The following is a 72,089-nucleotide window of genomic DNA, read 5'->3' on the forward strand; positions in this document are numbered from 1 at the left end:
CTGCTTTATATAAAAATCATGTAGGATGGGATGAGGATTCTCCTCCTCACAAAATCCAGTTAAAATCACAACCTACTGCACAAAGGCAGTACCCAATTAAGCAAGAAGCTAAAAAACAGGTAAATGAAATACTAGATCAGCTAGAATACCAGGGGTTGATTGAAACTTGCACCTCACAAATGAACAATCCTTTGTTTCCGGTCTCCAAACCAGACAATACATATCGTCTAGTTTTGGATTACCGACACCTTAACACATGTTGCAAATCCTTTGCAGTGCAAAACTCACACAGTGCTGCACTAATGAATAACATAGTGCGCAAAAAATACAAAACAACCTTGGACATCTCCAATGGATTCTTTTGTCAAAACATAGCACCAGAGAGCAGATATTTAACTGCATTCTCAGTAAATGGCACTCAAAAACAATTCTGTCGGTTAGCCCAGGGGTACAAGAACAGCCCGGGGGTATTCTCAGCGAGAGTAACAGAATTACTACAACTATATGATGATGAAGCATTATCTTATGTCGATGACATTTACTTAACAGATGGTGACTTGGATATTCACTTGAAAAGAGTGAACACCATAATACTTGGGTTCGCAGCAGAGGGTTACAAATTCAACTTTAAAAAGTCTAGAATTGCCCATCTGACAATCCTATTCTTAGGATATGAGTTATCAAGTGAAGGTAAAAGCCTGGCAGACAATTTCCTAGAGAAATGTGCCGTAATCCAAGCTCCTAAAACACTAAAAAACCTACAGTCAATTCTAGGCTTCCTAAATTTCGGAAGAACATACATTGCAAATTACGCAGAAAGGGTCAAACCCCTTTATGATCTAATTAAACCAGACTTTAAAAGATCCAATTGGACTCAAACACACACAGAAATTTTGAGATCCTTACAAACAGACATGCTAATTAAAACAAAATTAGAAACACGTGATAACACACGCAATCTTGTGATTCGAGTCATCCCAGGGAGATGCGGATTCACATACCTGACCTCTAATGAGGGAGGAAAGGTACCAATTGCATTCAAATCACACTTGTATACAGAAGCTGAACAGAAATTCAGCAATACAGAAAAAATCATTCGTGCAGTTCAAACCGCAATAGCTAGAGAAAAAGACATAGCTGACGGTAGACATATCACAGTCAGAACAGCAGAACCAGCCTTTGAGGCACTAACAACACCTTGTAATTTACCAACAACAACATTGAATCCGGAATGGATACAATGGGTGAATTCAATCACAACGGACAAAGTATACTACTACTCTGATCCAGAACTAGAAGAATTAAAAAATCTAAAATATGAAAAGACGTATCCTCTGCCAATCGACATTCTGCCTCTACGACATTACGCCTGTGTAATCTATACAGACGGACATGCTCAACCCTCCGTTTGGGGAGAACATGCATACAACCCCACATGTGAGATTACAAAAGAAGTGTGGCGCGGAGGTAAACTAAGACCTCTATTAACAAAATCACACTCAGTAGAAACTAATTCAGAACTACAAACTGAAATAATAGCATTAAAAATGGCGCTGGATAATGCGGATGGCGAATTCCCGACACTTATAGTGTCAGATTCATATTACTGCGTCAAAGCATATAACAAGGATTTGCAGACATGGATTCAGAACGGTTACAAGGATGACACAGATGCACCAATAAAGCAGAAATTGCTCTGGGAACAAATAGCTCTTTTACAAAAAGAACTACCAAAGACTCACGTGACACACTCACTGAGTCATCAGCGTGATGGCGTTCACGTTGTAGGGAATTCATTGGCTGAAACAGCCGCAGCGGCAGCCACTAAACCGGCTCCCGTAGATCGAAAAAAGCGTACATTAAAATACATTAACGGTGAAACAATGCTGGCGGTGAAAACGTCATCAAAAGGCGACTGCTCAGCGTTACCGATCAACTATCCACTCAATTATACATACATAATCGATGCAAACTCCGTCCCTTTTGCTCGAATCCCTGGAGTGGGGGATAGACTGATTCCAAACATGGACAGGAGAAGCTTGTTAATCGCAGACGCACACATGGGCGAGGGTCTCAGACACCTCAAACTGAAAGATTCTCTGGAAGAATTACAATCACGGTACTGGTGGCCAGGCATGAGCCTGCATTACACCATGTTTGTAAAAAACTGCCCAAACTGCAACAGAGATCGCAGTGGGGAGAGAAACAGTTTAATACCTCGTCGTATCAAGGCAGATAATATCACCAGTAAAAAGCAGGGCTTGCGATTAACATATACAGGCTAGTTTCCACTTATAATGTAGATCACCAGCACTCGGCTGACGTCCGGACTGTTATACAAAGATTTGCGAGTCTAAATGGCATATACGCTAAGAGCATGCTACGTTCGACCATTGTTTTCACTCAAGCTCTCCGGCCGGGGGGGGGAACATGGCCAAATGAGCACAGCCCAGCGGGAATCTTCTCACTTCCTTCCTGAGGGTACGGGATGGTGTAAAGAAAAAACCAAGGCAGAAAGCAATCTATAATGGAAAGGATATTAGGTTCGGGAGCTGGGTGGGTCAAACATCTAATAAGTGTCCAACGTAGTCTAAATAACTTGCCAAGAAATTCTCTGAAGGGATTCAGTCCGTACGAATTATTGTTTGGAACTAGAATGATTATCTCTGACCTCGACAGTCAGACTTCAGTGGTTAAAGAAAAAAGCTTTGATGTCAAAGACCGTTTGGCTATTTTGCAGGACTTAAACAAAACAAGAAAAGACCTGAGCAACATACAGTTGAAACAACAGCCAACAACCACTGAAGAATCACCACCTGTCCCAGCAAGACCTGTCTGGATTCCAAAAGTCGGGGATCTAGTCAGGGAGAAGATCGCGGTAAAGAAGGAATTTGGGCCTTCTTACAGAAAAGCAGTTCCTGTCTTGTCTGTCAACGGGACAAGATCAGTTGTACTACCGCCACTTGCTGGTAAAAAGGAGAACCGAGTTGTATCCATCGACCTGGTAAAACCACAACATGTGGCCGATAACAAACAGTAGGCCAAGTGGACTCCCAATAAGTAGCAGAACACCAAGGTTTGCTACCAGTACAGAGGTCCTAACAAAGAGGCTCATCACATTCGAAACGCCTACAGAAGAACAACAAGGACTATGCAACAATGCAATAGAACTCAGACCTCTGACAACCCAAATAAAAACATTTAGCAGAGACACACCAATCTACAATGAAGTACCAAGTGACAATGCAAGAAACAAAAATCCTGAAGCAATTGGAACAATTGACAGAACTGCATCCGGGTACTTCATCAACTTCGATGATTCCTCTGAAGGCTTCAGTGAATCAAAGACACAGCCATCATCAAAATCCTTTAAAGACAAAGCTAAGGAACTTTTGAACCAACTGAAAGAAACATATCTGATTTCTCCATGGATTGAATTTTGGGTGGGTTTTGGTGCATTTATCCTCATACTTTGGCTAATCATGGTATTTACTTTGGGACGCTTCATTGAGGGAAAATATGCTAAAATGGACACAGCAAGTCAGAACATCAACTTGGTCCTCAAACCACACACATCTTCACACGTCGAGAAAAGAGAACTTTCTTCAGCCAACTTCACAGCCAATCCGATACCTGGTGGGGTAGCCTGGGACAACACTGACTATGAAATTTATGGTCCGGTCGAGATCCTGAAATATCCACACCAAATCAAGATCTCCTTGAGTGACTTTGCAAAACCAAACTCATTTGCTGATGATTGGGACTTCGAAAACATTAATAACATGATGTCTGACTTAGTAATGTCTGCTAAATTTACAAAACATGATTATTTGCAAGGTTCCACAAATTATGACAGTATGTATTGCTATAACCACTATGGTAACCTTTTTTTTTTTGGTAAATCTGCACAACCTAGAAATGTTTTAAATTATAATCAATGGGAACATTGTGCTACACCTCCAAAAGGGAGCTCAAGAACCGTTTACGACAAATATTCATATTTTTCAGGTTTTAACACAAGTAATGCTGAAACATTTTATTTTAAATTGTCAAACAAGACAGGGATGAAAACCATGATAACCAACACAAAATTGATATATTCAGATTCATTCTTCGAAAAAATGAATACTTTTGGATTTGATTATTGGGACAAAAATGTTGATTTGGAAAGTGTTTGGGGTACAAAAGATTGGCAAGTACAGGGTTTAGAAGCTTTGTTAAGAGCCTGCATGATCCCAGAACAAATGATATTTTTAAATGACACTGTTCAACAAACCACCTGTCTTGGCCTAGCCAAAATCAAAGATTTAAATAAACCGTCTATTCCAAAGCCAACAATGTTTAGCAATAACTCTGATACAGATGAAGAGATAGACGTAAACCATATATTAAACCAAAACAGAACACATCCTGATTGGAAACAATGGTTGATCTGGCCCACAGATACAAATAACTGTCAAGATAGATTCCTGAACAAAACACAGGGTTTCAAAATGACCAGGCCAGACCCTAGATATCCCCAGAGACATCACCCAGGGATAATAACAACCTACAGTGTGGGCAAATTATGCCTTCAATGGCTACAAACTTCCACACTGCCTGAAATTAAGCAACACCTAACTTTACTTACTGATGGTGCTGACTTGCGTGATTTCATAATGGGACCACGCAAACAGCGTCAAAAGCGTTTCATAGCAGCCTCTGTATATGCAGCATACAATGAGGCCTGGAAGGTTACTCAAATTGAGACAGCAGAGAGAATACGGGAAATTGACCGTATTAATTTGGAAAAATCACTTTCTGTAGTGGACAATGGGTTAATGACTCTGTCCTCCAGAATTTTTTCTTTGGACAGCATTGTGTCTTCAGCAATCAACATATTATCGCAAGACTTACTGTTATTACAACATGGTCAGTCACAATTGCGTTCTATTGTACAGCTTGGCTGGACGTTACAAAATCTGCGTTCAGGCTATGTGCCTTGGCGTTTAATCAACACAACGTCACTATTCCAAATCTTTAACCTTACTGATAGACAAATCGGTATGGCGCAAAAGGGTGCTGATTATACAATCTTGAGCATTGAAAAACTAGAAAGATTACCAATGACAATGTCAGAACGACCTGTCAGTGAATGGATAATCCACGGAATCATAAATATTCCAATCTCAACCTTCAGGTTTCAATACTGCCAAAAATATATACAGGCTGGCATGTACGAGAAATTGGGAAAGGGGTACCTTAAAACAACTTGGAACCTGCCCTATTCACATGCATGTGTCAGTAATAAAGGACAGAAAGTGTTTCTTAGTGGCAACAATTGTGCTATGTCACTAAGCGGCACGCTTCTGTGTAACGGAATTAGTTTGCATGGAGCCTGTGAAGGAAATTCATACAACCTTTCATGTCACCAGCAAGGCGCACCTGCAACTGAAATAGAACCATTCTTTCAAAGACTCTATAATGGGAGTTACATTCTTATTGTAGACCGCAGATGTTGTAGTCTTATGCCCGGGACTCCTTATCTAGTCACTACGACTGCGAAGGTCAAGTGCTGTGGACGTTCTTTGTTCCCTAGCTCCTTTCCAGACAGGGAGGCAAGGGCATGGCCCAGTTTGAAAATTACTTCTATTCGAATAGATACTTTAAGCAGAATGAAAACAGTGCTTCTTCAGACGTCTACAAGGCTCACGTCATCAAAAGAAACGTATGATCTACAAGTCGCAAGGACGACTGCAGAGATACATACATTATTATCAACTAATTCCCCCGTACATTTCGCGGAAATCCTGAGCGAAATCTTAAATATTTCTGATACCACTGGGGTCTCAAAGGTATTTAAGACAGTATTTTCGATGGCATTAACACCATTCAAAGCCATACTGGGTATTTTTCCAGATTTCGTCCATTCGATTTTTGGCGGACTTCCCCTGATCCTGGGACTAATTGCAGGAATCCTATTCTTAGTCCTTATTTTTCGTTATGGCAACCCATGTCACAGATCAAACTCTCGCGACAATGGAAGACACGATCCTAGCCATTGGATACCGGGACCGGATATCAAAAATCCTGGGACTCTCCCGGCTTAGAGACCTAAACATGAGTTGGTTTCTATCATTTCGACTGATGTGGCAAAGGTGTGTTTTACCTGTATTGAGATGTCTGCTATGCGGAGAAGAATGCGTGTTAGACACCTGTCTGACGCTACAATCGGATGCGCCAGTGGATGCAGATACATTGTTGGTTCCTACCAAGGTTCACGCTTTGTGCTGCCCTCAAAGGCTGCCAATCCTGATGACGGCATTCCTGGAATCTTCACCACTGCGATTGAAGAGTAGTGAAGTTCAAGATGAAAGCAGCATCGAACAGGTACGACCTTCTGTCAGCAATGCAAATCAGAATGTCAATGGAGGCAATCATGCGCACGAATGCATGGTTACACCTATTTCCGACTTAGTGGAACTTTCCCATGAAGCTGTTGACAGTTTTTTCGAAAGCCTTAATGATATGATGTTCTCTCCAGAACAGAAATAGAGACTTTTGAGCAAGCTCGCACACGGCGTTCCCTGAATTCGGCCTTCAACTTTAAAAATAAAGTCACATGAACAATTTTTCCCACCAGTTCAAGGACAACAATTTTTTAGCAGCCCCAATTTATGTTTACAAAATTTTCGGGACACTTATCTTCTGCTTAAAGTAAGAAACTATTCCTAGAGAACTAAGATTTCTATTTTTAGATACTTTATAAACTTTAGTTGCCCGCTGGTATGTTCACAAATATTTTATTATGTGATGAAATGGTCTCGGACTTTCTTTCTGTATAGCCATATTAAGAGCCATTTCATGTGTATTTCTCATATACCAAATAAGCAATAATGTCTACAAATGCGTGTTTACTTTAGCGTTTAATTCATAGCTTAAGTGCATACAATATATGACTGCAATTTTTCAGTATATTTGAAAATTTCAAAATGCATTTATGTATTTTGGGGTGGTAAGGTATACACTATACTCTATAGTATGTTGTACTATGTTATACTATGCATAGATTAGTAAATATGACCATAGTTAGCGTGGAGTGGGTGTCATGTATTCCTATAGGTTCTGAATCGATCCCCCTATTCCTGACCCTATTCTGGTTAAACTAACTATCAAGTTAACTAACAGTCAGCCCATGAGGCAAGAAAAGCCCCCATGATGCAGATACCGTTATCTGATGCAGTCACACTACGGCACAGGAACATGTTATCTGATTAGGTCATAACGCTTGAGATCTAATTAGACAAGCGACATTCCTCCAGCCCCTGATAAGGCATACGACGTTCTCATAACAAATCAAACCTATGACAACCTGGAAAATCCGTGCGGCCATTGTTTTGATTTCACAGAGAACTTTAGTAAAGAATGTGCTAACGAGCAAGTCGTATGACATCTTTATTGACGTATCTATGTCCATCCTTACGTCAATCTCGGCACCTTTAACCACTTCAGCGCTAATGACAAGGGTAACTCGTCATGGACTTTCCATTGATTTCAATGGAAAGTCAATGGAAGCTCATCAGGTGCCTTAGCAGCCAAGTGGTTAAGGTATAAATATTGCCGATCTTGCCCTATGCAAACACACGCGTGGTGACGAGACGGAGCAGCCATACTTGCCGAAGCCGAGAGCAGAAGCAGACCCCGCTGGCAGCAGCCCCGCCTTCCTGACGCGCTGAGAGACGCGCTGCTATCTCAAGCCGAGAGACCCAGCACCGGCGCTTCTGGGCAGCCCTCGCAGGCAGCCTGGAATATCGAGAGCAGAGAAAGAGATACCATTCCTCATTCATCCTAACTTCCAGGTACAGAACTGAATAACCCCTCACAGAGAATTCTTTAGTTATTCACTTGGCAAAAACAAACTTAACTTAAACTGTAACTTTCTATTCCCGCCCACGCATTAGACTTAGGTCAGGTACACGGGGTAGGCGTATTTAGAAACACCAGTTGAGTACGTTTAGTCAAATGTATATGTGTATGTAAATATATGTTAATCATTTTAAACATCATATGGCTCAGAAACCATATCAATGTTTTTACAGTATTATTTTATACTATTGCTTTTAATGTATGCACTTTACTTAACTATAAGTATTCCAATAATATCGATCCATTTCTCTTGTACGAGAAAAGAGACTGATCAATAAATAACACCTTTTTATTGAACACGCCCGTCTCTTCCTTTTCTCTACAATCTGATGAGACTAAGAATGCACGTACTGACTGAGTAAAATAATTGCTTTGTGCTCACACGACTCTCGAGATTGACTCTTGATTAGGGGAGAGCAAAGTTGTCATGTTCTATGGTTGTCAGAAACTAAATCCCTTCTTGTCTAATCAGGGGAGTTAATTCTTTCCTGAACATTCGGAAAGTTTCTAGCGAACTCTGAGCTACGCTGGCAAACCCAAAACTTAAGTCTAGTATCGACAGTAGTAGACCTAGTTAACGTCTGGCCTAGGCCTTTACTGTTGTAGGTATTATTCCAATGCGCAGAGCCTATTGGGAAGATAGGAACTACACTACAGCATAGCTTGCAAGATCCTGATGAATCATCTGGAGACAGTGGACACGAAAGAATACATTCAGGTGGAAACTGCAGACACCAGAGTTAGCAAACCTCATAAAATATACGAAATAATATTACGTATAGAGGGAGATAAGACTAGGAAAATAAGGGGTCTATTTTGGGATAACCTCTCCAAAGGCTATCACATCCTTTTAGCTGAAAAAGACTGGCCACCGGAGTTTGTCAGGGAGTGCCCTCATGGCGAAGAAATGATTATGCCTGCCTTCTCAAATCACATTCCAATACATAAAAAATATACACTTGCAAGAAAGTGGGCAGTAGCCCAAGCTCCTGCATTATATAAAAACCATGTTGGATGGGATGAGGACTCTCCTCCTCACAAAATACAGTTAAAAAATCAACCAACTGCACAGAGGCAGTACCCAATTAAGCAAGAAGCTAAAAAACAGGTCAGGGAGATCTTAGATCAACTTGAATACCAGGGGGTGATTGAAACATGCACCTCTCAAATGAATAACCCTTTGTTTCCTGTCTCCAAGCCAGACGATTCATATCGTCTAGTTTTGGACTACAGACACCTTAACTCATGTTGCAAAACCTTTGCAGTACAAAACTCACATAGTGCAGCACTAATGAATAACATTGTGCGCAAAAAGTACAAAACAACATTAGACATCTCTAATGGATTCTTTTGTCAAAACATAGCACCTGAAAGCAGGTATTTGACCGCTTTCTCAATAATGGGCTCGCAGAAAAAAATTCTGTCGACTCCCCCAGGGGTTCAAGAACAGCCCAGGATTATTCTCAGCGAGAGTAACAGAGTTACTACAAATGTATGATGATGAGGCATTATCTTATGTCGATGACATCTATCTAACAGATGACGACTTGGATACTCACTTGAAAAGAGTGAACACCATAATACTTGGGTTCGCAGCAGAGGGTTACAAATTCAACTTTAAAAAGTCACGAATTGCCCATCTAACTGTCCTGTTTTTAGGATATGAATTATCAAGTGAAGGCAAGAGCCTGGCAGACAATTTCTTAGAGAAATGTGCTGTAATCCAAGCACCAAGAACGCTGAAAAACTTACAATCAATTCTAGGCTTCCTGAATTTCGGGAGAACTTACATTCTAAATTATGCAGAGAGGGTTAAACCTCTCTATGAACTAATAAAACCGGATTTTAAAACAATCAATTGGACTCAAAAACACACAGAAATTTTGAGATCATTGCAAACAGACATGTTAGCTAAAACAAAATTGCAAACACACGATAACACTCGCAACCTTGTAATCCGAGTCATCCCAGGAAGATGCGGATTCACATACCTGACCTCTAATGAGGGAGAAACGGTACCAATAACATACAATTCACATTTGTACACAGAAGCTGAAAAAACATTCAGCATTAAGGAAAACATTGTTCATGCGGTTCAAACGGCTGTAGCAAAAGAAAGAGACCACGCTGATAGCAGACAGATTACTGTTAGAACAGCAGAATCAGCCTTTGAGGCATTAACAAGCCCATGTAATTTACCTACTGTGGCATTAAATCCAAAATGGATACAATGGGAAAATTCTCTTGCTACAGACAAAGTGAAATACTATTTTGACCCGGAACTGAAAAAATTAAAAAATCTAGAATATGAAAGAGAATATCCTCTGCCAATCGACATTCGGCCCATACAACAGTACGCCTGTGTAATATATACAGACGGACATGCACAACCCTCAGTTTGGGGAAAACAAGCCTATAATGCCACATGCGAGATTGTTAAATACGTGTGGCGCAGAGGTAAATTGAGACCTCTGGTAACAAAATCACACTCTGTAGAAAATAATTCAGATAAACAAACTGAAGTAATAGCGTTAAAAATGGCGCTATATGATGCGGATCGCGAATTCCCGACACTAATAGTGTGCGATTCATATTACTGCGTCAAATCGTACAATAACGACTTGCAGAAATGGGTTCAAAACGGTTACAAAGATGACACAGGTGCCACAATAAAGCAAAAATCGCTTTGGGAACAAGTAGTTCTTTTACAGAAAGAACTACCAAAGACTCACGTGATACATTCATTGAGTCACGAACGTGATGGCGTTCACGTTCCAGGGAATTCATTGGCTGAGACAGCCACAGCGGAAGCAACTAAGTCGGCTTCCGTAGCTACAAAAAAGCGTTCAGGAAAATATGTAGACGGGGAAACGATGCTGGCGGTAAAAACGTTATCAAAAGGCGACTGTTCAGCGCTACCTGTCAACTATCCACTCAATTATACATACATAATCGATGCAAACTCTGTTCCTTTTGCTCAAATCCCTGGAGTGGGGGATAGAGTGATTCCAAACCCGAACAGGAGAAACTTATTAGTGGCAGACGCACATATGGGTGAGGGTCCAAGGCACCTTAAGATTAAGGAATCTCTGAAAGAATTACAATCAATATACTGGTGGCCGGGAATGAGCAAAACTACAAATTTGCATTTTACTGTAAAAACTGCAACAGAGACCACAGGGCGAAATGCCCGGAGCACTACCAATGCCCTTCTTTTAGAGATCACATAAATTCCCATAAAAAATGCGTTCCATTAAAAATATCATTTCACTTAAAATGTAGACCCCAGCACTCAGCTGACGTCTGAACTGTTATAAAAAGATTTGCGAGTCTATAGCGGCACATACGCAATTGGCATGCTACACTCTGATCAGGGACCTGCTTTTAGCTCTCGAGCTTATAAGGAGGCCATGACCAGCATGGGCATTGCATTGCGGTATTCTTGTCCCTTCCATCCTGAGGGAAACGGGCTTGTGGAAAGAAAAAAACGAGACATAAAGCAATCTATAACGGCAAACTTTGGAACTCTCTCCCCCTCCCAGTTAGGACTTCCGGTACTCTCATTCAATTTCGCAAATCACTAAAAACCTGGCTTTTCCCACAATCCTGCTAAATCCCCTCTGCTTCCTCAGCACCCTTTCAGCGCCATGATACCTCCGGTGACAGTGCGCTATACAAAATCTCCTTAACATAACATAACATAACAAAGGTATTAGGTTCGGGCGTTGGGTGGGTCAAACATTTAATAAGTGTCCAACGTAGTCTTAATAATCTGCCAAGAAATTCTCTAAAAGGTTTCAGTCCGTACGAACTATTGTTCGGGACTAGAATGCATATCCAGGACCTCGATAGTCAAACTTCAGTGGTAGAAAGAAAATGCTTTGATATCAAAGATTGTTTGGTTATTTTACAGGACTTAAATGAAACAAGAAAATACCTGAGCAACATAAAGTTGAAACAACAGCCAACAGCCACTGAAGAGAAACCACCTGTCCCAGCAAGGCCTGTCTGGATTCCAAAGATTGGGGATCTGGTCAGAGAGAAAATCGCGGTGAAGAAGGAATTTGGGCCTTCTTACAGAAAAGCAGTACCTGTCTTAGCTGTCAACGGAACAAGATCAGTTGTACTACCGCCCCTTGCTGGTAAAAAGGAGAACCGAGTTTATCCATCGACCTGGTTAAACCACAATCATGTGGCCAATAATAAGTAGTAGGCCAAGTGGACTCCCAAGAAGTAGCAGAACACCAAAGTTTGCTACAAATCAAGAGGTTCAAACTGAGAGACTAATCACATTTGATTAACCTACAGTGAATCAACAAGGACTATGCAACAAAGCCATGGAACTTATGCCTCTTGAAACCCAAATTACAACAATTCGTCAAGAAACACCTGCCACAGACTATGCTAATAAAACAAGGAAAAATCCAGAAGCAATTCCAATAATTGACAGAACTGCGTCAGGCTACTTCATCAACTTCGATGACTTTTCCGAGGATCCGAGCGAACCTGAGGAACAGCCAACATCAACAACAACTTTTAAAGACAAGACTTAAAAACTCTTTCATCAACTAAAAGAGACCTATCTGATTTCCCCATGGATTGAATTTTGGGTGGTGCTAGGTGTACTTTTCCTCCTGCTTTGGCTCATCATGGTGCTATGCTTGGGACACTTCATTGAGGGAAAATATGTTACAATGGACACAGCAAGCCAGAACATCAACTTGGTCCTAAAGCCACACAAGTCTTCACACATCGAGAAAAAAGATCTTTCCTCAGTAAACTTCACAGCCAATCCATTACCCGGTGGGGTAGCATGGGACAAAACAGATTACGATATATATGGCCCGGTCGAACTCTTGAAGTATCCTCATCAATTTAAGGTTTCATTAAGTGACTTTGTAAAACCGAGTACATTCTCTGATGATTGGGACTTTGAAAGTATTAATGATATGATGTCAGACTTAGTTATGTCAGCAAAATTTACAGAACATGATTATTTACAGGGTTCATCGAATTATGATCAGATGTACTGCTACAACCACTATGGTAACCATTATTTGCATAAATCTGCTCAACCTAGAAATGTTTTAAATTATAATCAATGGGAACATTGTGCAACTCCCCCAAAAGGTAGTTCAAAAACATTCTATGAGAAATTTCCATACTTCTCACGGTTTAACACAAGTGAAGCAGAAACATTTTATTTCAAACTGTTAAATAAGACAGGAATGAAAACCATGCTGACAAATACAAAATTAATCTATTCGGAATCATTTTATGAAAAAAAGAATACATTTGGTTTTGATTTTTGGAAAAATAACATTGAAACGAAAACAATCTGGGGTACTAAAGACTGGCAGGTCCAAGGTATAGAATCATTATTCAGAGCCTGCATGATCCCAGAACAAATTATATTTTTGAATGACACAATTCAACAAACAACCTGTCTTGGCCTAGCCAAAATTAAAGACTTAAACAAACCGTCTATTCCAAAGCCAACACCTGACAGTAATAACACTACAGATGTTGAAATAGACGTATCCCATATTTTTAACCAAAACAGAACACATCCTGATTGGAAGAAATGGTTGATCTGGCCCACAGACACAAATAACTGTCAAGATAGATTCCTGAACAAAACACGGGGGTTCAAATTGACCAGGCCAGACCCTAGATACTCCCAGCGACAACATCCAGGGATTGTAACAACATACAGTGTAGGAAAACTCTGCCTTGAATGGCTAAATACATCCACACTGGCAGAAATTAAGCAACACTTGACTTTACTTAAAGAAGGTGCTGACTTGCATGATTTCATTATGGGACCACGCAAACAGCGTCAAAAACGTTTCATAGCGGCCTCTATATATGCAGCTTATAACGAAGTTTGGAAAGAAACTCAAATTAAAACAGCAGAGAAAATACTGGAAATTGACCGTATTAATTTGGAAAAATCACTTTCTGTTGTGGACAATGGGTTAATGACTCTGTCTTCCAGAATATATTCACTGGACAGTATTGTATCATCTGCAATCGATATAATAGAGCAGGACATGCTAATGTTACAACATGGTCAGTCCCAATTGCGTTCTATTGTACAGCTTGGCTGGACGTTACAAAATCTGCGTTCAGGCTACGTGCCTTGGCGTTTAATCAACACAACGTCACTGTTCTCTATCTTTAACCTTACTGATATACAAATCAGCTTGGCACAAAAGGGAGCAGAATATACAATTCTGAGCATTGAAAAACTTGAGAGATTACCATTGACAATGTCAGAAGGACCTGTCATTGAATGGATAATACACAGGATAATAACTATTCCGATAACAACTTTCCAATTTCGATACTGCCAACAGTATATACCGGCAGGCCAGTATGAAAGGTTGGGTAAAGGATACATCAAGTCATCATGGAAAGTACCTTACACTCACACATGTTATAGTGAAAAAGGACAGAATGTATTTCTTAGTGGTGATAATTGTGAAAAATCACTAAGTGGTACACTTCTGTGTCAGGGTATAAATCTACATGGGGCCTGTGAGGGGACTTCAAATAACCGTTCATGTCACCAGCTTGGCAAACCTGCAACTCGAATAGAGCCATTCTTTAGACGGCTTTCTAATGGGAGCTACATTCTAATAGTGGACCACAGATGTTGTGGCCTGGTGCCAGGAAAAGCTTATCTTGTAAGCGTAACGTCCAGGGTCACTTGCTGTGAGCAAGTATTGTATCCCAATGACACTCCAGACAGGGAGGGAAAAATTTGGCCCAGTTTGAAAATCTCTTCTATTCGAATTGATACTTTAAGCAGAATGAAGTCTGTTCTTCTACAGACGCCAGTGCACTTGACGTCATCAAAAGAAACGTATGATCTCCAAGTTGCAAGGACAACAAGATCATTTTGTCCATTCACTCTTTGGCGGCCTTCCACTCCTGTTGGGACTTGTAGCAGGCATTTTATTTTTGATTCTCCTGCTTCGTTATGGCAAGCCACGTCACAGACAAAACTCCAGCAACAATGGAAGAAACGATCCTAGCTATACGCTATTGGGACCGCATAACTAAAGTCCTTGGATTAGCCCGGCTAAGAGATCTGAATATGACCTGGTTTCTTTCATTCAGACCCATCTGGCAGAACTGTATCTTACCTGTGTTAAGATGTATGCTGTGCGGAGAAGAATGCATGTTAAACGTCTGCCTTACACTACAATCAGAAGTACCATTGGATACAGATACTTTGCTAAGCCCAGTAAAGGCTCACGCATCGTGTTGTCCCCAGCGGTTACCCATCCTGATGACGGCATTCGTTGAGACTTCACCATTGCGATTGAAGGGTAGTGAAGTGCAAGATGAGAGCAGCATCAACCAGGTACGACCTTCTGTGAGCACTGCTGATCCTGTCATTGATGATAGCAATCATTCTCACGACTGCACAGTTGCAGCATTTTCCAACTTGGTCGAACTTTCACCTGAAGCGGTAAACTGCTTTTTTGAAAGTCTGTCTGAAATTATGTTCTCCCCCGAACAGAAAGAATAGAACTTTTAAGCAAACGAGCACTCAGCGTTCCCTGAACTCTGAATTTGGCCTTCAGCTTTGAAAAACAAAAGCTTCTGAAAATATTTGGAACTGTTTTGACTTCTTCCCCTGAAAAACAAAATTATTTTTTTCCCGATTCCAAAATATTTACCTTTTTTTGGCACTCATCCTCTGCTTAAAGTAGAACTATTCTTAGAGAACAGAGCTTCTATTTTTAGGAACTCTAGAGACAATATATTACCTCAGCCTCTAGCATATTTACAAATAACTGTATTTATATGTGATGGAATGGTCTCGCACTTTCTTTTCTGTATTAAGAGCCATTTCATGTGTAATTTTCGCAAATCATTCATGCTGATATATGTGCATCCTTTTTACTGAATGATTACACTGCTTGAAAGCATACAGTACATATACTCATTTTTCGTGTATTTCGCATATACCATTTCAGATGCAAAATAATGTATTTTGGGGTGGATCGGTATACACATGCACCGTTAGATATGTTTACTATTGCTTAGTTTAGTAATTATGGACATGAATTCGTGGAGTGGGTGTAGTGTGTTTTATCTAGGTACCTGAATCAATATCCTATTCTTTGCCCTTGTCCGATTATAAATCAATAATATCCCTGCAACGGCATACAAACCCTTTTCATAATTCAGTCATAGCGCATGCTGTCACATTAAGCAAGCCTATTCCTCCAGCCCCCTAGAAAGCACACCGAGTTCTTAAACTAATCCAAGCCTCAAGCATCCTGGGAAATCCCCGCTGCTTTGTTTTGATTTCGTCCGAAGAACTCATGTAAAGCACTGTAAGAACGACCAGTTCTTAGTGACATCTTTATTGACGTCTTATGTCCAGCCTTACGTCAAACCCGGCACCTTTCAGGTATAAATATACCAACGTTGCCTTAAGCAAAGACGCGGTGGTGATGAGTCTGGAGCAGCTACTACTTGCCCGAGAGCCCAGCTGATGCGAGAGCCCACGGACGCTGCCACTCCCTTTTGACGCGCTGAGAAAGACGCTGCCTTTTCTCTTGCCGAGAAATCCAGCCTCCGGCGTTTCCAGCCTACCCTTGCGGGTGACTGGGATACCGAGTCCTGAGAGAGAGATACCAGCCCTCCTGCCTTCTAATACCCAGGTACTGAACTGACTAAACCCTTACAGAGAATTCTTGAGTCAGATTCTTGGCAAAACAAACTTAACTTAAAACTGCTACTTACTTACTCCTTCCCACGTATTAGGCTTAGGTCAGGTACACCGGGGTAGCCGTAGTTAGAAGCACCAGTTGAGTACGATTAGTCAATGTATATATGTATGTATCTATTTTATCCATTTTAAAGTATCATATGGCTAAGAAACCATATCAATGCTTTTACAGTATTATTTTATAATCCTGCTTTTACTGTATGCACTTTACTTAACTACAAGTATTGCAATTGTAGCAATTCATTTCTCTTATATGAGGAAAGAGACTGCTCAATAAATAACACCTTTTATTGAAAACGCCCGTCTCTCTTTTTCTCTGCAATCTGGTGAAACTAAGTACGCACCTTTGACTGAGTGAAATAGCTGTCTTTTGTTTTCACACAACTCTAGAGATATACTCTTATTCAGGGAGAGCAAAGTTGTCATGTTTTATGGTTGTCAGAAACTAAATCCCTTCTTGTCTATCCAGGGAGGTTAAACTCCTCCTCGCTTATTCGAGAAAGTTTCTAGTGAACTCTGAGCTAGCTGGCAAAAAACTTAAGTCTAATATAGTCAGTAGAGACCTAGTTAACCTCAGTCCTACGTCTAAACTACTGAAGATATTATTCCAATGCGCAGAGCCTATTGGGACTATAGGAACTACACTACAATATTTTAGAAAGGATTTGATCCAAGTGAGGGCTTTGGCTGCCACTCCCACTTCTCTGAGACTCTCAAGGATAATTTTGTAATTCACAGTATCAAACGCACCCCTCAAATCGAGCAAGATGATCGCCACTGATCCTCTTTGATCTAAGACTTTCCTTGCTTCCTCCATCACTGTTAGCAAGGCAGTTTCTCTGCCGTGGTTAGGCCGAAAACCAGTCTGTGATGCATGTAGCATTGAGTGCTTTTCCAAGTGATTAATTAAACACTTATGTATATGTTTTTCCACAATTTTGCTGATGAAGAGCAGTAGTGAGACTGGTCAGTAGTTGCTCCATACCTCTGGATTTAAGGTTGAGTTTTTTTAACAGTGCCCTCACCATAGCATGTTTCCATGTCTTGGGCACTTCGGATGTCATAATGGATGTATTTAATATTTCCAATAAAACCGGTAATATGGCCTGCTTTACTTTATGCATCACATGTACCGGGGCAGCATCACACGGTGAACCTGATTTTATTTTGGTAAAAATTTGGGATAGCATATCTACATCTAGGATTGGAAACTCTTCGAAAAATGTTGGGCCTCCAACCCCCTTTTCTGGTTCAGTATCTAAATTAACTGAGCCATGTGTTGGTGGGAACATGTTATACATATCCAGAATCATTTTATAAAAAAATTCTGCTAATTCCGCACATCATTGTGGGGCTGACTCAACAGTGTCTTCCAGAGTAACTGCTCTGCATGTGCAATGGGAAGATAAATATTGCAGGCACCTACAAAGACTACTGGGTTAAGTCAACCCCTCCTTACAGTATAGATAGCCACCGTACTTTAATAGCTTGTTTCCTGTACGTAACTTTACAAAATTTGCCTGACATACTGAAGCCATTACTGGTAGTTCTGTTAAAAAAGGTAAAAAGGGAAATGTATTTTTGTGTTGTTTTGCCTGGTAAGAGAACAAAACAAATCGATTATTTGTTGTAGCCTATGGAGAAAGCAAATAGGTAAATACCCTTCAGGATAAATACATTTAGATACGTTACTGTTTTGGTGGTTTGCCAACTTTCTGGATTTGTTTCTTTAATATTTAAAAGGAATTTACTTACCTGAGGGTGTAATGGATTATGACTTGTTGGATGAATACAGTGTTGGTTTGTTGAACGAGCTGTTTGCTGCTTTGGGGAGGAAAGTGGCACTCTCGAATTTCCTTTACTTCTGCGGAAAAAGAGAGAAATGTAATTTTATTTTGTGAAACAAGTATGGAATTGCATGTTAGTTTTGATTTCTTTCACATTGTGTTTTTTCCTGCACTTACATTCTATTTAGAAAATTGGTTGTGAAATCAGATTTTGATGTTGGATGCTTTTCCAAAATGATTTGTGAAGGTGATTTCTTTATGGGTAAAAGGAAACATGTAAATAGAAAATCAGTATTGTTTCATTTTGAAAATGTAAACTCTAGTCTCTTTCCAAAAGGTGTTTTAAAGTAAGTACCCAGAAGAGAAAGAATAGTAATTTGGGTGGGGGGATGGGGTGGGGGGGGTGGCCGGGAATCAATGAAGGTGGCCACTTGGTAAAGCAGTACCGACACCCGGCTGGGATCGCCCTGATTAATCTGACATCGATCAGTCCCCTCGCAGTGATGGAATGGTGGTGGTGTGATAGCGTTGCCGAGGGGAATCGAATGAGCCCAGCAGTGCAGGAAGAAATTCCACCATAGGGCTAGGAGACGTTGCAGCCTGCCCAGCGACGCCGCCCTCACATTACTTGTGACTGCAGGAAGACTTTGTGTGAGGCAGAAGTGGTTGTGTCCTCACCGTAACGGCCAGTGCCACCGGAGTGGAGAGTGGGTCTCGACAGACTAGAGCAGCGCTCCCAAGGTGTGTACTCCACCCTTACGCTACCCAATGTGGATCGGGTGACATCTGCAGCTGACAGAAGCATAGAAACTGGCTTCGGGGGACAGATGGGACTGCTGGAACCTGATATGCTTCAGGTCAAAAGAACTGATGCATCCAGGGCTCCTCGTCCCGCTTGAGCCTCACTGGGGTAACCAAATCGACCTGCCATGATTCCAGCAAGCACTGGCAAGTACAGCACAGTGTCACTCCCCACAAGACACTGAATCCCTTGGAGCCTCTGCCACTTAATACTGACATAGTGCCTGGGTAGCTCCAACCTATAACGCTGGCTTTGGATTGAGCACCTGTACCTGGGGCCCTTGTGGACTACCTTCCTCCTGCTTCCTGGTGGATTGTGAGCATAGGAATGAGCTCCTGAGGCTATAGTGGAGGCACATGTAGGTGGGAGTAGGAGCCTGACTTTGGCACGGTGGAAAAACCACAGGCCGCCTGGTTTATCTCTGCCCCACAAGCATGCAACAATGAGTCCCCTCCTCCTCCCCCTCCCCTGTCCGATCTTATTATACAGGGCCTATTCTCCGCCAACTTAAAAGGGGAACCATGACAGGAGGTAAGGGCCAGAGAGGCAGCCATTAAACTAAACTGTACCACTCTGTGTTAACAGGTGACGGGCCTGGTGGTAAGGCCTGAGGCCAGATGTCGCATGAGGGGCCTCCTCAGTCAGGAGGGGAATCCTTGATGCTACACAATATTATGTCGGCGATGCAGGTGATAAAGCATTGACTGGAAACACAAATGGATTTGTCACGACTGAGGTGATTCTATGAGGGCGGACCTACGTAATTTGAGCTCTAAGAACCTCCAGAGCCAAGTTAATGATCTACGAGAGGCCAATGCTGCAATGGAGACCCGACTGGAAGACTTTGAAAGTAGAGCATGGCACAACAACATACACATACTGGAAGTCACAGAACATGCAGAAGGGCTTGGAGTAGGCCTCTTTGTTGAAGACTAAGTAACTAAGGAGCTGTAGCCTTGTGGCCTTTCTAAATTGTTTTCGGTGGAACGGGCCCACTGGATCCCGGGAGTATGCTTCCCTGGGGCTGCCCGCAACCCTTCATTGCCCAAATTTAAAATTTCAGAGACCAGGACATGATACTACAGACAGCTCGAAGTGCATCTCCAGTGACTTATGAAAATGTGCCAATAACATTTTTCCGCATCTTGTGCAAAGACAGCCACACAGCTTTCTTGAGGAGAAAAAAGTGTTGAGGGACAATGCAATTAAATATGCAATGCTCTTCCTAGTTAAATCATGAGTGGAAGCAGAGGGAAAATGTGTTTTGAGACCCCTGAGGGTCATGGGAGTGGTTGGATGGCTGGAGAACCATCGGAATGCAGGGAGCTGTGAACCGGCGTGGACCAGGGTGCAGCCGCTCAAAACATTCATCGAGGCAACAGCCCCAGGACACCAATCAAGAGGAGGCAAGAGCATCCCCTGAAGACATTCCATGAACAAACCGTTAAACACTGCTTGGAACTATTTGTGAACTATGGGATGTAGCATACAGTGAATTAGTGCTGTGTATTGCCCAAATCACGGTGAAAGCACAGAGCTCAGACTACTGCCCGCAAGGTGGCGGCAAACCTAAGGACATGGGTGATGTCTACAAATGCAATGGGACTGTGGAATTGTTTCGATTTCTATTCATTTTTTAAAAACTGCAGTAACATTGAGATGTGCTCTTTGGTTTTAGCCATAGGGGAGACCGGGGAGACAGTTTGCTGGGTGGTCCACAGTTCCTTCACTGGTCCTCATGTAGGGATGGGGCAATGGGCACTTTGCAGAGTTTGGTGTGTGGACAGTTCTTAGTTTGTAGTGCAGGGAGCTGGGGTGGGGGGGTTTACAGTTTAGAGGGGGCATAGTGGGAAGGGAATGGGTTGTATTGAATGTTATTGTTCTGCCAGCAGAGCTTCACATATATAGTAAAATAGGACCTACTCTGTATTACATAGGTGCAGACGGGCCCATTCTCTGTGGTTACCCAACACTCAAGACTCCTGGAATGAGAGTACAAACAGTCTCTGATATCCGTGTCCTGTCCTGGAATGTGAATGGACTGGGTGACAAAACAAAGCAAGGGGTAATGTTACAATATAATAAACAACACTCATCTGAGGTTGTCCTCCTACAGGAAATGCTTTTGATGGTCAACACTTACAAAACCCTAGACTGCTGGTGGTATAAGATGGTGATACATGCAGGTTACATGACAAGCTCTAGAGGGGTAGGCTTTTTACTTAAAAAACAATTGACGTTGACAGTGAAGCATTCCTAGGCAGACTCCCTGGGTAGATGTAGCCCTCACTGGGATATGGGAGGGGAAATGTTTAATATCCTATCAGTATATATCCCTCCAGCCTTACACAAAGTCACTCCCCCAAACTTGGGTAGACTCTTCCTTGAACTACCTGCGGGTGAACTCCTGGCCGGAGGGGACTTTCATATGGCCATGTGTGACTCATCTGACCATTTACCTCCACGCAACATGAACCATTCCCTCACAGAACTGATGGACTTTTGTGCAGCAATGGGCTGATAGATATATGGCACACCACTCAGAATTTGCATTTCACTCAGGGGCACATGGGACTCTCTCCCGTATCAAACTCCTGTTTATTTTGGCCCGCCAAGTCTCGCAATTTCGAGAGGTGCAACACTTGGCCAGGGGGATAGCCAGTCACTCCCCCATCTGGGAAATATATAGCATTGGCAACCAGGGAACCATCAGAGGTATCACGGTAAACCCATGGTACTTGAAGATTCTGAGCATTAGGCCAGGCCAGAAGCGGGCCACAGAGAATTATTTGAAACAAAATGACTGCTCAGTGGACTCCTCCCACACCCTTTGGGAAGAGTATAAGACTTTCATCAAGGATGAAATACTCTCCCTACGGTAGGGCACAAAGAGGAAATGAGGGTGGTGATCGAGAAACTCGAGAACGACATACTTGCTTTAGAGGTTCAATTAGGTGCCGACTCCACAGCTGATGTAAAGCATGAGCTGGACCTTAAGGTGCCAGAAGACAGAGACCTGACTACTGAAGCCGCCAGGGATAGCTATTGTGCGACTCAGCATCGTATATATTGTTAAGTTACGAAGAAACAGTGGTTGATGTAGAAAAGTAAGTTTATTCCATAAACAACCCCAATGATGCAGGGTCCTTCCTCCTTCAGCAATAGAAGTCCTCTGACTTGATCCCTGGATTCCACACTCCAGAATCCAGTGAACAAGTCATCACACTTAGAACCCTGAAACTGTAACCAAGATACAACATATCTCCTTTCCTATAAAACAAAAAAACCAAAATGAAATGATACAAGGAAAAAAGAAAGTAAACACTATAAGATCATGTAATGTTACCAAGAAGATAAAAATACCGATTTAAATACAATAACATTTATGTACATGAATAATCTTTCATCCAGAAAGGTTTTGACTTGGAACGCGTAGATTTCTCTTTCATACTAGACACAGATACACTGACATGAGATTTTGAATGATTAGATTCTTCACCCTTGTTCTCAATTGATGCCTTAACATTAGCATCCATCAACTTTTGATCCAGATCTTGACCCAAAATATGTTTTCACTCTAAATCATTACATCTTGTTATACTTCTTATATTCCATCGTTTTCCATCACTCAATTTCACAATGTTGCCATCCATGTAAATTATTTGTTTTGGTTTGGACCATTTGGAACACCCAGGTCTAAGATTTCCCATTTGATGTGTACGTACCCATTCTCCCACATCGAATAACCCTTGGAGAACTCTTGACCTTGATATTATGATTATGAACATACTTATTCTGATACGCTTGTACTTTATTTAACATTTTCCTTGTATCAAATGTTTTTGTGATATCCTGAGACATCCAAGAGGGTTTCACCTTAGATGCAGCCACACGCCACTTTAATAAAGAAAAAGGAGCCTCCCCTGTAGCTGAATGGGGAGTGTTCCTATAACACCATAACATCTCTTTGACAGCAATCTTGCAGTTATCATCATTATTACTTGCTAACGGTATACACTCTTTTAATACTCGGTTGAACCTTTCTACTAAACCGTTTTCTCTTGGATTATAAACAGAGGTGGTGACATGCTTTAAAGGCTTTGGAAGAAAACTATGGAAAAAAAACTAGCATTGTAGTAGAGAGACACAAATTCTTTTCAAGAACACAATTACCTGGGGAAAATGTACAACAGTACGTAGCTTGTTTAAGAACTTTAGCTATCACTTGCAAATTCAAGGATTTACATGAGGAAATTATTAGAGACCAATTTATTAATCGAATCAAAAACATTAAAATTCAGGAACGTTTACTTGAACTTAAAAATCCTTCTCTACAAAAAACTGTTGATACAGCAAGAAAAATGGAAAATACGTCCCAGTATGTTAAAGAATTGGGTTCAGTGCAACAGAAAGACAAAGATGAATCTAGTGCTAATGTAGTAAATAGCAACAAAAAAACAGAGTATAAGATTGAAAACAAAGGTGCAAAATTTCATACTGATAAGAGTCAAATGAATACTTTTAAACGTGTGTGTTTCAGATGTGGAAGTCAAAAGCATACTGCTGAATTCAATACATTTTCTGCAATTAAAGTTACATGTATGAAATGTAGAAAAATAGGGCATTTTGCTAAATGGTGCAAGACTGGTGATAAAGGCAATTGGAAGCGCTCTGTCAATGTTGTTGAACCTCAATTTGATGAGGAGGATGAGGAAAATGATGAGAACGATATTGAAGTTATGGTTATATGTGATGATACTGTGAATGACATTTCTGAATAATATCAACCTCCTAAATGTAATGTGTTGATAAATCGTGATGTCATGGTACTTTGGGCAGACTCATGCTCGCCCTATACCATTATTGATAAAAATATGTGGGAAAATGGGAGTAAAACAACTTTGACATTCCCAGATGCACGTCCTAAAGGGTATTGTGGCATAAAATTACCCATTTTAGGTTATTTTGATGCTCAGTTTACCTTTATAGGTAGATCGTGTCTAAGCAAAGTTTATGTAGTTGAACATGGAAGAGTTTTATTAGGGTGGAAAGACCAGAAGAAAATGGGGATAATATTAAATCCTAATCACCCTGATCAAGTGTTGTTATCCAAGGATTTTCCTGAACAAGTGTTATTAACCAATGATATGCCTTCATCCAAGTGGGAACCTGAATTTCCCAAGTTATTTAGCAAAAATCTAGGATGTTTAGTTAAATTTGAACATAAAATCATTCTTAAAGCAGACAGTGTGTCAACCGTTCACAAAGTAAGAAATGTGCCATTTGCCTTGTGAAGTTTGTTGAAAGAAGAGTTGAAAAGGTTGTGTGAAGCCAAAGTGATAGAACCAATCGAAGCCTCTGAGTGGCTTAGTCCCATTGTTTTAGCGCGAAAACCTAATGGCAAAATTAGAATGTGTGTGGATTTGAGAGATCTTAATCGGAATATATGGATTGATCGCTATCCTCTTCCACGCATCAATGAAATGATATCTAGTATCAAGGATGCTATGTATTTTTCATCAATCGACTTATCTAATGCATACCATCAGGTCAAATTACATGCAGAATCTAGGCATTTAACATCGTTTATAACTACTGAGGGTGCTTTTCAATATCTCAGGATGCCTTTCGGATTGGCATCCGCTTCTTCGGTCTTTCAGAGACTCATGTGTAGCATTTTGAAAGATGTAATTAACGTGAGAGTATTTTAGGACGATATTCTAACTTGGGGTAAAGATTTGACAACTCATGATAAGATAGTACATCATGTTTTGTTTAAATTACAGGAAGCTGGTTTAACTGTTTGTGCTGAGAAGTGCAAATTCGGCGTAAAACAAATTGATTATCTTGGGCATACGATATCTAGTGAGGGAGTTAAACCAAAAATGAAATTAGTAGATGCAATTGAAAAGGCTCCGCATCCGACTAATAAAGATCAACTACGATCCTTTTTAGGACTCGCAGAATATTATTCCAAATTTGTTCCACACTTTGCCGATAAAGTACATGAATTGAAGTTACCCCAAGTTAGAATATCGTCCTGAAATACTCTCACGTTAATTACATCTTTCAAAATGCTACACATGAGTCTCTGAAAGACCGAAGAAGCGGATGCCAATCCGAAAGGCATCCTGAGATATTGAAAAGCACCCTCAGTAGTTATAAACGATGTTAAATGCCTAGATTCTGCATGTAATTTGACCTGATGGTATGCATTAGATAAGTCGATTGATGAAAAATACATAGCATCCTTGATACTAGATATCATTTCATTGATGCGTGGAAGTGGATAGCGATCAATCCATATATTCCGATTAAGATCCCTCAAATCCACACACATTCTAATTTTGCCATTAGGTTTTCGCGCTAAAACAATGGGACTAAGCCACTCAGAGACTTCGATTGGTTCTATCACTTTGGCTTCACACAACCTGTTCAACTCTTCTTTCAACAAACTTCGCAAGGCAAATGGCACATTTCTTACTTTGTGAACAGTTGGCACACTGTCTGCTTTAAGAATGATTTTATGTTCAAATTTAACTAAACATCCTAGATTTTTGCTAAATAACTTGGGAAATTCAGATTCCCACTTGGATGAAGGCATATCATTGGTTAATAACACTTGTTCAGGAAAATGATTGGATAACAACACTTGATCAGGGTGATTAGGATTTAATATTATCCCCATTTTCTTCTTGTCTTTCCACCCTAATAAAGCTCTTCCATGTTCAACTACATAAACTTTGCTTAGACACGATCTACCTTTAAAGGTTAACTGAGCATCAAAATAACCTAACATGGGTAATTTTATGCCACAATACCCTTTAGGACGTGCATCTGGGAATGTCAAAGTTGTTTTACTCCCATTTTCCCACTTATTTTTATCAATATTGGTATAGGGCGAGCATGAGTCTGCCCAAAGTACCATGACATCACGATTTATCAACACATTACATTTAGGAGGTTGATAATCCTCAGAAATGTCATTCACAGTATCATCATATATATGCATAACTTTAATATCGTTCTCATAATTTTCCTCATCCTCCTCATCAAATTGAGGTTCAACAACATTGACAGAGCGCTTCCAATTGCCTTTATCACCAGTCTTGCACCATTTAGCAAAATGCCCTATTTTTCTACATTTCATACATGTAACTTTAATTGCAGGACATTTATTGAATTCAGCAGTATGCTTTTGACTTCCACATCTGAAACACACACGTTTAAAAGTATTCATTTGACTCTTATCAGTATGACATTTTGCACCTTTGTTTTCAATTTTATACTCTGTTTTTTTGTTGCTATTTACTACATTAACACTAGATTCATCTTTGTCTTTCTGTTGCACTGAACCCAATTCTTTAACATACTGGGACGTATTTTCCATTTTTCTTGCTGTATCAACAGTTTTTTGTAGAGAAGGATTTTTAAGTTCAAGTAAACGTTCCTGAATTTTAATGTTTTTGATTCGATTAATAAATTGGTCTCTAATAATTTCCTCATGTAAATCCTTGAATTTGCAAGTGAAAGCTAAAGTTCTTAAACAAGCTACGTACTGTTGTACATTTTCCCCAGGTAATTGTGTTCTTGATAAAAATGTGTGTCTCTCTACTACAATGCTAGTTTTTTTTTCCATAGTTTTCTTCCAAAGCCTTTAAAGCATCACTATATACATCTACAGTTCTATCATTAGAACTAGTTTAGCTAGTTTCGCTACCTTCATCAATTGTGTCAAGTACTGAGGAAACAACACGAGGTGTTTTAGGTAAAGTTTTCAAAACTTTCCTACCTTCAACACCTAAATTGTGCTTTAATAATGCTAATTTTCTAGACGGTAAAAATAAATCACCACCCCATGGTTTCAAGGTAAGTTTCAAAAGATACTGACCAATCCTCCCAATTCATGGATGGAGGACCAGGGTTTTGAAGAAATTTAGGAGGAGCAACAACAGAAGAAGATACCTCCATACCAACGAAGATAGTTGTAAATGAAGGAAAAAAAAAATGAAACTCACAATGAAGATTGTCACTGTAGACTGTGGATTGTAGTAAAGAAATTCACAATGATATAAAAATTTACACTGTAGACTGTAAGTTGTATAAGAAATATTGAAGATAAAGAGTTCATTCAGCACATTAGAAATATGTGTTGCCGTGCACATCTGCGAAATGTGCAAATTGTTTTAATTTTAAACAGAACTTCGTGTTGCAAATAAGAAATATGTAATGCGTATTGCCGCGCACATCGGCGAAACGTACACTTATTTTGTTTTCAAAATATTACCTTCGCGATATAAAAGATGATTGTTGATGTTACCATGGAGATGAGTCTGTAAAATGGCCGCCGTGCGTCAAAACATCGTAATGACGTGTTACGTTGCGTGATGACGATTTACGCAACGTGTGCTGATGTCATCGCGATCAATTGTAGAGTCTTTTTAGAGATTGCCAGGACACAGAGGATCGCGAGTTACAGCGCATGCAAACGGCTACAGTTACTTTTCGAAAAGAAGCAAGGTAACGATTCCGGTGCACAAAGTCTGTATGATGGCATAAATCAGAGAAAATACGGTTACAAAATTTCAGATTTTTAAGTTTTCAATAAAAATGGTCCCAAATTTTCATCAAAGTTAGCGCTACGAAAATCATTCAGCATATATACCCACAAACTGACATAAAGCGTCAGATTGAAACGAGGGAAAACATTTTACGGCTAATTATGCGGGTTACGATTTATGATAAAGTACCTTGAAAGTTCAAGCGCTGAGTTCAGAAAGAGAAGAGGATTGCCCAAGGGGTTGTGTTGTTCAAAAGTTCCATAAAATCTTCATTAATGCGATCTCATCCTCGTGGCCACTGTTAAGTTACCAAGAAACAGTGGTTGATGTAGAAAAGTAAGTTTATTCCATAAACAACCCCAATGATGCAGGGTCCTTCCTCCTTCAGCAACAGAAGTCCTCTGACTTGATCCCTGGATTCCACACTCCAGAATCCAGTGAACAAGTCATCACACTTAGAACCCTGAAACTGTAACCAAGATACAACATATATGAACTTGGTGACAAGGCATGAAAGTTGATAGCATGGCTTGACCAAAAGGAAAAGGTCAGCAGATGGATGCCTGGAATCTCTTGGGGGATCGGGGTGTATTTCACAGATCCCCAAGATATCACAAAAGCATTTAAAGATTATTATGAGCAATTATACTCCCAATTTGGGACTACAGATATGTGCGACTCCCATGACCTTCTCCATGATTTTCGACTTCCTTACCACACCACTGAGAATAGAGCCTTGATGCAGAGCGACCCCACAGAGGACGACATTGCCCAAGCAATTTGTAATATCGAATCTGGCAATGGGGCCTAACAAGGTCCTGATGGGTTTGTTTTAGACCACCATGACTCTTATTACACCGCGCTTACTTAAAAAGTACTTGGAGAGTCGGGAAGAGGGGATGCTCCCCAGGAACCAAAGGCTTTTATCCATTATAATCATTTATAAGGAGGGTAAGCCAGCCAAGTACTGCTCCTCCTACAGACCCATCTCCCTCCTCAATGCAGAAGCCTTTGGATTAATACATATTATTACTAAATTGGGTCACCCTGACAAATCCGGTTTCATGTCAGGCAAAAATACTGCTTCAAATCTGCAACATCAAATTCAAATTCAAAACAGCTTTATTTGGTGTAAAATATACATCCATAACAGCATACTTAAACAAACCGTGATTAAATTAATCCAAGGTACAATCTATAAATTAAAAAATACAGACATTCTCCATTAATGTTTGGAGAAAAACCACATGATCGATAGTCAAGTTAAATTTCAAGTAAACAGTCGACGGTTTACATAAAATGAATTACTACATTTCTTAAAGCTTATTAAATACAAATGTTATCATTGTATATTAAAAACGAATCTATATACAATATATTAGTCTAGGGAACTATAAAATCTAACGTTTCATGTTTAGATTCAATCTGATTTTATATTATTAGTTTTCACAAGAATATAATGATTATATAGTATGGTAAGTCTTGTGCAACAGAGATGAATAATGTGCAAAGATTGCATATAAATAAAATCACTATAAAATGCACGTATATTGTAACAGCTCTAATTATCCTCATCAGTGTTTTCGTATAGTAATACGTCTAAATTCCTTTCGTTTCCTGATTGCACATACAATATAGCGAACCATGGTGCATATAGTCTTCATGTTATCCAGACTACATAAATAATTAAAAGCATTTTTATAATTATACAATCTATTAGCAAGAAAAAGGGGCTTTAAAATCGATTTCATTATATCACTATACAAAGTGCAAAATAATATAAAGTGTAGCGTAGACTGAGGGGTTTTTCCATTAAAAGGGCAATTTGGTAGCTTATGAAATCCTTTTTCGCTGTCACGAAATACTACAAGATAATGTACAGTACCAAATCTTAACCCAGTCAAATCGAATCTGTGCTGGGCATTTACCATCATTGTAAGATATGTTTGTGTACCCGGCACAGAAGGAATTTGACAATAGGCAGTAATGCTATGTTAATGTTTAACTTCCTCAGTTCTAACACAGTCCATAATCGAGATATATCTCAGCTTCAGCTCATTTTTACTAATATCTCGTATGGATATCAGATCCCCATAATTAAAATCTATCTTGCAATACATCAATAAATTTTGAATGTACTCAAGCCATGGGATTTTTTTCCAACTGTCACGGGCCAGGCAATCTCTGATTATATCTGTTGTAACTTTTCCTCATCCTTTGCCCATAGCCTTCGCCAGAAAGTAAGGCCGGCTATTCTGATAGTGTCACTTTGTATGGTACAACCAATTCCCTATGTACAATATAATTGGCTGTGGAGCTAGTTACAGCCAAAACTCTTATCAAAAATGCATTTCCTTGTATTTGTAGAGAGTCAGTGCTTGCTCTTCCCCATATTTCAGCTCCATAGCAGGCCCCAGTCACACACTTTGTTCTATACAAAGTAAGTATCTCCCTGATTAACTTGTTTTCCATTTTGGCCGAAAATCTTAAAATTCCCTCGACTACTCTTAAATATTTCAAATTACTAGTATCAATGTGTGGTCTCCAGCTACCCATTCTATTAAAAAGGAGGCCCAGGTAAACAAAGTTTGGCACTCTACCTATAACTGTTCCCCCCACACTGTGTTGTCTACTCATCATTCTGGTCTTACCACATGTCATGGCAAAAGTTTTACCGAGATTTAATTGCAATTCCTTTTCTGTCATATGCTGGGGGAACTTCTCGATTAAGCATTGACAGAAGGACAGCATCATCCAGGTGGAGTAGTACTGGGGTAATACGACTACCTACTTTTGGGCAATTGGCTTTTTGCTTTTGCAAAAAAGGGTCTACACTATTGATATATAAAGAGAACAACAATGGAGCCAATATGCATCCTTGGCGTATGCCTCTTGTAACCATAAAATCCTATGTGCATTCTCCTTTGTTCCCAAAACAAACTCTTGAGGTTAAAAATGTATAAATTTGGGATAGGAATATAATAATTTCATTTGGTGCTCCTAACTCTTTTAGAGTTTGCCACAACTTTGCGTGGTTGACAAAGTCAAACGCGCTTGTGAGTTCCAGAAAGCAGAGGTGAAGGGCCCACTCCTTCGCCAACGTATACTTTCCTATAAGGAGTTCCATATTACTTTTAAAAACATCAATCGGTACCCCATCCAGTCCAGCCACTTTCTCACTGGCACTCTTTAAAAGGGCTAATTTAATTTCCGCCGATGTGATGGGTGCAGAGTTTATGGGTTCAACTAATATGAGGGTACTATTTTGCGTTAAAGAAGCTTTACAAGCACCTGGATTAAAAATTGACTCAAAGGCCCCCATTAGGATGGTGGGCGGACTTTGCCGGTATACAACCTTTACCACGCAACTTTTACAACGACCTACCATTACCACGCATTTTTTACAACGCAGGATCCATTACAACGCATACCATTACCACGCATGTATTTACAACGCAGGAACCTTTACAACGCATACCATTACAACGTAAGTATTGGTAAGTATATCATTTTATTAAAAATATTATAAGTTTACGTTTTTGGGTAAAGGGGTATTTTTAGGGTTCAGGGTCAGTTTTGGGTTTTTGGGTAAAGGGGTATTTTTAGGGTTCAGGGTCAGTTTTGGGTTTTTGGGTAAAGGGGTATTTTTAGGGTTCAGGGTAAGTTTTGGGTTTTTGGGTAAAGGGGTATTTTTAGGGTTCAGGGCCAGTTTTCAGTTTTTGGGTAAAGGGGTATGTTTAGGGTTTAGGGTCAGTTTTCAGTTTTTGGGTAAAGGGGTATTTTTAGGGTTTAGGGTCAGTTTTCAGTTTTTGGGTAAAGGGGTATTTTTAGGGTTCAGGGTCAGTTTTCAGTTTTTGGGTAAAGGGGTATTTTTAGGGTTTAGGGTCAGTTTTCAGTTTTTGGGTAAAGGGGTATTTTTAGGGTTTAGGGTCAGTTTTCAGTTTTTGGGTAAAGGGGTATTTTTAGGGTTCAGGGTCAGTTTTCAGTTTTTGGGTAAAGGGGTATTTTTAGGGTTCAGGGTCAGTTTTCAGTTTTGGGGTAAAGGGGTATTTTTAGGGTTCAGGGTCAGTTTGGGGTTTTTGGGTAAAGGGGTATTTTTAGGGTTCAGGGTCAGTTTTGGGTTTTTGGGTAAAGGGGTATTTTTAGGGTTTAGGGTCAGTTTTGGGTTTTTGAGTAAAGGGGTATTTTTAGGGTTCAGGGTCAGTTTTGGGTTTTTGGGTAAAGGGGTATTTTTAGGGTTCAGGGTCAGTTTTGGGTTTTTGGGTAAAAAGGTACAGGGTAAAAATTAAATATAATTAAATTTAAATTACATTAAATAAAATTGATTACATTAAATTAAATTAAATTAATTAAATTAAATTACATTAAATTAAATTACATTAAATTAAATTAAATTAAATTAAATTAATTAAATTAAATTAAATTACATTATATTAATTTTAATTAAATTAAATTAAAAAAAATATTATATACTTACCAATACTTACGTTGTAATTGTATGCGTTGTAAAGGTATATGCGTTGTAAATACATGCGTGGTAATGGTACTTCGTTGTAATGGTTCCTGCGTTGTAAAAATTGCGTGGTAATGGTAGGCGTGGTAAAAGTATGCGTTGTAAGGTCATACATCCGGACTTTGCCCGCCCGCCATCCCATCGTGGAAAGAGACCACCCGCCATAAGGGCAGGGGTCCTGTGGGGGAAATTAGGATGCGCCCACCACAGTGGTGGGCGCATCCTGTATTTTTAACATTGTGGCAGGCGGTGCTTAAAGCACCGGCCGCCTTGATTGTAAAAATACCTGTTGTGCATTTCAAAGCACAACGTGACAGGCACCGTGCGGTGCCTGCCACGTTATTCTTTGAAATGCTAGGGGGTACTGTAGGTACCCCCATATGTACCCCCCCCGGGAGTCCCTGGGAGCCCACAAAGGGCCCCCAAAGCAGACTCCGCATGCCTTTCAGTGGTGGCAATGCCGCCACGGAAAGGCATTAGAAAATGCCCATTGTAATATGGCTGGCGGTGTCTGATAGACACCGCCACCATAGAGAACGCTTTTCCGCCCAGTCGCAAGGTGACCGCGGCGGAAAAGCGGCAGACAGTCTTTCCGTCCGCCGCGGACCCCCCAGCCATACTAATATGGCAGGGGGTAATTCGGTATTCTGGCCTGGCGGGGGCGATCCACCCTCCATCCTAATGGGGGCCAAAGTGTGTAATCCAGTCCTGCGGAGGGACCACAATTACAATTTTCGGTGTTCTATTATCTTTAAAATAAGGATGGTCAATAGTGTGACAGAATAAACTTGTGTTTCTACTCTCTGCTGCCTGTATAAAGCTCGCCCAAGCATTTATATTCTTTCCTCAGTATTCTTATTTTCGGCAATTTCTAGGTTTTGCTTTAAGAGCCATTTTTAAAGCCTTATTTAAAATCGAACATTTTTCGTTAAGCCATCTGGGGTTATTATTGCAGGGTTTTTTCTTCTTTTTACTAGTTAGAGCTTTTGCCATTGCAGATGTGATACTGTGAAAAGCTTTTACAATAAGCAAATCTGGGGTGGAGTTATTTAAACATATTTCAATATCTATTTGGTTTTTCCCTTTTAGATTTTCCAGAAATAATGTTGGATCAACACCTGCCCATTTAATGGATACTCCATTATTTCCTTGTATAGTTATGTCCGATTATGTGGACTTACCCCTTTGTTGGTGACCCAAACCAACTTTGCTGTTATAATAAAGTGATCTATATTTGATGAACCTCTCTCGCCTACATAGGTTGAGATAGCAGTATCACCCTCTGCATTTCCTGGTTCCAGAACAATTAAATTATATTTGGAGATAATAATATTTATAGCTTCTCCATACAGCTTGTGAGGAAAATGGGGTCTCCGATCCCGAAAACTATCAATAAATCCGCATTGTTCTCCTATTGGGATACCACAAATTGCAGAGTTAAAATACCCCCCCACAAAATTATATATGAACCGTCTAGTTCTCTCACAAAATTCTCTAGTTCAACCTCTAGATCATTGACCACCCTTGATTTGGTACCATAAAAAACAATATTATAAAAATGATTTCAAAACGTTTATTTGTTTCCTTTCTGAATATAGCTGTAGCAAGTGATAAAACTGCGAATTGGTGTTAGCGACTTTTACTGACAGCGGGTAAGCATGGGCGTAAAATCCGCTCCGATCGCGGATTTTCGGCAAATTCGCAATCCGCGAACTCTCACGAATTTGTCGAAAATCCGTGAATCCGCTCGCGGCGGATTTTTTGCTTGGTTGCGGCGCGCGGCGTGGTGCACGGCATTCACTTTCCGTAATTTAGCGTTTGCCGAGTTGTTTTTCTTTGCGAGTGCCGCGCCATTTTGGATCTTGCTGCGTGATCCCGCGGGAGTTTGGCGCCCGCGAATACGTAATCGCGGCTTGCCACCTTGCACAGCACACCTCGCGAGAGTTCGCAATTGCGAACACGTAGTTGCGGCGGAAAGGAACAATCTCGCACTCGCGAAATAGAGCTTTTGCAATTCTGCACAAGAAAATCACCAGCAAACAGGATAAACCTTCAGAAAATTATGATTTTTATCAGAATCACTCCTCAGGTTGACATTTGCATGGCCTTTTTTTTTGCAAGGAGTCCATTTTTTTGGGGGGGGGAGGAAGGAAGTGCCCCACAGTCTCCAACTTCCTGTTCCTGTCCAGCAGGCTCCTCCCAGTGCTTTGTCCATCTCCTGGTCACTTTCATTTGGATCTGGAGCTGGAAGGATTACTTTTTGTGGATGCTGCTGGATATTTGGATTTGAGGCCTTTTTGACTGTCTTTGGATCACTTTTGGATTAGAAATCAACTTTCACAAGTAAGTTTGTTTGGGGCATTACAGTTGCTGCAAGTAAAATTTTGGAACTTTTTCAGAACATTAAATAAATTATATTGTGGGTAGCCACAGTATCCAGTAGGACCAGGGTTGGTTAGGGGTGCATGATACAACTGTTTTGTTGAATTTAAACACCATTGAGGCCAAGGATGGGCTGGGATTGTGCTGATTTTTGTCCTTTTTTTGGGCCTGCTGGTGTGGCCCTTTGCCCAGGGGTGGTGAGTGTTGCATGGGCCTAGTCTTTCTGTGGGGTGTCTTCTTGAATTTAAACATAATTGAGGCCATGGATGGGCTGGGATTGTGCTTATTTTATTGTTTTTTGTTGTTTTTGGGGGGCTGCTGGTGTGGCCATTTGCCCAGGGGTGGTGGTGCATGGACTGAGTGTGCCTGTGGTGTGGTCTCACTCTCTTTAATGTAAACATCATGGATGGCATTGGATTGTGGTGATTTCTGGCTGTTTTTCTGTTTTTTGGGGGTGTACTGTTGATGTGGACTGGCCATGTGGGTGGTGGTGGTGGCCATCTTGAGTGCTGGCTGGTACAGGCAACATGTGCTTGGGGTGTAAGGGGCCATTTTGAGGAGAGGCAGTGTCTGAGGCCTGCACTTATTTTGCCTACTTTTCATCCATTATGCCCAGGGGTAGTGAGTGTTGCATGGCCTAGTGTTTCTGAGGGGTGTCTTCTTGAATTTAAACACCATTGAGGCCATGGATGGGCTGGGATTGTGCTGATTTTATTGTTTTTTGTCGTTTTTTTGGGCCTGCTGGTGGGGCCCTTTGCCCAGGGGTGGTGAGTGTTGCATGGGCCTAGTCTTTCTGTGGGGTGTCTTCTTGAATTTAAACATAATTGAGGCCATGGATGGGGTGGGATTGTGCTTATTTTATTGTTTTTTGTCGTTTTTTGGGGGCTGCTGGTGTGGCCTTTTGCCCAGGGGTGGTGGTGCATGGACTGAGTGTGCCTGTGGTGTGGTCTCACTCTCTTTAATGTAAACATCATGGATGGCATTGGATTGTGGTGATTTCTGGCTGTTTTTCTGTTTTTTGGGGGTGTACTGTTGATGTGGACTGGCCATGTGGGTGGTGGTGGTGGCCATCTTGAGTGCTGGCTGGTACAGGCAACATGTGCTTGGGGTGTAAGGGGCCATTTTGAGGAGAGGCAGTGTCTGAGGCCTGCACTTATTTTGCCTACTTTTCATCCATTATGCCCAGGGGTAGTGAGTGTTGCATGGGCCTAGTGTTTCTGAGGGGTGTCTTCTTGAATTTAAACACCATTGAGGCCATGGATGGGCTGGGATTGTGCTGATGTTATTGTTTTTTGTCGTTTTTTTGGGCCTGCTGGTGGGGCCCTTTGCCCAGGGGTGGTGAGTGTTGCATGGGCCTAGTCTTTCTGTGGGGTGTCTTCTTGAATTTAAACATAATTGAGGCCATGGATGGGCTGGGATTGTGCTTATTTTATTGTTTTTTGTTGTTTTTGGGGGGCTGCTGGTGTGGCCTTTTGCCCAGGGGTGGTGGTGCATGGACTGAGTGTGCCTGTGGTGTGGTCTCACTCTCTTTAATGTAAACATCATGGATGGCATTGGATTGTGGTGATTTCTGGCTGTTTTTCTGTTTTTTGGGGGTGTACTGTTGATGTGGACTGGCCATGTGGGTGGTGGTGGTGGCGCGTTTGGACCGAAGGCCGAGAGATATTGTAAGTATGAGATTTAGCTTTTTCGCTGTTTGGGGGTGTTGTCGGGTGGTTTTTTCCGGGTGGGTTGGCGGGTCTTGCCTGGGGCATTCCTGGGAAGGTCTAATACTGGATAGAAGTGTTTTGGACAAAATCCTTAAGGAACAGCCTTTTTTTTGCTATTTCTTCTGTCATCTTGCTCAATGTAGCGTTTTGGGGGGCTTCCTGCTGTTCGTGGGTGGGTTGCGGCCGGGGTCTCTGTCGAAGCACTGCTGCGACAATCTAATCTTGATTGCATTTGCTTTTCAGGAAATCCGTGGTGGAAAACAGGAGTTATGATGATTGATGATGATGACCTAGCTGCACAGCGGCGCGTTTGGACCGAAGGCCGAGAGATATTGTAAGTATGAGATTTAGCTTTTTCGCTGTTTGGGGGTGTTGTCGGGTGTTTTTTTCCGGGTGGGTTGGCGGGTCTTGCCTGGGGCATTCCTGGGAAGGTCTAATACCGGATAGAAGTGTTTTGGACAAAATCCTTAAGGAACAGCCTTTTTTTTGCTATTTCTTCTGTCATCTTGCTCAATGTAGCGTTTTGGGGGGCTTCCTGCTGTTCGTGGGTGGGTTGCGGCCGGGGTCTCTGTTGAAGCACTGCTGCGACAATCTAATCTTGATTGCATTTGCTTTTCAGGAAATCCGTGGTGGAAAACAGGAGTTATGATGATTGATGATGATGACCTAGCTGCACAGCGGCGCGTTTGGACCGAAGGCCGAGAGATATTGTAAGTATGAGATTTAGCTTTTTCGCTGTTTGGGGGTGTTGTCGGGTGGTTTTTTCCGGGTGGGTTGGCGGGTCTTGCCTGGGGCATTCCTGGGAAGGTCTAATACCGGATAGAAGTGTTTTGGACAAAATCCAGAAGGAAACACCAGTTTTGGCACTTTTTGTAAGTTAGGGTTCGTTAGGGTTAGCCCTAGCAGCAGGATTGCATGTGTTTCGGGGGGTTCTATTGCAACGCAGTTCTGGTGTTGTAGAGCACTGTTGGAGCGATGCTGGCTATGGATACTTTTGCTTGCTTGCAAGTGGTTTGAATACAATCCACGGTCTGTATTTGGGCCTACTGTTACTTTCAAAGTACGTTTTGTAACCATTTTTCTGCTAGGCATCGTTTTTGGAGATCTGATTGGGGTTCTTCTACATTTTTGCGACTGGCTTTAGTAAGGGTCTTGGTGGGAGCATTGCTGGGAAGGTCAAATTTTGTTCTAAAACACAGTTTACAGTACACCTACCTTGAGGGGAAAGATCCGCTATAATATTTTGGCCATACTTATTTATCCTTAAAAAGGTGACTCAGACAGAGAACGCAATTTCAAAAATATTGTACTGTCTATTAGGGAAATCAAAGTGTCACTTTTTGAACCACACAGCGTACATACCTTTTATTTATTTATCAGTGGTATTGTAATAGCACTTCCTGTTTTCCGTTCAATAATTACAGGCCGGGTTTCAGTCAACATCCGCCAGGCAGGCAGTGGACAGGGTGTCTTCTGTCAGTGGTCACCAACATTGATGGACGAAGCGTCAGCTGGAATGGAGGAGTGCCGCCAATAAGAGGAATTGTTTGCTGCATGCAACTTACTTACCAAATTCAACAGGACAACTCCAACAACATACGCAATACAGATACAGTATCCATTGTTTTATTCTATGAGTGTGACTGCATGTGCTTAGCTTTAGTTTGTAACCAAAGATTGTCTTTATCTTCAATTATTGTTTGTCCATGCTCTGCTTTTTTTTTCTTCTCTCAACAAAACCTACCCAAAAAGAAACCCCCATTCCCATCCATTTTACAAACCCTAACCCTCTTCCCCCGGGCTGTGTTGTTTTGCTTGATGTCTGACTAAAATGACATCAATAATTCCACACACTTGCTGGGGAGGATAAGGTCATAGCAACAGGCTGGTGAAGGAATACGAGGATATCTTCTAGACTTACTCAGCGTCAGTACTATATCTTCTAGTAGTAGTAGACAATGTCAAATAAATTCAACGCAAGTACTAGTTATACTTGCAAGCAAATACTTTACCATTTGTTAGGCTACATTATGGCACTGTTCTAGTGTACTGTCACCTGCTATATTCTCGATGGTACCGTAACCGTTGTAATGCTACAGTAAGGACAAAGAAGGTTTCGTTTTCTTTTTTTCCATAGGCATGCAACTGCCACTGTGTCACACCACTAGTACCACCGCAATGAGGAAATGTCACCCGCCCAGGATTGACAACGTTAATCCCCATTTCACGTGGAGCCAGCCCTGGGCCTAGCCCTAATTTCTAACACTAATTACAGGTAAGATAAGCGTTTGGTGGGAGGTAGTATAATGGAGTATTATTTCGGAGTAGACAAGAGATTGACGGTTGTACTACTAAAGTCCTACGACTGTTCAGGAAAACAAAGTTACTGTTACACCCCCGTCCCCCACCCACCAGACTGAAAAGCAGTAAAAAACAGGTATGGTCAGATAAAGTTTAAAAATGTATATTTATGTAGCCCTAACAAAATAATCTCCCTCAAGACCCACCCTAACCCCAACGATTGTCTTTGAAACGTCCCAAAACGATCCCAACTCCCAAATCCCACCCCCCAAAAGTCTATAAAAAAAGGGCAAGGGACACTCCACTACTGAACTCACCAAGTTCTTATACTTCTGGACCTCCTGCTCCAGGTTGGACATTCGGACTCGTAGGCGGTGTTGGCGTTCCTTGCAGCTCCTGTGGGGGGCAGCTGGTTTTTCTGTTGCTTGGCGGTGGCGGTTGGCTTTGTTAGCCCGGCTCGGTCCCGCTGGAGCACTGCGCATGCTGGCGTCCCGTGGGGTCACGGAGGAGGATGCAGCGGTCCCAGCCGAGGATGTTGTTGTTGCACCGCTCGACTGCGTGTCCTCCTCCTCCTCCAGGGCCACCAGCCACCGATATTTGGCGACAGTGGCCTCCAGCCTCCGTTGCCGGGCCATTCTAGCCTGCTCCCTCCGTGTTGTTGATTTGGAAGGAGCAACTATATGAAGAAAGAAAGACATAGTCTGTAACCAATGCTCCTTAGCATTAATAACACAAAGTGATTGAGCCGAAAGTTGGGTCACAGTACAAGTAGCAAATTGAAAGCACAGTACATAACTATTGAGGACAGTATCTATGTAACCTCCCACTTCTGCATCCTTGCTCTAACATTAGTGGTAGTTTAATGAACAAATTCTACGACCACTATGGACTTCCATTACAGTCGACTATGACAGTACACCAGTCTTATTCTTCTTCTTCTCTCTTGTTTAGGAAAATTGGTACGTTATCTTATGCAAGCCGGCAGAATGACATGGACAGCACAGTGAACTTGCACCCGAGAAAAAAAGTTGCACACCATGATGAGTGAGACAGACTTGCGTTACTGTACCGGTCCAGTACATGCAGGTGGTGAAGCTATTACTTTTCTATTACGGGTGGCACTGAGAATACTCTGTTACAAGGGCTACTGCTTAATTAATTTACCTTTCACCCTACAGTGCAAATGAGTACTAGAAAAGGAAAATGAAGAAGCTAACTAATTTGATTATCTATCACTTCACATTGGACGTATTTGATGACATATGGGATGACTTTAGGTGTTTTGCTTAATATTGAGTGAACAGTGATACACCCCCACATGAATGACGTACTACAAGCAAACTAAAGTTATTAAGAGAGGTACGGAGTGTCCACCGTAATAACCAGATATATGCTGTGATTGCAGACGCAATACAAAGTACTGCTACTATTCATGGTAGTATTGGACACATTTACAATTCCTTTTCCTTTCCTTCCCTGCACTGGAACGGACGTGCGGGTGTGGTGGTACATGCTCTTCAAGGTAACACTTAGTTCATCTGGCGACCATCTACTCTCTCTAGATACACATGTGCTATCTAAGAGTCAGAGAATACCATGCTCCAGGCATCCATTCAGTCAAAGTATACGCACACATACAGTTTCTGTTTCACCCACCCAGGCTGCTGTCCTTCCACCCATCCTTGCTTCATCATTGACCCAGCCATGCACCATACCATATTCTTTCCTTCCAAGCCACCTCGGGGGCCAAGCAAACACATATCGTTCTTCTTTGCCAGCCATCATACAATTTCGTGTCCCACTTACTTACACCCTTCTTTCGCTTTTCGTTCATCCCATCCATCACGTTCGTCTAAGAACTTATTGGGATTCTTCTCACCAAAAACTTCACAGCTAAGTCGAAGTACATTTCGAGGAGGCTACTACCTGGTTGATTTGTAATACACCCGTGCAGAAAGCACACTATGCAGTCTTCAATCTCAATAAGTAAGGAATATATAGCTTACCTGTTTCCGCCACCACCGTTTGAACCCCCACAGGACCGTCCGCCGGCTCTTGCACCGCCTCCTCCCCAGAGTCCTCCGAGTCCTCGCCCAACACAGCCACCTCCGCGCTGGCCCCGTCACCAGATGTTACACCTACAAAGTACATTTAAGAATGTTAGAATACACCACTCACTACTATATAATATTTGGTCTAGGAGAAATGTTAAAAAAACTGAATACAATGTAATAATTTGTGACTGTCTACTCCAAAGTAAAAATGTCCCTTTTCCAGGGAAGGCTGTTGTCTTGCTGCACTTTTATGCACAACTGATGAATGCTTGCTTTTTATTTTTAACACGCACCACTTTTTCTCCTAACAGACAGAAGCTTGACTCCTAAGAACACGACCAGGATCAAGTTCAAACCAGGTGAGAGCTCGGCTCGACCACAAGAAATGTGTCCAATTAATCGTCAGCACTAACCACTTTTCCGTTTTCAGTTAAATAGTTTTATGACAAAGTAGATTTTAATAAATGTGTTTACTTTTAATAAAGCTTTTAAACTTAAATAGACTCTGTGGTTTTTGGTCCTCCAGACTAGAGTGGATGAGCTAAAGGTTTTGGAATTTTTGCAAGCATGAGTGCCTCTGACACTTCTTGACTGTGCTGTGACTCCGTACTCTCTTGTCCTGCGTACGATAATCTAGAGATCATTGGGGATCAATAATCGGTGACTTCGGGTTGCTGAATGACTCTGCCACACTATCTAGTCAGTAAGGAGACAGTGCATAGAGCTATTGCTGAATAGAATGGGAGTCCAATGGAATTGCCAAATGTCCAATCTTAGTTAGCTACACAGACAGACTAATAAGAATAATCTAGTAATACCACAGGGAGTCATATTAGAGCCAGGATAAGAATTTATATCCAGTCTACAAGAAGATCAAAGACGATTTAGAAAAAATCGAATGAGGAACGCTAGGAAAAAATAGGTACTCTTTATTACAATTAAAACTTACTGGGGCCAGCAAAGGAGCCCTCGCCTGCCCGATCCTGGCCTGCATCCTGAGCACCCTCCTCCTCCTGTGTCCTCTTGCCCTTGGGGGGAGCTGATGTACAACATGAAAGAAAGAAAGACCAGAAAACATGGATGAGATTTGTCAACCAAATCAACCATTTCAAAAGAACAATAACAACATTTTTTGGAGAAATAGCAAATAGATAGACAACTATTCCACGGGATCTATCTCATGTGGTATACTACGTTATTCGTATTGCCTGATTTGCGGAACGTTGACTTAGAAAGTTCCTATGTAACTCAATAAACAGACTACTAAAGAGGTTTGCCTAGGCCTGGCACTGCAGGCAGCAGTCCGCAGCACGCGAAGTGACAGACAAAGTCCATCCTGCTTGCAGATCAGTGAATACTCAAACTATCAATCCACCCACCACCACCACTATTTCTTCTTATAGCCATGTGTCTAAAGGAAGGAGTGGACTTCAGTCTGTTGGGGCTGATTTAGAAGTCCCTTGCGGCTCATTTTCCTCCATTGTTGCGTGACTTTTGTGACGCTGCGGCAGAACAAAAGACTCGCCATGGTGTTGGTGCGGCGTATATATTAAAAAAAAAGAAATTATGGGCGATGCATCACGTTGTAAAGCCCTGCGCCATCAGGGGGCGTTCCGGCGCAAGGGAGGGCGTACCTGCGCAGGGACGAATCCTAAAAGTGGCTGAGGGAAATCTACAAGATGTCAATCAGTCACTTTTAAGACAATGATGCATGAGTCAAACCCTGCGCGCTTGAAGCCGACGTACGGCTTGATGCAGCATTGGGGAGATAGGGTACCCCAGAGCATTGCTGGAGCTGCGCCATCGTTGGCACGCAACTCCAGCAATGCGCCGCCTTTACGGCACAGATGCGTAAGGCTTCTGTGACGTTTTGGGCCAATGGGTGGTGGTGGTGGCATGGCACACAATTACTGCCGCATCCCTGCTACTTTGCAGGGATGCGCCGTTAATTGAAAATATGACCCTTAGTGTCTAGCATTACGCAGTTCTTATCTTTACACTACACTCATACATAATTTCTCAGGCCAATGAAATGAACACAATGTACAAAACAAATAAGCATAGTAGCAAGCAAGGCTACTGAGAAGGAGAGCAGTGCACCTGAAATGCATAGAAGATTTTGAAATATAATTTACCTACAATGTAATCGGCAGCATTATTGCTCTTGGTAAAGAACAAAGATTTGCAAATAACAGAGCCGGATAAAACAGAGTAGTGATGAATAGCTACTACTACTCACCAAGCCCGGGGACCTCTACGCCGAGCGCGTCCAGCAAGTCCCGCTCCCGGTCCATGACATCGGTCCAGCGGTGGGTGGCCTGGTTATATGTGCGCCGGACCCCAGAGAGCTTATACATGGCCCGGCACACCTTCTCCCACCGCTTCCGGCGCTCCCGGATGCCATAGCCAGTCGCGATCTTGCCGCCTCCCAGGATCGTCTTGGGGAGGCGGCGCTGGACGTGGAAGATGAGTGCCGCCACTTCCTCCGCGCTGAAGATCTCCCGCGGCACCACTTGCTCCCCCCTCAAACGCCCGCACGGGAGCCGGGCACGGGGTGCGGGACCCTTCCCCTTCTCAGGGTGCTTCCCGGCTCCCTTTACCATGGTCTGGGCAGAAATAAACTTAAATGATAAAGAAGAAATAGAATAGTGAAGAAGAAAAGAAAAGAGTTTAAAAAAGTAGTTTAAAAGTAACTAAAAGTAGCAGAAAACACAAAAATATACAGCTAGAAAAATAGAGGGATAGATAATAAGTAAAATAGATTAAATAAACTTCAAACAAGCAAAGGATGGCAGAGATTCAGAGAGGATACAGAAAGCATGCCCAGAACCATAGCAATGAATGAGAAACAAGATGGCCGCGCCCGTTCACAACCGCGTGGGTAAGTTCGCGCGAGATTTTCCTCGCGAGCACGCGCGAAATTGTACTAGCGAGCAGCACAGTTTGCGAGATTACACATAGCGGCCGGAAACGGAATTACGTCACGCAAACAAGATGGCCGCGCCCGTGTACGACCGCTAGGGTAACTTGGCAAACGTATTGCTACAAGCGCCTCGCGAACACGCGCAAAAGCCCGCGAACATACACGTCGCAAAAAAAAAAAAAAGTGTATTCGCAAGCATTCGCGGCTCCCGAAATCGATCTCGCACGGATTCGCGCCCCAAAAAACACGCGAAATTGCAGAAAAAACGGTTTTTGCTAAACTGAAAGCAATGAGCAGGTGCAAAAGTTCAAACTTAACATTTGTAACATTCACTGTAGTGCTTCCTGAGGGGCCCCTCCAGAGTTTGCAACTATTCTATGACCCTGCTATGACCCAAACAGCAGGCTCATAGAATAGCTACAAGTAGACCATAAAGGTCCTGTGAAAAAAAAATTCACTGCAACAGAAAGCAAATTACAGATAAGGAAGGAAGCAGGTGCCAGCCAGACTGGAACTTTCTAAATAACTGACACATTAATCAACCCCCAATTAATTCATGGCAGTTGAAGTAGGGGAGGTGTGCTTGCTTTTTTCACCCCCCATAAACTACAGTGATAAACAAACCTAATGGGTGGCAGTGAGGATGTACCAGAGGGTGGCATGGGTGTCCCAGAGGGTGGCAGTGGTGAAGCAGAGGGTGCTGTGAACCTGTGATGATAAACCAGACGTAGAAACAACATAGTCGCGGCCGTTGCGTGCCGAAAAGTAAGTTCGCAATTGCGAAATTGTCCCAAAATCGTCGCGAACGCGCGCCAACACAAAAAACGGGAAAATCCGCAAATCCGCTAGAGTTCGCGTATCTTCGCGGATTGCGAATCCGTAAATCCGCAATTTCGCGTACGCGAGATCCGCTAGATCCGCCCATGCTTAACAGCGGGGCAGTGACCGCTATTAATATTGCTAAACCACCTTTAGCGCTCCCTCTTCTAGATGGTTTGGCGTTAGTACAAATTACTTTAAAACCATTTACAAAAAAGGGCTTCACATTCCATGTTTCCTGATTCATAATTATGCTAAACTTTTCTAGGGATTTGAGCCATGCCTCAATATTTATCTTATTCTTAAATCCTGCTATATTCCAGGATGTAATAATGGGGGTCATATAGTCATGAGTAGTTAAGCATTTTGCGGCCATCGCTTCCATATCACAAGCAGCAATATCACTGGTGTTATCTACATTTTTATGATGATGACCATTAGTTGTTTGATGTTCTGATCTTTTTGGCATAGGAATAGAGCCCTTTGTCTAGATCAAGATCTAATTTAAATCTGCAATGTCTTAATGGTATACTAGGGTGAGTCCAATCTATACGACAGGATACAACTATTTTGTCCCTCGATGCCCTTTATGGCGTTCGACACAGTGGAATGGCCATACCTTTTCACAGTATTGGAACAGATGGGCTTCCAACCCAAGTTTTTGTCCTGGGTAAGACTACTATATACTGATCCCTTGGCCGTGGTTGTTAATGCAAAAACCTCTAGAGAAATCACCTTGTGACGTGGAACCAGGCAGGGCTGCCCTCTCACTTCTCTTGTTTGCCATAGTTTTGCAGCCACTGGTGATCTGAGTCCACACTGACCCTTTGATACATGGCTTATGCTGGACACTGGAGTCGGAGTACAGAATATCTCTGTACGCTGATTATATTCTGTTGTACATTGAAGCCCCTCGCGCCTCCCTGGGTTGTTTACTGGATATATTCACAGCCTTCAGTAGGTACTCTGGGTATACCATAATTGGTCTAAGTCAATGCTATTTTTTCTTCACAGGTGCGTCCTGCGACAACCCAGGGTATGTGAAGCCAAGGTGACGTTTGATGGCTTCCGATATTTGTGTATCTTTGTCACCACCAATCCCTACTTATTCACTGACAAGCATTTTCAGGGTCCCCTACAGCGCCTCAGGAGAGACGTGTGCCATTGGAAGACCTTGCCACCATCCGTTCTTGTTCGAGCTACCCTATTTAAGATGATGGCACTGACACGGTTTCCTTATGTGTTGCAAAATACACCATTCTAGTCCCTGATGCGTATTTCCATGCACTAGAGACGGAATTAAGGATTTTGTGTGGGACGGGGGGGTCCTTGTTTTGCTCTCAAAATAACAACACGTATTGTCGGAGAAGGCTGACGTCCGTCGCATGCAACTATACTGCTGCTTCGTTGACTTCAAGGCGGCCTTCGATCGAGTGCCACGCGGTTATCTGTGGCAAAAATTGGCCCGCTGGGGTATACCCCCAGCCCTCTTACAAGCCATCATCCAACTCCACACACAGACCTGGATAAGGATAAAGCTAGGCGACGGGTCCCACGTTTCAAAAAATATTCAAACAGGAAGCGGCGTTAAACAAGGGTGCGTCTTGGCGCCCCTTCTCTTTAACCTGTTTATTTCCGACCTATCCTCCATACTTGACAAGGTCAACTTGCATCCGCCTCAACTGTATGGGACCCGCATGAGTAACTTGTTATACGCTGATGACCTCGTATTATTGAGCCACACAAAGGTTGGTTTACAGAGGCTCCTTGACAAATTTCTATCTTATACATCTGAAAATGCCCTGGAATTGAACCTGTCAAAAACAAAAATAATTCATTTTAGCAAACAGAAACAGCAGAAAAGAAGGTGGTTGTTTAACAACAAAATCATCGATACAGTGCCACACTACAAATATTTAGGATTTTTTCTTGATTCAAGAGCTTCCTTTATTAAACAAAAAGATGCCATCAAGGCTAAGGCACTGTCCCTGGAGGTCGCGTCGGCAAAACTTTCAAATAATCTACTAGGACCAAGCCTAAACCCCTTGCTGAAGGTGATGAAGGCCAAGATCACAAATTCTCTATCATATGGCCATGAGATTATGATGGGCTCGACAAACATCGTACTTAATAAATCAATCATCAGAATCTCCAAGCGAGCATGGCGTCTGAAGAGGTCTTCATATCCGGCACAAGTCAGATTAGAGTTTGGTCTGCTAGACCACAGCGATGTTGAGGCTGGTGCTTTCATTACGTTTTGTAATAGACTGCGTAATTCCCCGGAAAACAGTCTTGAGATCAAACTCTGGAAAGAAATATCGACCAGTACATCAAGCCAAAAACAGCGGCTACACTTGGATCAATCCCTACAGCTCCTCGGAATTTCAAAATATTGGGGGACAAACCCCTCACAACAGGCACTGAAGAGCGTAATTAAGCGAAGTGTTCGGCTCTGGTCCTTCCATTCCGACAAAGCAAAATTATCCAGAAGGAAGCACGCTTGGGCCGTTATCTCAGACAACAAACCGGGAGTTGAGTCAGCCTACCTATCAAGTACCTATTCAATCTTTTGGAAAGTTAAATTTATGGCCCTAAGGCTAGGTGATTGGCCTTTTTTAAAGCATTTACCGCAACGGCGGCACCCCAATCAGAAAATCGAATGCAGAGAATGCGGCTACCACTCCGAAAGCCTGGAGCACATATCCTGCGCATGCCCAGCTCTGCTACAAGACAGAAGGACATTACTGAGAGCAGAGTGGATTAAATTAGGTGTTCGTACATGTCGTCAGACAATAATTGGAGGTATGAATCAAGAAAATATAATCCTGAACATCTGGTTAACCAAATTTGTTGCCAGAGCTGTAAAAACGTTGGGAAAAGAAAAGGCAGCATTTCTTTTGACCGGTCAGCCCAGACATCAGCCTGTAATAAAAACTCAAGCGGCCACCGGCCCTCCTCCGCAAGGCCTACATGGACACCGTGCTCAGCTCCCCAAAACCAGCTGTCATATTGACTTATTTCCCCTACTTAAACTTTGTTAAATCCACTCTGTGACTGGTATGCTATTTAATGAGCTGATTTGTAAAAGATAAACGCACATTCGGCCAATTTTTAAATTTCATTCAATTTTATTGCTAGACAATTGCACTGTTGTTGTATTAATCAAAGTTCCTCTTCCGTTCCTTTTTAAATTAATATATGTACACGTGAGTCATAGGTTTTAACATTTTGTAATGATTTTAAGTAATCAAACAAAAAGTTGAAAAAAACCCACGTAACTGGTATGATGGCGGTAAGCCGTTGCCAGACATCTACAAAGGTAGCACAGCTCACCACTGTCTACCACGGTATGGAGTCATAATATAATTTTTTTTTCGACTTACAGTAATACTGAGTTTTAAATATTGTAGGCAAAGAATATCGAAGTCAAGAATATCGTTGACCAGACTATCGACCTTAAGGTAAGTAATATTGTTTTTTTATATCGAAATAAGTAATATCAAAGTAATCAATATTGTTAGCAAAAATATAGTTGTTAATAATATTGATATTTATATTAGTGTTATGTATTTTAGTGTGTATTTTACATGTATGTGTATAACATTTTTTTGTAATGTTTTTTTTTTTTAAATATATGTATTAAATATTTAGACATTAGTAATTTGTATTAAAGTAAATTTTGTGTTTTAGTATCAGAGCGGGTTGTGGGTTTATAGGGGAATAGAGTGGGAAGTATTTTAATTATAATTAATTAATTCATATGTTTTGTATGTATTGATTATTAATTAATTGGTAATTAACTTGTATTAATTGATTAATTTATACATATCATAATTATAACAATGTATTATTAGTGTGTAGTTATTCTTATTGTTAATTAATGTTTAGTTAATTATGTATTAATTGCTAATTAATTTTATTGATTTATTGATAATTATATTAATTATAATTAATGTATTATTATTTTGTATTTATTGGTATTGTTAATTTATTTATAGTTAATTAATTATTAAGTGGGAATTACTTTTTATTCATGTATTAATTGATAATTATATTAATTATAATTAATTTATTTGTATTTTGTATTTATTGTTATTGGTAATTACTTTATAGTTAATAATTATTAATTGGTAATGAATGTTTATTATTGATTGATTGATAATTTAATTAAATGTGTTATTTGATTGTGTGGTGGGTTGTGAGTTTATAGAGGAATAGGGTGGGAAGTAATTGAATGTTATTCAAGTGAATATTTATTTAATTTTATTGGTATTTACTAATATTATTTTTGTAAATTAATTATTGTGTCATTTTGTTATAAAAATGTAATTAATTAATAATTATGTTTATTTAACCCCTATGCTATCCTACATTTTCCACACTGTTACTCTCAGTGGGAATAGTAATTTTGAGCCCTAGGCTATCCAACACTTTTTCTACTGTTGCACTCACTGGAGTGGGAATAGTAATTTTAACCCCTACACTATCCAACACTTTCCCTACTGTTGCACTCACTGGAGTGGGAATAGTAATTTTAACCCTTCCGCTATCCAACACTTTTCATACTGTTGCACTCACTGGAGTGGGAATATAATTTTTTTACCCGTATGTTATCCAACACTTTTCCTACTGTTGCACTCATTGGAGTGGGAATAGTAATTTTAACCCTGTTGCGTCCCACGGCGGGTGTCAGCCTCGAACACTGCCTTGATCCATGTCTGCGGGCGGCAAACGCATGGGGAAACTACATTGCCCATGAGCATGCGGACTGGAGGCGTGTGACATCAGCACGTCGTGTTACAAGTTGATGCCGGAACTCCAGAGCGGTGCCGTTGATTCTGAATAGCTGCCGAAGGAGACTGGTAGGGGTGTTCGCACCATCCTTTAGTTGTCTTCATGTTGGTGGAGGTGCCTTAATCTCCACTGATTGCTATTATCGTACCAAGTCTTCCAAGTTGCTTAAGGGCAGTCCCGTTGGCCGAATCCCCGTGGATTCTTGCGGGACTGTTGCGGTCATTCCTTGTCTTGTATGGTTCCGAAGTAGTGTCTTGTGGAACCTCCTCGTTGTTTCGGAACTGTATGTTCCGATCGCTTCCTGTGGACAGCTCTGGGCATGCTGCGAATTGCCTTCTGATGTACAAAGGACCTTGTTTTGATCGTCTCCTGTGAGCAGCATTGAGTGCACGCTGCTAAACGCCTATTGAAGAGTAATAGACACTTACTGTGATTCCTTGTGGTGGGCAGTCCTGATTGCAAGCTTCTTATTAGTGGCAGTCCTGAGCGCAAGCTGCCATTAGTCTTATGAGTTATTATGGTTCTTTGATTATATTGGAACTTACCAAGTGGAACTGTGTTTATAGAATACCTCCTCAAGGCTGAGAGGAATTCCGATTACCTATTACCCTGAGTTCTGATGAATCCCGAGTGGAATAGGCATGATCAAGATTGTGTGATCTTGTTCTACGACTCGGCTTTGTTTTGAGCATCACGGAGCACTGTTTCAATTTCATTCCTCGGTGTTGTTTAACCAGGAGTTCTGAAACACGTTGTTTATGGATGCTGAATTAACCTTACCCAACCTTTTATTTTTAAGCAGCAGGGGTTAATTGAGCTATCGCCTGGCAGGCTCCGTTCTTCAATTCCCCCTGTTGAAGTGTTCCTAGCTAACCTATTGGTACGTCTGAATCGTTATATGATTTATGTGTTCAAGCAACATTAGGGGTGGATATCTAACTTACTGTTACTCTCATAGGCTCTGTTGACTACACTCTGCAAGACACCAGATTGCCAGGCACTGTAGAATATTTTTCTTTTACAGGTATTAATATTTCCCACTACGTAAGAAAACTGTGATATATATATAGCTACGAATGTCTATGCGAGACGTAGTGTATGTTTTTGTCTCATAGTGCCTTGTTCTCGTTGCAGATCTCCCTCCCTGCTGTCCCCTTCATTTCCTTCCCTCGCTTGACCACTCCTTCGTTTCTGTTGTTTTACTCAGACCTAGGGGCTGTCGAGAGGTGGAAACCCTTTGAGCATTGTACGATTCTGAGGACGCCAGGACCTGACAAACCACTACGCTATCCAACATTTTTACTACTGTTGCATTGTTTGGATTTGGAAAAGTAATTTTATTCCCTCCGCTATCTAATGTTTTTTGTATTATTTTAGTTAATGTAGTACATAATTAATCTTAAAATTATTGAAAATGGTTGCAATTTTTTTAATTTGTTATATATATTTGTTTAATTTTTGTTTATATTATTGTTTTATGTGTACAGATGTATTAGTAATTTATAAGACATTTTTAAAAAAAATTTGAGTTAATAAAAGAATTATTACAAAAAATTAAGTAGGTATATATGTATTATATGTATATGTTTAATTTACTTTTAGATGAAATATTTTAGATATAATTTTTAAACATTTTTAAATATTTTTAAATATGTTTATTTTAATTATATGTATTATTTACTTTTTTTACATTAGTTTTGTAACTTTAAAAAAAACGATATTTTTAACAGCGATATTTTTGACATCAATATTATTTTTTCCATATTTTTGTACTTACTATAATGTTGATAGGATGTCGATATTCTTGTCTTCGATATTTTTGCGTCGATATTTCTGTATGTCGATTTTCTGTCTCTCAATATTCTGTCATACAATCGTCCACCACTGGGTGCACCGCCCTCCAGATGACCAGGTTTACAATATGGACTGCTATATGTAAAAACCACATGGTTACAAACAAGCACTGTACTCCTCCTCAAAACATATGACTCAGACCCACAGCTCTCACAGTCCAGTTGTGGCACAAAGCTCTCAAAACACTGGGCTGGGAGGTTAGGATCACCCAATTAACTCCACTGTGGGACTCTAAGAAACTGGGCACGTTAGGCAGGAGATCCAGCTTTGTAAATGGGACTTGATAGGTATCTCCAGGGTTGGGAACCTCTGCAAAAGTGGCACAGAGTTGCCATTTCCAGATTTGAAGCATGATTATGACCTGGTTGCCTCAGAAAGTTTCTGATACCTTCAGATCTGCACTGTCCTAATGGCTGTGGTCCCTAAAGGAGAGGCCCTCCCAGAAGCATCCGTGTTAGAAACCAGACTACTAGATGACTACAAGGTACATAAATCAATCTCCTTAACATATAAAAAACTGATCAACAGTGCACCAAACACATTGCTTCAGCTTCAGCAATGCTGGGAAGTTGACATTGGAAACATAGGAGATAAGGACTGGCAGGAAGCGTTAGCCTCTCCTAAAGAGGTGATGATCAGATCCCGATTTTGCCTGGTACAACTCAAGATAATACACAGGGTCTATGTCTCTTGTAACACTTTAGTCAACATGGGAAGGAGACCTGATTCTGCTTGCATTCGGGGGTGTGGGGCACCGTCTACCGTATACTCTGGACAGTCCTGTAATTCAGACTTATTGGACCTCGGTGGTGGCCTGTATGAACAGTTTGGGTGACAGAGACGCATCTCCCGCTGTGAGGTGGTGTCTTCTGAATGTGTGGAAGGCAACCAATCTGGGCCTCCTGGAGCAAATATGGGTCACCCAGGGCCTCATGGTGGCCAAGAGAAGCATAGTCAGGATGTGGGAAGCAGAACCACCACGAGAGCTCAAAGATTGAAAACGAGATATGGACTGGTGCATGGTGGCGGAAAGAGTAATATATGAGGAATGTGGTTGTCTCCATACGATGGAAAAGATTTGGGGTCACAGGGGAGGCCTAAGCTCCGAGCCAGAGAGGAGCTCCTCAGTAATTGCCATGGGTAGGAGAGTAGCCCCAGTTGAATGTATTGATGTAGACTTCTGATACTGTCACGTTTTAACCAATGGGAGTGGGAGTGGGATGAGATTCTGTTACTATTATGAATGTTCATGTAAACAAGATAGTACTGTTTGGACTGTTGTTTCTCTGTCATCATATACTCAATAAAAAGGTATGAGGAAAAAAAATAATAGTAATTTTGCCCCAGTCAATGTCCAGCACCTGCCCTGAGGTAAGTACCCAATGGAGTAGGATTAGTAATTTTGCCCTCTCAGTCACTGTCCAGCACCTGCCATAAGGTAAGTACAGAGTGGGGTAAAAATTATGATTTTGCCCCCAGTCACTGTCCAGTACCTGCTGTGAAGTATGTATCTAGTGGCGTAAGAATATTAATATTACCCTCTGTCATTAAGTTACGCTGACTGCTTTGATGGTTTGCCAAATTTTGTGGTTTTGAAATTTGAATATTTAAAGAGAATTTAATTACCTGAGAAGGTAATGGATTTGGCTTCTTGGATCGATACAGTGTTCGTTTGTTGCCCGAGTTGTTTGCTGCTTTGAGGATGAAAGTGACACTTTCGGATTTCCTTTACTTCTGTGAAAAAGAGAGAAACGTAATTTTATTTTGTGAAACAAGTATAGAATTATATGTTGGTTTTGATTTCATTAAATTTTTTTTCCTGCAATTACATTGTATTTAGAAAATTGCTTCTCAAATCTGTTTTGATGTTGAATGCTTTTCCAAAAGTATTTTTTAAGGCGATCTCTGTATGGGTGAAAGGAAAATTTTTGAGAATCAGTATTGTTTCATTTTGAAATTTTAAACTACCATCTCTTTCCAAAAGAAATTCTATGGTAGGCACCCTGTGGCATAAGAACAGTAATTTTGCCAGCCAGTCACTGTCCAGCACCTGCCTTGAGGTTAGTACCCAGCGGACCAAGAATAGTAATTCCCCTCCCCAGTCACTGTCCACCACCTATCCTGAGGTAAGTACCCGGAAGAGTAAGAACAGTAATTCCCCCCCCCCAGTCAATGTACAGCACCTGCTGTGAGGTAAGTAATCAGCGGAGTAAGAATAGGAATTTTGCCCCCCAGTCACTGTCCAGCACCTCCCCTGAGGTAAGTACCCAGTGGAGTAAGAAGAATAAATTTTCCCCCCCAGGCACTGTCAAGTATCTGCCTTGAGGTAAGTAACCAGCGGAGTAAGAATAGTAACTTTCCCCTCTGTCACTGTCCAACTCCTGCCCTGTGGTAAACCTCCTTGCAGAGTTACATAACAGTTATTTTCGGCCACCCAGTGTTCAACAATTATCCAGAGGTATATGGCAGAGTGTCTTTCATTGGTTTGTATGAACCATAAAATAATGTTCAGCACATATCTTACTGAGATACAATTTTGTGATGGCACAAACTCATTAAATTTAGTAGTATTGTACAAAAATGTGTGTTTCTTTAGCTTCCGGAGTTGTGGAATGATTTAGGGAACTTGAGTAGTTCACTTTAGAAAAAAAATGAAAGTCTGCAAAATAATTTAAAACACCCAACCAAGGGACCGATTAGGATTGCGGTGAATCCGCATCCTCCGGGCTGGCGGAAGCCACCGCCGGCCCGGAGGATGCGGATTCACCGCTGCGGTGCCTACAAAGACCCCCCGCTAGATTAGGATGGCTGGGGGGTCATCGGCGGACGGGAAGACCGTCCGCCGCTTTTCCGCCGCCATCGCCTTCCGACCATGGCGGAAAAGCTCTAAGATGGTGGCGGTGTCTATCAGACACCGCCAGCCATATTAGGATGGAGCAGAAAACATGCTTTTCCGCGGCGGCTTTTCCGCCGTGGAAAAGCATGTGGTCTTTGCTGTTTGGGGGCCTGTTGCGGGCCCCTAGGGTGTCGGGGGTGGGGGGTGCACATGGGGGGTATCTTTGGTACCCCCCAGCATTTACATACACAAAGCGGTAGGCACCGCGCGGTGCCTGCCGCTTTGTGCATGTAAATGTAAAGCATGTATTTTTTGACCTTGCGGAGGGTGCTGCTTCAAGCAGCACCCGTTGCAAGGTTAAAGATACGGGATGTGACCGCCAGGGTGGCGGTCACATCCTAATTGCACTAGAGGGACCGCCGCTGCCCCTGCGGACGGTCCCTCCACCTCGGGGGTGGCGGACGGACGCAGGTCTGTCCGCCATCCTAAGTAGCCCCATAGTACATATTTGGCTATTTTCCTAGAGTTAACACTTAACTGTTTTTTAAATAATTTTAACTAGTTGAGAAACTACATGGCAGTATTTACAACTGGCTGGGGCTGTCAGTTCTTCACTTGTAACAGTGTGTATGATCAGGAAGGAATTCAGTGTATCACTGACTACAAAATGGTGGATGCGTGCTTCTAAATGGTGCTTGTGTGGTGTTCCATAATCTAATTGAAAACATGTTTTGGACAGCATTTTTCATTAAGCATTTAGTTGTGACAGAACATGTAAATTTTTTGGTTGGTTTGAAAAATTAAGTTTATTTGCGCTCCTCACATAGAACATCAGCCATTTTAATGTGCAGTACATGTAATCTGTCAGGAAATGAAAGGAAGTACTCACTACTCTGGGAACTGGATACCTTCAAGCTTGTATATGTTAAAATATGTGTATTCCGTTACGAGCAACTGGTAATGTTAAGATTATATTGTGTAGCAAGAACAATTCCACTACCTAATTTTTTTAACATATTTGTTAGAAAAGGAATTTTTTTGTGTTTACCCGTTATGTCAAGCAATTGCATAGTAATGGTATGCATAGTAAATGTATGCATGGTAAAGGTATGCGTGGTTTAGGTACGTGCAATGTATCCCAATTTATTTGAGTGGTTAAGACATGCTGGTAAAGACTAGCGTTGTTTAGACATAGTCCTTCTTGCGCTTGCATAGTAAAGGCAAGCGTGGCTTAGGCATTTCTTGCTCCATCATACAACCTGTGCAAAAGTTTAAGGCTGTAACAGCAACTAAAAGAAACATGGCAAACTCAAAAGAACTGAGTAATACTGGGGATACTATGGTTTATACCTATCCTCGAGGAATTATTACTCTGAAAATAAAAACCTATTGAGAACCCACACAAACCAGCAGTTTGTTAGCTAGAAAGGAATAGAAAAGGTGATAGAAAAACAAGAACCACATCAACAGAACCCTAAAAATCTAACAGGCTGGTAAATCAGGAAACAATGGAGACATAAAAGGAGTGTATTTTTCCCAGTAATTAAAGAAGGAGAACAGCACTAAATGAAGGAACAATTTATACTGCACAGATTAAAACCTCAGATGCTAATACATCGTGAGATGGCTCACACAATTTGGGGTTTAATGTTGTCCTAATAAAAAAACTGAAACACAGTCAAGCAAAAATAAAATGGATGATATTCTGAGTAACCTAAAAAGATCCTTACCAAATCATTGTAAAATAAAGGATTATACTGATCAGACTAATAAAGAGAATGTTACAGACAATCTGATAAATCACAGCATTATATCAGTCGACTGCGAAGCAGGATGACTCCCTTTTATAAAGGATCACCTTGCACTTTCAAATGGCCCAAAGAACGATCAAAAAAGAGTACCTAGTAGTTTGGAAAACACAGAAATAGGTGTTTCAAATCTGCACATATGCCAATCAGAGAACTTAGGGGCCCATTAGAATGGCGGTCGGAAAACCACGCTGACCGCCATGGTAGCGGAAGTCAACCACCCACCTGTACCGCAGAAAAACCGGCAGTACAATTAGGATAAACCGGCCCAAAAATCTGGCCGCAGCAGAACAAAGCAACAAAAAATCACCCGTAGTGAGCGGAAAAGGCAAAAATCCATCCACGGCGGTCGCGTTCACAGCGGAAAATCATCAAACCGCCGCCATAGCAGCAGAGACATCTCACAGAAAATTATATCCCCGATATGACCACGGTACTTTCCGCTGTTTCCGGCTGCCGCGGTCGCAAACAGTCATGAATGGGAGAGCCGGCGGAAAGGCTGTAGTGAAGCCACCGCTGCAGACGCTACATGACAAATATGGCAGTCAATCGAAAAAACTCACAACAAGACCACAAAGTGCACACAGCAAACTAGCCATGCCCCCAAACACAGAACACACCCCAATGACACAACCACATGGTTGGCAACTACAAAAATACAAATCTCAGTACATCATACCGGACAGAAATACCCCATTTGGACACACCTGCATAGCTGACTATAAAACCAGCCCCTTCCCAGACCAAAATCCTTTGCAATACACCATAACTGAAGGGCCCAACATTGCGACACGGAAAATGTAATATACCTACTAAAATGCCCTTGTGACAAAGTATATGTGGGAAAGATGGAGACGAAACTCAAAATAAGAATTAATGAACACAAGTCGAATATCAGAACCAAAAACATGAAATTGACGGTCGCGCCACATTTCACGGAAGAGAAACACAATATATCACAAGTCAGATTTATGATATTGGAAGTAATCGACAAAAAAGAAGGGAGAGACAATAACAAACAGGTATTAAGAAGAGACCTAATGGTCTTAATGAACGCGTTGAATATGCTTGTTACTTATGAGCAACCAGCACACTGTTCCGCCCCAAGGAACTGTATTAGTTGCTTACAACTCATGTAAATATTCATGGATTTTTGCATGTATAATGTGATAATGTCATGCTTTTACAATTTCTAATTTGCAAAGACATGTTTGTTGCATTGACTACATTACGATTGGTAACTTCACCAAACATGGCCGCCATAAACCATTTAGCATTTAGTCCTGTTTTAGTTTACTACATCGCTACACGCACGGGTCACGTTACACTTTTAAACTACCGCGGGCTTAGTAGTATTTACAAACACCGCCGAGAAACACTGCCGCTCGAAACAGAACCCCTGGAGAACTACTTATACACTTGTTCAACAAGTAAGTAAACTGAAGCGCTTCATAGCACGGTAGACCAAAAGTATATTAACGTCTGCATATACACGCGGAATATATCGGTTACACGTTGTTATTTGTTATCTTTTTCAGCACTCGTAGATACATAGGATAACAGGAAATGTGAGTAAGACGCCATCTCCGAATTGCGCTAAACATGGAAACTCACAGGTTTTTCGTGCACACACACGTCCGTTAACACCACATTAATTTCGTTATGGCACAAACACAGATGCATGATAAAAACATGTTGTTTAAAACCACTATAACATAAAATAACATGTGAATACTGGGAAATGGTTATGAAAGAACTAGTAATAGTGAATACTCAGTGTGTTATTGTTCTATTGTCGATTTTACTCCCTGATGAAGAGCGTCAGCTCGAAATGCATTGGAGTACTGTATGCATAAAGAAGAATTTTGGGAATGCAATTTAAAAGAATATTGATAAATTGAAATGAAATGAATTTCAATAAATGAATAAAAATTGAAGAGAAAAAAAACCATGAAGTTCAACGTGATTTTCTAATTTAAAAATCCTTTTTTGGAACATTTAGTGGTGTGCACATTGGGGATGCAACCAAGGAACTTTGGAAGCACAATTTAGTTTAATTACCCAAGACGTTAACAAGAGAACGGAAACGTCACCCCTGGAGCACCCATACTGAACTGTAAATATTTTCACAAACTTTAACCTAAAATCAATCCACAACAGCAAGGTTGTGCGCTAGCTATCAATTGAATCAATAATCAGAATAGAACCAAAACCTGGTCCAACTGACACGATTAGTCACAAGAAATCAAATGTGGGTAAGGATAGTCGACAAGGTCAATGCAGTAGGGACCATTCCATGCAACAGACAGGAAATCATGAAGCGGTGGCATGACCTGAAGAGTGTTGCCAAAAAGAAGAGGAGCAAGAATCGTGAGCTGGCTCAGAGGACTGGCGGTGGCACTCCCATTCCACCAAGAACATTCACTGCGTGGGAGGAGAAAGTGCTTGCCATACTGCATCCAGAGAGTCTCACAGGAATAGCCGGGGGAGTGGAGGCTGGTAAGTCCAGCACAACTACAAAGCTACATCTCAGAGGCACAAGTATATCCATATGAACCAAATGTGGGAGGCCTGCACTGCCACTCCCACCATGCCCCCTGTCCCACACCTGAGCATTATGGAGCACCCCCCCTCCCAGGAGCAGTTGGAAGCCATTGTATCACCACAAACAAACTTACAGGTAGGTAGCCATCTTCCCTGGGATGGCTATTTGGGGGTGGGAGGCCTGCACTACTACTCCCACCATGCCCCCTGTCCCACACCTGAACAGGATCGAGCACTCCCCCACCCATGAGCCGTTGGAAGCCATTGTATCACCACAAACAAACTTACAGGTAGGTAGCCATCGTCCCTGGGAGGGATATTTGGGGGTGGGAGGCCTGCACTACAATCCCACCATGCCCCCAGTCCCACACCTGAGCAGGTTGGAGCACTTCACACCAACCCAGAAGCAGTTTGTAGCCATTGTATGGTTCACATTCACCTAATAGGTAGGTAGCCATCTTCCCTGGGAGGTCTGTTTGGGGGTGGGAGGCCTGCACTACTAGTCCCACCATGCACCCTGTCCCACACCTGAGCTGGATGGAAGCCTCCACCACACACACATACTGAGATGTGTCACAAACCCAAGGCAAATGTGAAAATATAATAGGTAAGTATCCCGTACATGCACCCAGCCATTCCTCTCAAAAAGCATGGTGCCATATGACAACACCAGCCCTCTCATTGCACAAATATACACACCGATACTATTGCCACTCACAGTGTGCAGACATCTAAGCAAATTAAACTGTCACAGCAACCAAAGTGAGACACACCAATTCACATGTAGAAGAAAGTCTGTGCCCAATCATGGACAGCACTGAATGCCATGTGAAAGTGCCATGGGGCAAGAGCAGCAAGGACTACATGATGACAAAGAAAGCATGGTTGCTGGTACAAATTCAGATATGCACATGACAAGACAAAGGTATGCATGAGATGACAATGGATAGTTCATGCTCAGATGTAAAGTCTGCCAGGGTAGAGTAATCAACAAAGAGGCTGCACAGAAATTATTTGTTATGCTAGTCATTAGATGACAACGTGTCCCTTTAATCTCAAAATATGCACATGGTGCATGGTATGTATTGATGCCTCACACCATGGACAAGTACTGAATGTACCTCAACATTCTGTCAGTAGGCACAGTAGTACACATACAAATAATGTGATGATTAGTCAACTGTGTGTTGAATAATACACAGCTAACAGAAAGCTTGCGGGGTGCACTACAATGACCATTTCCCATGAGACCCGCAGGTGACCAAGAACTGACTGCAGAGGACAACACCAGTTGAGAGCCAGTCTCCTCCCAGGAACATGGACTCTCGGATGTTGACTACCGGGATTCTTTGGATGAGGAGCTCGAAGCCGGTCCATCTGGTGTGCCAGGGCGCAACAAGTCCCAGGACCCCAGCATCCCCCACCACATCTGCTGCAACACCAACCTGTCTGCAGACCCCTGATGTTATGGCCTGTGCATCCTCCGCCACCACCACCAGTGCTGCCTGCAACACTCTCCTTGTCACTGAGGATGACCACCCCACACCGCCAACTGAGGAAGGCAGGGAGAGGATGTAGGGGCATACAGTGGTGAGGCAACAGGTCCATGGCAGCAGGGCAGGTGGGAGGGGCAGGGTCAGTCGTAGACAACCAGAGCATGGGACCAAAGCCCTGGACAACATAAAAAGAGTCCTTGGGACCTATGAACTGGCCCTGGGATGAACGGGCCGGTCAGAAGAAGATTCCCGCGAGCTCCTCCTACTGAAGAGGTCCATGGACACTCGCATTGGTGAAATTGTGGACCTCTTGGGCCAGCTAGTGGAGGTACTGAGGGACAGACTTGTGCCACACACAACACCTCCCTCTCCCACTGGTGGTCTGCATGTGGACAGTTGAATATCCTCCCTTGTGTCCTCAGAGAGGGGTGAGTCCTCAGACCCCACTGGCCCTATAGCAGAGCCCCTCCCCCTGTCAAGCAACGAAGGGGCCGTTCCAAGAAATCCCTGAGAGTATCCCATTGCAAAGCACCTGCCAAATGTCAGTCAAGGAGCCAGCCATGATGGCAACACTCATCACTGTTGCATTTACTTTTTTGGACTGTGCTTATCCACACTGCCTTGTGAATGGCATCTGTCTGTTGGACTGGATCACCACATCAATGTGGTGCCTACTCAATTCTCTCATTTACCATAACTGTCAACTCACTGCTTTACTAATCACCCCAATGTAAAGGTTCACCCCACCAAATGTCACCATTGTAAATAAATAATCCTTACACACATGCCATTGTTTCTGCTCCATGTTTATTCCAGGATGTGCAGTCTCCACCATGAATGCAATGTACCAGGAGTACTGAATGTATGTAGGCAAGGAGAGGCTGATGGGACCTAGGAAAACACAACAGAACAATATTCACTAGTCTGTGTGTGGCATCACAGACATCACACAACACCATCAATCTAAGCCATCATGCACACATCGCAATGAGCAACAGTGTCAACATGCAGGAACCTGTAGATGTACCAAACGACCATGTCCAAGAAACATTGTCAGCCACCACTGAGTCAACAACCGACTGCAGTCACAAAGCTCACATACACCCTGACAACAACAGCAACATCATCATACAATGGGTCCATTGTACATCGTCACTCATCTTCAAGTAAAGTAGCAGTTGATGAGCTGTAGATGCAGGTCTACACCTTCCTCCTCTCCACTACCCTTGTTACTGGACACAGGTTGGTTTGCAGGTGGGGGCCTTGGCTGCTTATCAGCATCCAGGAGCAGGGGGATCTCCTTGCGAATGGCCAGGTTGTGGAGCATGCAGCATGCCACCACAATCTGACACACCTCCCTGGGCGAGTACATCAGTGCACCTCCGGTTTTGTGCAGGCAGCAAAATCATGACTTCAGGAGACCAAAAGTAAGCTCCACCACACGATGTGTCCTCCCATGGGCATCATTGTAGCGCACTTCAGCTGGTGTCCTGGGATTCCGCAGTGGGCTCAGCAACCAAGGACGGTTGGGATATGCAGAGTCACCTTCATGTGAGAAACACAGAGAAACCTTGTAATGTTACTGTGGCAGAGAACAGCATGTCACACACAGCACGCTATTTGACTATGAATACCCGCAATCCGTGCACGCTCAGAAAGCAGATTAGCCATCAGCTGTGGTACAATGCTGTTACTTACGCATGATGTATGAGTCATGGGCTGAGCCTGGAAATTTTGCACACACGTGTGAGATGATCATATCTGCCTGGCACACCACTTGTATATTTATGGAGTGGAAATGTTTACGATTTCTGTAGATGAGCTCATATGCCTGTGATGGAACAAGCCCAACATGTGTGCAATCAATGGCACCAACAACATGGGGGATGTGTCCAAGGGCATAAATATCTCCCTTCACAGCCGCCAATTCACCCCCCCCTGGGAAATGGATATATTTGTCCTTGTAGATCATCGGAGCGGACAGGACATCACGCAGCACCATGCTGAACATAGGTTGCGACATCCCACCTGTGCTGGACACCGTGTGCTGAAATGATCCAGTGGCAAAAACATGCAGGGCCACCATCAACTTAGACGTGGGGGTGAAAGTAGTTGGATATATCCTGCGAGGCTGCAGGTGGGGCTTCAACATAGCACATAGATTTTGTAGGGTGGCTCTATCCAGATGGAATTTTTAGATGACCTCCTCAGTCTCCATGTCTGCCAGCACTGTGAAGGGACAAAGCAGATTTTGTCTCCTCCTAGTTGAGATCAAAGTGGACACATGTCAATGCAATACACCATGAGATGTGTACCACATCTTATGTTTTGACAGACACAACGCCAACAATTATTTCATCACATTTGAGTCACAGACGGGCTTATATGTAGGGACACCTTCAGCTACACAACTCGTACACTTGTCCTCTTTCACACAGCAAGTACCTCTGAACCAACATCTGACTATCAGAATGCACAAAGGGGTATGGCCACATCTAGCATGAGCAGGCCTAGGACTATCTCATTCAGCATATGTGTGAAACTGCTACACCACACTGTCATACCTAGCTGCTGTACCTGCCAAACATTCATGCATAAGTTGAACATGGCACACATCAACAACACAATGACAACAGGCTGTGCATAAAAAACACAAGTGTGTGCAGTAGCCAAGAAAGGTAAACCATCAAATCTGCACATTGTTAATTGAGACATACATCACTCAGATTTTCCACGCACTTTCACACATTGACTTGTGTACCCATTGGAGATTGCATCACAACTCTATGTACATGCTGATCAATATCACAATTTACATGTGAGGGAGTACATGCCAAGGCCCCAAATCACATACAGAAACATGGCATGTGTAGTCAGCCGTAGGGTAAATGTTACATAGGCATTGTGTGCACAGTGATGTGACATTAATAATGTGGCCACTGTGCACTGTTGAAAACTGCCCATTGGCCATTGACACAGCATGATGTGTCCATAGGTGCTGTCACAGTGCTCCGCCAGCAAATACGTGGTCGCGCATTTTAATGTATGGCACACGAATCGTGGTAGCTACCGCCTGGCACCAGCGGTGTGTCACCTCCAATCCCCAAAACGCAAGTACGGTAGTGATAGCCATATACACATGCCCAAATGGCGGTTTGCATGCTCCGCCACCCAAATCCCAGTAGCTACTGCCTGGCACCAGCGGTGTGTCACCACCAATCCCCAAAACGCGAGTACGGTAGAGATAGCCATGTACACATGCCCAAATGGTGGTTGGCATGCTCCGCCACCCAAATCGCGGTAGTTACCGCCTGGCACAAGCTGTGTGTCACCACCAATCCCAAATGCAAGTGCAGTAGAGATAGCCATATTCACATGCCCAAATGGTGGTTGGCATGCCCTGCCACCCAAGTCACGATAGCTACCGCCTGGCACCAGCATTGTGTCACCACCAATCCCCAAAACGCAAGTGCGATAGAGATAGCCATAGACACATGCCCTAATGGCAGTTTTCATGCTCCGCCACCCAAATTGCGGTCACTCATGTTAATGAATGGCACACAAATCACGGTAGCTACTGCCTGGCACCAGCGGTGTGTCACCACCAATCCCCAAAACATAGGTGCGGTAGTGTTAGCCATATACACATGCCCAAATGGCGGTTGGCATGCTCCGCCACCCAATTCGCGATAGCTACCACCTAGCACCAGCGGTGTGTCACCACCAATCCCCAAAACACAAGTGCGGTAGAGATAGCCATATACACATGCACAAATGGCGGTTGGCATGCTCCGCCACCCAAATCGCTGTAGCTACCACCTGGCGCCAGCGGTGTGTCACCACCAATCCCCAAAACATAAGTGCAGTAGAGATAGCCATATACACATGGCCAAATGGCTGTTCGCATGGTCCGCCACCCAAATCTTGGTCACTCATTAATGTATGGCACACAAATCGCGGTAGCTACCACCTGGCACCAGCCATGTGCATCCGCCATGGACCATGTCCTTACAGCCAATGGGAATCGCAATCGCAGTAGACTCATGCAATTTTAAAAATTGCGGTTGGCGTGCTCCGCCACCGCAGAGTTGGTCATTGGATGCATTTGAAAAAGGCTGTCCTGGAACACCAATTGCAGCAGCTTAGAACTGGGAGAGAGCCTCACATTTCCACGGATCACAGAGCCTGCTGTCTGCCACGCCTCACCACCAACTGCTGCTGTCTCATGGCCACAGTGATGTTGAGGTCTGAGAAGATCTTTGCCAGTCCCTTCACCAGTGAGGAGCTGGAGCTCCATGTGGGCGAGGTGCTCACACAGTATCTGAGGGTGTATGGTGCTCTGAATGTCGCGGTAAATCTTCCAGAGCAGGAGTGAGAGTGCAGTGGGGGACACAAATGAAGTTGAACTGCTGCAGTATGTGCCAGAGAGTGTGGGTTTGTGTCATGCAGTACCTAGCATGCTGTGTCCTGAGGAAAGGGGTGTGGAGCCAATTTCATGTTTCCCTGCCTGCACATTAAAATTGGAGGGACATGTATTGCCTTGTCAGCCATACAGTGAAGCAGCAATTTAGTAATGCAGCAGTCAGGATTGTTGACTAGCGAACATCGCTGCGCTAGCGCTTGGCAGTGATCTAGGACTGCTGCAAGCGTTTTTACCATTTTATTTGTGTTTTCCTTTTATCTTGAAGAATTGTATTTAAATACTTGTATTTTGCTTGCCCTCTCCCCGGTCCACCGCAGCTACCAGTGCAGATTGTTGTGGAGGGAGGTGAAGCGGCACCACTTCCTGGTTGCTCCACTTTGGGCGGCCATCTTTGGGAGGGTGACGTGCTAGTCTCCCCCTTCGCCCTCATTACTTAAGGGCTTGGTGTCACTCGCGCTCGATTGTTGACTAGCGAACATCGCTGCGCTAGCGCTTGGCAGTGATCTAGGACTGCTGCAAGCATTTTTACCATTTTATTTGTGTTTTCCTTTTATCTTGAAGAATTGTATTTAAATACTTGTATTTTGCTTGCCCTCTCCCCGGTCCACCGCAGCTACCAGTGCTGATTGTTGTGGAGGGAGGTGAAGCGGCACCACTTCCTGGTTGCTCCACTTTGGGCGGCCATCTTTGGGAGGGTGACGTGCTGGTCTCCACCTTCGCCTAATCTACATGGTCCCTTGTTTCCCCGCGCAGCGGTGACGCGCAGCGGTAGCGCCGTAGACGCGCCGAAGAGGCGCCAAAGAGAAGCCAGTCTGCGCCAGTCCGCGTCCAGACGCTTCCCACTGGACCCGGACACGACCGCTAGTCTGGTAATGGAGCGACTTATCTATAACACCTCCTCGCTTCTTGCCCTACGACCCCTCTCCAATCCTTTATGTCGTCATTCGATTCTTCCCACCAACGCAGATGACTCTTGTAAATACTGTGACTGGAGCACTCCCCCCCCCCCCACATAGTCGTTACCCGCCCCCTGTACAGAAGTGGAGAATGTTTCTCCTCAATTGTCGGTCCCTACCAAAACATTATACCGAGCTGTACATGCTGATCGAAGAGCTCAATCCTGATGCTCTTTTCCTAACAGAAACCTGGCTCCAGACAGATAATGACCCTACTACAGTGTGGGCTACCCCTCCAGGATACACTCACAAACGACTTGATCGTCAGACTGGGAGAGGTGGCGGATTGGCCATCATATAGATAGCTTTAGGTGCTGTATCACTCCTACCACCTCACCAGCCTGCGAGAGCTTTCACTTCGTGTTAGAACTTTCTCCCACCACCACCTTCTCAGGTATCCTAGCCTACCGTCCACCTGGTGCCCTTAACAACTTTATCACCAAGATAACAGATCTTACTGCCAGTGTTGTGCTGACCTCGTCCAATCTTACCTTGCTCGGGGACCTCAACCTGCATCTTGATGACCCCCACGACTCGTCAGCAAATAACCTTCGTTCCAACTTGCAAGCCATTGACCTTTGCCAAAAGGGCCACCAGGCAACCCATAATAGGGGACATCTTCTTGACCACATCTACAGCAATATAGACAATCTCATTGTGGAAACCCCTATCCCACTGCCTTGGACCGACCATTTTTTAATTCCTTTCACCTGGTCCTCCAACTCCCCCTCTTCCTCTCAAAATTTTGCTAAGCACCTGGGTAGGAAATGGCACTCACTCCCCCTTTCCAATTGGGTAGCTGCTCTTGCCCAAGATCCACCTAGGAAGGCAACCGATTCCTCCACGGCCGCTAATAACTTTGATAATTGGATCACTACTACCCTTGACCAGGTTCTTCCAAAATTTCCCCGCAAGTCTATAACACGACCTAAAGTTGCCCCTTGGTATACACCTACCCTCAGAATTATGAAATAGAATGCCGCAAACTTGAGAGAGCCTGGAGGCAGAACCACTCCCAGGCCAGAAAGGCTGAATACAGGGCGGCTATAAAGCTTTATAAAGTAGAGATCAAGGCGGTACAAGCTCTTTTTTATGAAGGGAAAATTAATGCAGCCGCCAATTCCCCCATGGAAATTTTTAAGATAGCAAAGTCCCTCATCTCATCTCCTGCTGAGCGTCCCTCTGTTGAAGGCGCTCAAGATCGTTGCAATGATTTGGCCGTTTTCTTCTCCCAAAAGATCCAGACCATATATTCTTCATTTAGCAATCCTAAGGACGACATAGGATCCATCTCTCCCATAACTCCTGATCCCTCGGTCCCTTGTAGGATTGACATAATTCCACTCCTCGACATCTGTGGACTAGACAGATTAATTCCTAAGATCACCTCGGGGTCGCCTATTGACCCAGCACCCCCTCAGGCCCTTATCAAGGTTTTGGACGTTATTCGTCCGGTTATCTTGGATGTCCTCAACACGTCCATCACCTCTAGATCTGTCCCTCAATCATGGAAGTGTGCAATGGTGAAGGCCTTGCTGAAGAAGCCTACTCTAGACCAGAGTAATTTGGCCAACTACCGTCCCATCTCTTTACTTCCGTGGCTGAGTAAACTGCTCGAGAGGCACGTTAATAACATCTTAACAGACTATTTGGAGTCCAATGGTCTGTTGCGTGCCTCCCAGACAGGTTTTCGTCCTCAGCACGGAACCGAAACCGCCCTTCTAGCGGTAACGGAAGAAGCAAGAGCCGTGTTGGACCGGGGAGGAAAAGTCGCCATCATTTTACTGGACCTCAGCGCCGCGTTCGACACGGTTAACCATGCTACGCTATTACATCGATTGGCGTGCATGGGCGTGTCGGGCGCGGCCCTGGAATGGCTGACATCCTTCCTGGACGAGCGATTCTTCCAGGTCTTTGAGGGGGAGGTGGCTTCTCCTAAACATCTACTTAGGTGCGGGGTCCCCCAGGGCTCTTCCCTAAGCCCTACCCTTTTTAATGCCTACATGGAACCTCTAGACAGGATAGTCCATCCCTTTGGTGTGCGTATCGTCACCTACACGGACGATACCCAACTGGTGGTCTCTCTAGACCACCCTGAGGGATCGTCCAACACCCTAGGCCCCTGTCTAGAGGCTGTTGCCAGGTGGATGCAATCTTCCTGTTTGAAGCTCAACGGGGAGAAGACCGACATCATCCTTCTAGGTAATCTTTCCCCGTCTGCCCTTGCATCCACCTGGCCACCATGTTTGGGCGTGCCCCCTGTCCCCAAGTCCCAGATAAAGAGCCTTGGGATCTGGCTCGACAAAGCACTCGATTTCTCGGTCCAAGCCACCAAGACTGCCGCCACCTGCTTTGGGCTAATGAGGATGCTCCGCAAGGTGCTTCCTCTGCTCCCATTCCAGGCGAGGAGGGTCATGGTCCAGGCCTTGATACTCTCCCGTCTGGATTATGGGAATGCTCTCTACATGGGAGCCCCGGCTTCCGTTATACAGAAGCTTCAAGTCACACAAAACAGCGCTGCCCGCCTACTTTACAACCTGCCCCGCTGGCAGTCAGCGAAGAAGGCCCTAAAGGAACTTCACTGGCTCCCAGTGGCGTCAAGAGTGCAATTCAAGGCCATGTGCATCCTGCACAAGTCCTTTCATCGAGCTGGCCCCGCAATACTTCATTCCATAGTCAAGCCTTATGTCCCATCCCGCCCTCTTCGCTCTGGCACACTTCAGTTGGCAACCTCCATCAAAGTCAACAGAGCGCGCTGGGGCGGCCGCTCCTTTTCCCATTCTGCGGCCAGACTCTGGAATTCCCTTCCTCTCCCTATCCGAGGAAACAGTAATCACATGTCCTTCAGGAAAGCCCTGAAAACGCACTTGTTTGCCAAAACCTGCTGAACTACCCTGAGCTCGCGTTAAGCATTCAGTCACAAGCGCTGCGAGGCCTCCGGGTAGTTACGCGCTATACAAGTGCAATTTTTCATTTCAATTCATTTCAGGGCAGTGGCTCCTTGTGTGAATGGCTGTTTGGGTCCCTGATGTCCTTCACAGGCCCATTAGTGGCCTTAGCTGTGATTTTTGTACAGAGGGTGTGATGGAATTGTGACTGACTTCTAATTGTACATCATCTCCAGTTCAGCACTATGCTCAGAACTTCCTAACCCAAGGGTGACACTATTGATTGGCATTCACCTATGACACAGCAGATTGCCGTACTTTTGTGAGCAGCACCCTCCATTCCCACCCACATGTGTACTGACTGCCATGTGTAGGCGCTGTAACCACTCTCAATTTGTCCCTTCACGTGTCATTTCCGATGCTCCACGTTGGACCTCAGTGTGAGCCCACCTGGCCAGCACAGTCACCGCCCAATCTGGCAAGGACACATTCCTGAATGAACCTAGTGTTACACGTGGGTATTTATCGGGACTCTCCATCAATGAACCATCTGAGCGCTGTAGATTGCACACAACAACCCTTGTGAGGAGGGTGTGGGTTTGTAAGATCATACCCCTCATCCATGACACGGTGAGCCATTCACAGGGATAGGATGTTGTTGGCTGCACAGTGTTGGACACAGTGAGTCAACCCCCAAACATAAATTGACATGTGATGCATGTCTTGCTCAATTTAGAAATGGACAGTAGATGTGGGCAGCCTTCACATAGCTATCTGTGCTTGCATCCTACATGTGTATGAGATGGGCAGGTGCTGTGCCCACCCTCATACCTGCATGCATTTACATGTGAATTTCCCATGCTCATGTACTATATGAGATGCTGTATTGTCTCTGTTGGACATTTCTGTGAATTTGTGATGAGTTAGCATCATGCTCCTATACTGAGAGATATTGGTACAGAACACTGTGCCACTGATTTTTCCCACTCTTGTCTCCCATGCCTGCAGCTCAAGTCCACCAGCGTAAGGGCGTGTGGAGGGCCATTGCATGCAAGGTGCGGGCTCTGGGTGTCTCCAACCCACTGTCACAAGAGGTGGAATGACATCTGCCAGCTGAGCAAGAATGTGGCGGAGATGATGCTGGGGCTGCTCCCTCGGACTGGCAGGTTGGCGTAGCAGAGCATGACACCACTAATGGCCTGCATCCTGGCCGTGACAAGCCTGAGCTGGATGCATGTCTGATGGAGCATCAACAGCAAGCCAGGGATGAGTATTCTTGGAAGGGTGACTTTGGCTGTAAGTGTCTGTATGTGTTCACATCCTGTGCCAGTGCTGGGCTATGTGATGTTGGTAGTGTGATGCAGGGCCTTGTAAGTGGCCTCTGTGTTGAGTGCAGCTGTTATGCATTTGCACTACCTGTACTTCCTAATGTAACTTGAGTAATGGGCATTGACATTTCATTGAGAGTCGTGGGCTTCAGGTCTCGTCAGCATTGGGTCAGTGTGGGAAATCCCATGTAAGGGTATGGCAGTGTGCAAAATCTGAGTGTGCTTTCAATAATGCATGCATTGCCTGACCTCAGTATGTTGAGGCATAGACATCTAACACCAATGTGCAATAGTAGCTGCGCCCCACAGTACAACATGGCATATGGCATAAGCTCATGGCAAGTGTGGACTGTTATGTTGTCTTCTGTATCTGTGTTGTCTCCTTCTGCTCCACCCAGATATGGCAGTGGCAACATGTGGTGGGGTACATCTATGCTCCCTTCAGGGCCCTAGGTGTGCTCAGAGCTATTTGTGTGTCTGGTTGAACACAGCCAAAGAAAGGATAGTGTGCTGTGTGGTCATCACATGGCTGACATGTGCCCCGTTAGCTTGTTGACAGGCAAAGGATCTAGTGAAAAATTGAGGTTGCACAATGATTTTGCACAGGGTGGTGTGTAACACGGAGATTTAATCATCTTTAGTGATGCTTTGCTTGCAAAGGAATGTTCTGTTGATGCCAATGGACTGATCCTACATCTCTCTCTCCCATGCAGCATCTCCCGTGGGCATGGAAGGACAGGGGACAGACACCACTGGTGAGGCATCAAGCACAACTGCTGCACACAAGCTTAGCGACACAGATGTGACCAGCGCCTCGGAGGGGGACCGGAGTCTGCTTGAGGAATCACAGCCAGAGATGCAGACCTCAATGCCATCAGATGCTAGCGGTGATGCATCTATGTTGGCGGGCACAGGGAACAGGGACTCAGCCTCCTATTCCACCACACAGCGTACAGTGCCCACCCTCCCACCTACATCCACTAGTGCTGCCCTTGTACGCACCAGTAAGAAGGGAAGAGTGTCCTTCACCCCTGGCACAGCTGCCCCTGTCCCCCCTGCTGCCATCGGTGCTGAGTCTGTGGATCTTTTGCACCAGCTGTGTGTGGGCCAGACGGCTTTCCTCAATGACTTGGTAGACCACGACAAAAAGTTGGCACATGTGGTTGCTTTCATGGAGGGCATTCATTCAAACGTGGGTGGTCTACACCGGACTGTCCAGTCGTTGTCCTCCACTGTGACGGCAGCCATTCAACTGGCACAAACTCAGAGTACAGCTCCAGTCCCTTTGTCAACCCCCCTGCCGGTGGCCACATCTGACGATAGTGACTACACACCATAGACATCATGGGATAGATACAGTACACGCAGCACACAGCAGCAGCAGCCCAAGAGGTCCAGGGCGCAGACACCATCCCCACAAAAAACTAAAGCCACCCCAGAGCACAAAGACAAAAGCCCGTCAGGTGACACCAAGGACCACAAAGGAAAGAAGCAGGCCTCAGGGTCACATGTCTCAGAGGCATCCCCTGCCCAGGACTCTCCTGCCCCAAAATCGTCTTACAGAGACAAGCAGACAGTTTCCATGCACGCTGAGAAGGGGGTGCCAGCTAAGAGTACACATAAAAAGAACACCAAGGCAGATTCACCCACAACTTCTACTCCCATCCAGAGCCCTGTGAAGCAGGGAAAGGAGGGTAATGGAGGGGGTACACATGGTAAACAATGGATGGAGGGGCATAGGCAAGGCCAAGCCAAGCGTCCTGCTGGATCCAGCATGTCCCCAGAGGGAATGGCACCCTCTGCACCTGATGCAGCTTTGATGGTGAGTGTGCCTGTTGTGTCCACACCACTTGCCATTAATCCCCAGACAGGGAAGCCATTTAGAATCTCAAAGAAGTGGAAAGGTGCCCCTTAACAATCTCTCACCCACACTGTGTCTCACAGCAGCATGACTCCACCTCCATGTGCCACTACACCACCTGTTCCAAGCAGCCCTCCAGCTTCCCCGGCCACTCATGCCTCAGCCTCAGCTGGGACTCTCTCTTCCCTGTCCAGTCCTCTGACTTTCCCCGACACACAGCCACCTCCCAGTCAGACGGACAACCAAGTCTGAGTGGAAGCCCCCCTCACACACCTGTCTCACCCACAGCAGTGCCTGTACTACCCATTGTTACCACTCTGTGTTGCTGACCAAGGCAGGGTACTGTCTCACACATGCCCTGTGCAGGATCTCATACAACAACTCTGAGCATTGGACTGGCCACTGGCCTTGATGTGTGCCACTTACCTGCGCAGCTTCTCATGGACATACTCTGCACTTTGCCCTGGACACTGGCCTTGTGGTTCACTGCTGTTTGCCACTTGCCTGTGCAGGATCTCATGTACCTTAGCCGCACTTTGCCCTGGCCACTGGCCTTGTGGTTCACTGCTGTTTGCTACTTGCCTGTGCAGGATCTCATGTACCTCAGCCGCACTTTGCCCTGGCCACTGGCCTTGTTGTTCACTGATGTTTGCTACTTGCCTGTGCAGGATCTCATGTACCTCAACTGCATTTTTCCCTGGCCACTGGCCTTGTTGTTCACTGCTGTTTGCCACTTGCCTGTGCAGGATCTCATGTACCTTAACTGCACTTTGTCCTGGCCACTGGCCTTGCT

This window comes from Lissotriton helveticus, chromosome 7 (assembly GCF_964261635.1).
Source record: "Lissotriton helveticus chromosome 7, aLisHel1.1, whole genome shotgun sequence".
In the NCBI taxonomy this organism is placed as follows: Eukaryota; Metazoa; Chordata; class Amphibia; order Caudata; family Salamandridae; genus Lissotriton; species Lissotriton helveticus.